A 58489-nucleotide genomic window follows, 5' to 3' on the forward strand; every position below is an offset into this window, starting at 1 on the left:
TTCTCATCTCTGCATAACGTTGTTGCCTCCTAATGATTCTGGTATTTGCTGGTACATCCTGATTTCCCTTTTCCTCAGCCATTCTCAGCTGGTGAGTTCAGTTTACAGCAGAAGTCCCTCTGATGACTCCCCTAATGCAGGACACTTTTGCACAATGAAATTTGCCAGCTTTTGACTCCAGCACTTTTGTTTATTTAGTACTTTCTTTGTCCTGCGTATTCAGATTCCCTTCAGTATAAACAGTGTCTCTCGACTTTTTACTTTTGGCAAATCCCTGATATGTGTGTCACGGTTATTTAAAGAAAAATTGTACAAGACCAGCCCCAGGCTGGGCACTAGAGAACATCTCTGGTGACTCCTCAGCTTAGACAATTTCTGCTTGACTGAAGTTTTTCTTCACTAAACTCTGATTGCAGTAATCTTAAAGGAAAATGTAATGTTGCAAAGCAGACAGATTATGTCAGACAACTTGACCTTGATTTTTTTCCTCACCATCCAAAACACCTAAAAGCCTAAACAAGAGGAAAAGTTAAATAAATAAATAAATAAATAAAGGTTAAGTGCAGTCAATTCCTATACTGCTCTTGCTATTCTTGCTATTTTCATTTGTTTGTGTGAAGCTCTTTTAAATCAGGTTTGTTTCCAGGGTAGATTGCCTTTGGAAGGCTTCCTGGAAAAAGTATATTTAAAAGTTAACTTTCAGTGAATAGAGGGTCACGAATTTGTTTTGAAAGGAGACTGGCCCATGCATCTGAACTCCTTATTGCTTAGAGCTGGTGTTAATAATTTTCAGGTGAGTATGCTATTTATTGCTATTTATTTGGCAGCCAACTAAATCCCCTGTCTCCATTTTTTTACTCTTAAGTTACAATGACATGGCGTGTTTAACATGGTTGGGAGTCACCAGGTGGTACGCCACAGATAATCTTCCGATTTTTACTTACCTGAGTAGAGAGATAGAATAATGAGATCTTGAATATTAGCAACTTGTTAGCTGTAATAAAGTTATTTTTAGAAACTGCCATGATTTTTCTTCCTGACTCTGCAACAAACTAACATAATTCCTTGGTAATCTCCTGCCTTCAGGAGCCACAGAAGCAAACAAAACACCTTGGGATGCAAAAAATTACACAGCCTTTGATACGCATTTCTTGGCCCTGCACTGTACACTATCTATCTAGTATGCAAAAACCGACAAGGGAACCAAATTTTATGGATATGTTTAACTTTTGAACTCAAGAAAAACTCTTTTCTTAGTTCCAGACTGTTCCTGCCCAAATGATAGTTTTGCAGAGCAGTCTTACACTGTACTTGGTACGCTACAGCAGTGTGTAACTGCCGATTGCTAATTTACTAAATAAAGTATCTCTGGCAACAATTTTCCAAGACATGACATCTTCTGTAGATTGCATTTTGATTTTAAGAACATTGATCTCAAGAACTCCAATAACAAGGCCTGATGGAGAGTACATTTTCCATAACAAAATCCTGGTCTCTGGGAAAAGAAAATAGCTGACTGAATAAAAAGAAAGTATAATTATGTTCAAAGAGCAATTATTGCTGTACTTGCATTAACCTTGCAAGTCTCCTGCCTACAATGCCTGTATAATGTATTTTACCCAGCATTTAATAATGAAATACAGTGAACAGATCACCATAGCAAAGGGTGATCTGGAAATTCCCCCTGATGACCAGCGCTGCTACAATGTGCAGGATCAAATGCTGTGACATGGAAACAAAGTGACACTGTCACATACAAAGTGACAGGTAAGGAAAAACAAGGAAAGCGGGAGAAATGTCTAATGTCTAACTAGAATTCAAGTTATTTTGATCGTGGTAGATCATCTAGAGGCTTCCTGAAACTGATGTTTCATTGTTTTTCAATGAAAAAAACACTTCAAAATTCTGATTATTGCCATCCAATAATGGTCCAATAACCAAGTGACAAATACTTTTGGAATTAAAAGAAAATAGACAGGTGGTTGGTATTTACAGCAAAGATAAGTGATATCATCATTGAAATGTAGTTTCTAGACACAGTCAAATCCATACACAGAAATTTTTAATTTAGAGAGGTGATGTCTTGAACTCAAGTTGATTAGGCCGCTGGGGTAAAGAGGCCAAAGTGGCCCAGTTCACACTCAGTCCTTACACAGTCACCAGATAATGTGAGCCCAGACCAGCTCTGTTCAGCCAGGGCCTTCTTACAAATCCTCTTCGAGACCAAAAGGAAAGGTGCTTCCATGTTCACTAGGAATGAGGTGGCTCAGCAGAACAACTTTTACAAGTGCCTTGAAATATAAAACTTGTCTTTGTTGGACAAATGAATAAATGTGGAACAATATGGAACACAATTCAAGCGTTAGTTCACAGAATAACTCAAGCGAGGCTAACTTAAAAAAAAAGATCTACAGAAAAATAAAGTCTGTTGCTTCTGTAGTGATGACATTACTAAGATAAAATTAATTCATAGTTGTTAAGAACACTGACCCCTCCTAGTATCAGACCATAGCTGGCAAATGATGCAATTTTTCATCATACAAAAGAAGTTCAATGTTCATATTCAATATTTAACATTTAAACTGGATTAATTCATTTACCTATTCAAATTTCATTCATTTACAGTTTATAGCCTTCTTGAGCTGAAAAAAGAATTCAAAGACTTTTCCTATTATTTGTCTTGTACAATTGATTTGTATGACAAGATTACAAATGGAGTTTTGGAAGCAGCATTTAATGTGAAACCACCAAGATGTTTCTCCATTGACAGCTGAATTGAGATATGCCTTTAAAACAGGAATTTAGTTATTTTTGTGCTACAGAAGGCTGCAGTTGACTACAGTATGTTTGCTGAAAATTTACAAATGCTTTTGTCTAGCAGCTTGTATAATACAAGAAAATCAAAATTTTCTTCTGGAGGTTTTCATTATTTTTCTTTTATTATTAGATGATTTTGTCTATAAAAATGTATTTTTAAAATGAGGGGTTTATGTTTATCCTGTACTGAAGCGTCCATATGAAAAGGACTGTTAAAAGTTCAAAAATACTTTTCAGAGATTTACTGCAGTGAAATCTGGCTACTGGACTGTAGCAAAAGAGGACTGATGGTACATTCCAGTTGTGTGAATCTGCTAATGTAGCATCTCTAATTCCATTCCTTTTTAATTATGTTCATGGCAATGGCATTATGTTATTTTTAAATTCTGGCAGTTTAAAAATCTTATAAATTTGGAGAAAGATTGAAAGTCCATTCACTAATATCTTTTTGGGCCTTGCCTCTGCAATCTGCAGGTCATAATGTGGGTGTTGTCACTTAATGTTTCACTGATTACTGTTTTAGAAAGGATTCTGTCTAATGTGACAGATTAATCTAATCACAAATGGACTCAGGGTTTGGAGGATTAATGGATTTGATGACAAATATTTAAAAGGCAGCCCAGCACTTGGGTTTATATGGACATTTGTTTTTAAAATAGGAATGAAATTGTTTTCTAATACATGAATAATAAGATGTCTCTGTCCCAAACTCTTAGTCATAGGAAATCAAAACTATTAGATGAAAATGTTAGATAAAGCCATTACATTATGTTCTAACCATTTTCTAAACAGCTCCTTTGGAAAATTTTATTGGCAAATAAAATTCTTCTTTGGATCTGTCTAAAGGTATTTTCTGAAATCTGTAGGTTGAAAAATGATCCATTTGTAGATTATTCTAAAGTCTAGAGCAGGGCTATTTTAAGGTTTACTAATGTATAAATTTTGGCTTTCATAGAGTCACCACAGTTTCACATTCTAGAGCTTGCCATATAACAATCTTCCCAAACTGTATTGCTAAAAATTACTTTCAAAATTAGCTTGTAATAAAGTTTTTTCATGGCAAATACTGCATCACACAAATGGTTTTGTATTCATTACTTGTGAAGAATAAGCTATGAACTGTAATCTTCCAGGACAAGCCACACAAAGAACAGCAGAGATAACAGATTTTACCAGAGGAGCTTTGCCAGTTGGGTGATTCAGCATTTCACTGAGTTTTAAACTCTTGGCCAAAGAAGCCCCTCTGCTACAGGCACAGACTTGCCCTTTTTCTGTCTCCCTGCCCTGTCCTAGAGCAAGTGGCTCTGTGTCATTTCCAGGTTTCAAAATTACAGCTCCCGTGGCACTGGAGAAAACTTGAAATGCAAATCAACCAAGGAAGATCATTTTCTAGCAATCAGAAATTCTCAACAATTTATGGATTTTGTTAGAATTTTTGAGCCGTGCATGGTCTTTCAAGAGACCTTTCCGAGTGACTCAGAGGAACATCTTCCTCTACTCCCACAAGGGATTGAACCCATCATTGCTACTTCAGTACAGCAACCTCATATAGCAGCTCCAGAGTCATGGTGAAGATACTCAGCCACAGATTTGAAGGCAAAAGCACCATGTGAAATGGATTTGACACCATTTAAATAAACCCAAAGAAATCCACCAGCAATCCCACTCCTTTTGATGAACAATCACTCCATAGTGCCAAAAATTCACATAGTCCCATTGTGGTTTCTTCCAGTTAAACTCTTTTAGCTGTATTTGATATCTGACTATTGTACAAATCATTCTGTGGATGTGAGCATTACATCATGCATTACCTGGCACACATGGAGGAAAAAATGAGGAGCTGGGATGAAACAGTCTCAGTAAGGGCCAGGAATTATCCCTTTACACGAAGATTTCCTGAAATTTTCAATTTTCTCTTTTAAACTGAACTTGAATCCTTCTTTTTTTTTTTTTTTTTTTTTTTTTTTCCTGCATGGAAATCTGTGGCATTTATGCAGTCTGGACTTAACATGAAATTTTTTTAGACTATGCTATTATTTCTTTTTTCAAACTACTTCAGCCAGCTCCTGGCTGGGTCAGCAATTCATGGTGCCTTGCAGCTGGTGAGTCAGGACATCACCAGAGGAATGAGACTGGCAGCTGTGGAGATGATCTGTCAGATGGCTCCAGGGTCCCTGGGTGGGTTTGGTTTTCACAGTTGTTTCTTTGCAATTGCAGGTGTTTGGTATATAAGACATCAAATCTCTCTCTCTCTCTGAGACAGATTACTCCCAGTCTGACCCCTGTGATCAGAGAAATCACAGCACACACCTTCCAAATTACCCAGCCCCTTCTAGGAAAAACAGAAATGACCAAAGAGCTCTGCTAATTTTAAGGCAATAATGAAGTAGAAGGAAGCTTTTATTTAAGAAACAAGACAAATTCTCTCAGTGCTCTTTAGCTGTTCTTAAAAGTAATTTTCACGTTGCTTTTAAAGCACAAGATGGAGTAATTGGATGTTCTGAAAGCAGAGACAACCCTAAAGAAATTAAAGAGGTCTTTTTAACAATCAAATTAGTTGTGATTAATACTCCATACTTTTATACTTTCTAATCCTCGTAGAGGAAACTTCAAATGACAGAAATGTCTGATGAAAGATGGCCATCAGATGGAGTTTCCTTCTCATCTACAAGATTTTACATGGAGGAGATTAAATTGGCTGGCTTCACAGACCTATTTCCTCTGGAGCTCATTGCCCCATTCATTCGGTCAGTGCCCACCATTTGCTAACGCTACAGCTGGGAAATTCCCTGCAAATTAACTAAAGATGGCATAGGAGAAACCCCCCCAAAACCTTTTTCCTGAGAAAAACCCCAAAACCTAAAATACTTTTTTAAAGTGTTAACTGCATTCCTCAAACTGATTCAAAAACATCAAAAAACAACAGCGAATGTCAGCATTCACCCACAGCCCTCCGCCACTCTGGTGCTGACCCCCAGGAGCAGAATTACACTGCACCAGTGCACACATTTTCTGCTCAGTACCCACACCACGAAGCAGCAAAATGTGAGGCTTTTCCCAGCATGGGAGGAGATATTCTGTCCTTTCAGACATCCATGACATGAAAATCCCCTTGTCCTTTATGTCCCCATCCCCTGTGCTCTCACTCCTCTGTATTTAAAATCACCTATTGCTACTCTACACCCACGGGCATGTGCTCTGCATTTGCCGAGAGAAACCTGTGCTAGGGGCTGCAGCCTTCCTCTCCCTATTTCACTCTGCCTTGCCTGTACCTGTCTCCAAAATCCTACAGAATTCAGCTGCTCCCTGTGTTGTCCTTGGGATCATGGGAAGCTGTAATAAGGAGGCTATTAATAATAGGAGGTAATAATAAAAGGAATAAGGAGGTAAAAGGAGGTAATAATAAAAGGAATGTTCATGTTGCTCGTGCTGGGTCTTGACAAGTTTGGTGTTTTCTAGTTGTTTTGGATTCCTTTAATCAATTTTGTGATGAAACAAGGTTTCTCAGGTTTGGAGACTCTCTATTTGAGGCAATGGAGCCCCTTAAAATCTAACACTGTCAAATGCAATAAGCAGGATATAGTTTACAAAATCTAAATTTGTGGTTACAGAATTATGGTGGTCTGAGCTTCTTTTTTTCTGTTTCTTTCAGATCACATCTGGTACAGTTTCAAAATTTATTTCACCTGCAAACTATATGTGGAATTAGAATGATAATAAAGCTGCAGCTACAGAACTTGGGCTGATAATGAATAAACCAGAACAAGAATCCAAGAACCTGGGATGGAAAGCATTGTAACTTTGTTAGATGGGTTTTATGCTGACTTAGTTCCCAAAAGTTTAGAAGCTGGGCCTCAGCTTAATCCAGCAGGATTTGGGTCCTTTATTATTTTTACTTCTTTTTAGGGTGATTTTTTTAGGTTTTTACAACTTGAGGCTGCCACTCAAGTCTCTCAGCAGTTTGCATAACTCACACAGGAAGGGTGGGGGTATTTTGTCTGTCAGAAAACATCCCCAATTCCCCCAGCTTCAAAGAAGGCCTGTCTGGATCCTGATGGTCTGCTCCGCTTCTTTGTCAGAAAACTCTGTTTTACACAAGGTTAAAATACCACTTCACAAATCCTGTTTGTACATGATGATAGTACAAGAAGGCTGGATTAGCCAGTCAGGCTGAGCTGTGTTCAGCATGGAGAAGGCATGAGAACAAAGGAAACCTGGACATGGTCATCCTAATCCTTGGGCCACTCAACTGTTCATTAATCCCAGCTGCCTGCGGCCCCCACGATTTATGATTCACCATAATGCTGGGATTTTGGGCTCTATCCCTTTTCCTAGGAATGTATACAAAGGTCAGGCTAAAGCTGACTTCCAGGGTCTTTGTGATGTTGAATTGCTAGAAAATAATTGCATAAATTGGAAAATAAAATTAAATGTCTCCTCACAACTCCCATTTGCTTTGATGCCTGGTGAAAACTTCTGCAAAAGTTCTCATACTCTGGAACTGGTATTTGTTGTGGTGCTTCATCATGGTTTTGTGCTTACCTACTTCTCCATATTCTCCTTCAACTCTCAGGCTTGGAACTGTCTAGTCTTGGCTTTGTGAAACACCCAGTACCTCTGCACCCACCACTGTGCTGAGTGTTTGTGACAAATAAATTGCAACAATAATTGATAAATAGCATTGCAACAATAATTTAAATCAGATGCCAGTGTCCAGTACAGACAGGGGGAAATATCATGTTTTCCCAACCAAATAATTCCTGAGAGAAAGCAAAAGCAAGGTCCTTTCCTCTCTTGGCACCGAGTCACTGATATAACTTCAATTAGACTTTTCAGAAGCAACAAAGATTGTGATATGAATGCAGTTTAATCAGTCATTTTACAGCAGAAACAGTGGCCATTAGAAGTGGTTTAGTACTTTTAGGTCAAGACTAAAAACTATAGAATTTATTGCTGCTGATTTAGAGATAAATGTGCCAATTAATCAATTACTCAACATAAAGAATTGACAATTCATTGACATTCTTTTTCCGGGATGGCAAACTACTGTTTGATAGTTGAGAATTTAAATATGTATACATGGATCTGAAACAATAAGTCCTTTAGAAGACGTGCAGGTGGGTTGAAATAGGCTAAATAAAAATAACATTGAGAACCTTGGCAGTTTTCATCAACCTCTATAGCCACAAGGTTATTGCAGAATGAAAAATCAGATGCAACATTTGATTTTTGTGTAGGACATAAACATACTCTGCAGCAAACAGAGCTGTGGTCCATAGGCAGCCTAGGAATCCCCTCCTCCCAGACTTGGTTCTGCCGTTGCCTTTCTTAAGCAGTTGTCAGAAGGCATTTGGGGGAAGTGGAATGAATGAATAATGTACCAGGCAAACCCCCTTCAGTTTTCTGGTTGGGCTTGGCCATATTTGCCTTTTCTGTTTCTAAATAACCCAACCTGCCTGTTAAACCTGGGCTCCAAACCAGCCCTTCCCACCACATGCCCTGTTTTGATGTCAGCAGTCAGAATTGCCTGGAGAGCTATTTCTGTTCTGTACGAAAGCAGAGTCAAGCTTTGAATGGTGCCTCCAAACAGGTGTTTGTGTTGGTGTTAGAAGAATTAGCACCAAAGGAGTTAGTGGGCCTTGGATTTTGTGTGAGAGTAATCTGCCCATAACTGCCAGTGCAATTCCCACCTAGCCCAGGAGGGATAGAGGTTGCAGTTTCCAAGGTGCTGAGAAATCACTGCCCTGTGGGCTGGTGAGCTCACTCTGGTTTCTCTGCTTAGAAAATTCTGTCTCAGTAATCAAAACAATGGGGCTACACAGTACTGTGCTACTCAACCTCAGGAGCACACACCTGTATAGAAGGAATATTTTCACCTCTTATTGTTTGCAGGAAGGAGAGAGAAAAAAAAGTCAAAGATCCAAATTCCTTTTGATATGAGTATTCTTACACGCATAGAAATTGTATAAATCCAACATATTGCAGGGGGTTTTTTGTTATTTGAATCAAATCTACCTGTAGGAAATGGATGAGCAAGAGAGAACTTTTGCATTTAAATAACTTGTTAATGTCTAGAAACCAAAACAGGCACAGAACAGCAATAAAGAAGCTCTTCAATTGTTGCTGGAGGATGTCCATAAAGAGGATATAATGAAAAAGACTGCCCAAATGTGCAAAGATAATATAGTTAATGTATTACTTCTTTTATTATTTTATCATCTTTCATTAATTGCTGGCACCTTTCCTGCAGAAGCTGGTTCCATGAAAAGGGCTTTTAGTCAAATGTCCTAAATGAAACAACCACTTAGAACCCAAGAACAAGGTTGAAACAAGGTTCACCTGACTTCTCTGAATCACACTGGAAAGGTGAGGGCAGGGCTCATGGGTTTCATTTTTTGGCATCCTAATGTCAGGACTGAACCAGACTCCACAGAAAAATGTCCCCAGGAGTACAGCTGTATCTGCATCCTGAAGTAAAGACCAGGTCTGAGAGCATTAAGAGAAATTTCTATCCACCTGGGCTTGGCCTTGGTAATTGTCTTCACTGAATTCTCACAGAATCGAGCCTGGGGTAGATGCTGGCCAGGTGGGCTGTAACATTTTTTACTCTTCCTAGCCAAATGGCTAGGCCAACACTTAGGCAACAAGCAAGCCTGCTCTCTCCCCTGCAGGGAGTCCTAGGCTCAGTTTTGAACAAACTAGAATAAGCCTTGACCAGTGCAAACATTTCCTCTCAGTGTTGGCTGTTGAAGGTCAACAGCTTTTCCAGAAACCCTCTGAGAACTTCACCAGAACAGGAGAAACAGCACAGATGGAGGCAGTGTCCCTGTTCACATACAGCTGTAACAGCAGGTAAATGAATCTCCAGGTGAAACAACAGGGAGCAAAGGCTGGTGCTCACACCGGGAACGTTCATCGAGGTCTCTCCTCCACCTCTCCCGCTTGTTCCCCAAAGCCAGCGGAAGGCTGCTGTGTGAGAGTGCTCACCATGAGCACAGGGTCTGGAGTAAGCCAGAGACTCAGGTAACATTTGGAAAGGCCCCTTCCAGTTCTGTGCCAAGAAGTTTCCATGTGTGGGCACTTCAGAAACAGAGCCCAAGGAGGGGCACGTCCTGCCTGCTCTGAGCTCTGGGCCAAGTCCAGGGAAGTCTACAGAAACATTCCCAGTCCAATCAATGGGCTTTGCCTCAAGTCCTTGGTGCAGGAGAGTCTGGATGACTTCTCTTCAGAAGCAGCAGTGACCCCTCCTCTCCATAACTTTTAAGATCCACAAATACACTTCCAAGTCCAATGGTTACCCCTATTTTCTCACTAGAAAAAGGTCATGGACTTGACTACATCAGGGATATGGGAGACACTGATCACATGCAGATGTCACCATTTTTAACTGACTGATTTTTATTAAAACTCAGTGAGAGCCAGATATTTCCCAGTGTTGAACACGGGTACTTCTTTAATCACAAGCTGGCCATTTTATGTTCCCATTGCAATTGTTCACTGTTCTTCTGCAGCAGAGACTTTTTTCCCAGCTACCAAACATTCAGCTCACATTAAAAACATAAACCAGTAAGGATATTCTGAAATTTATGGATAAAATATCTAGAAAGAAATCCATTCACTGGTACTGGAGTAGGCACCACAGAGACAACCCAGCAAATTAGAAGCAGCCTGGGACAAAAGAAATACTTTCTTTGTCAGACCAAATTTTAGAAAAATCTTGAGCTTTTGACCTTTACACCATAACAACTGATTTTAGTGGAATTGCTCCCAGGTTGCTTGACAATAGTTGGGAGGAGAATGAATCCATATGTCTTCACTTTGTATTAATTTCTAAGACTGTCAGGAAGACTAAAGGGCTGCTTTACCACAGGCAGTGTGAGCAGAACAAAAGAGCAACCCATGACTCTGGCACAGGTTATGTTGCTGCTTTTGCTCAATGACTGTGATTAAACTATACTCAGTTAACTGAATTTAACTATCTACCTAAACTGATATAATATATAAGGAAATTGATTCTATTGATTGGGACTGCACCAGTTTGTAACCTTCTGGTTTGAGTCTGTGCATGCCCCAATTCTTGCTGAGTTTGGTGTCAGGATGCTTCAGAACCAAACAGGAACTTTTCAATTAAATCCTTTCCAGTTAGCAAAGTATTTGGCAGGAGCACATAAGTTTAGAAGAAAATGTTTCCTCACTTGTGGCTGGAATTTCTGGCCAGAAATAGGAACAAAAGGTTGATTTCAGGACTCACCCGTCACAAGGAGAAAGGGCCCAGGTCTCTCACCCAAGCAAGTGCTGGCAGTTGTGGAGAAGGGCTGTAGAGAAGACCTGGTGCTTAAATCTGAGGCAACTGCTGTGCATAAATCACTGGTAAAGAAATCTCACCTGAGGCAACATGAGGACCACCAGGCACGTCAGGTTCATGAGATTCTCTCCAAACCCATTGAAAAATAGGAAAGCTAATTCAAGTCACTTCAAATCATGAAGTTGCTGTTGATCTGCAGATAAGGCAAGTGAGATAAAGAGGAGCTCTGAGATTTGCCTGCCACAGTCACAGGTAACATCCACTGTGCTTAGAGAGGGTATTTCTGAACAGGAGAAATAAGAATTTGTAGGCACTCTTTTGCTGAACAAATTTAACTTCCTGTTTTACGCTTTTGCAAGATCATTCAGAAGTTGCCTGGGAGCCGTCACTGCATAGTTAGGTCAGCAGTTTCAGCTCGTGTTCACAAATGACAGTGTTATTTTTCATGGAGTACTTGCTCTCTCTGACATGTGCTACATGGCAGATAGATAGGCAAGGTGAAACTTTGAGCAGGACAAAGGCAATGATTGGCAGGAAAGGTCAGTTTTGGTAAAGAAAATGAGATATCCCCCTGGCAAAAATTGACCATTGTGTGGTGACTCAGAACAAGGGCAGAAAACACACTTCCTCCACAGACAAAAAACACACTCCATCCTGTCCCTGAAGAGCAAATTAAAAGTTTAGGTTATTGAGATCGGAGATCCAGAAAAAGGTACTCTGGTTCCTGACAGCAGCAACTCCCACTGTTAATCACAACAAACTGGAGCCTTTTCACTTCATCCTTTGAACTTGATAAACAGGGCTGTGCAACCATCCTTCTCCAGGGATTTGATTTCAAAGCTTTTGCAGTTTTTTTCTTTCATGCATACTTTCAGCTATTGCCAGCTTTTCCTTCTTTATCTTTCCACCCTTCCCATTTCTAGGCCTGATGGGACATCAGACCTCCTTTGCTTTTTAAGGGTTTGGCACAGAGCCACCATCTTCATCCCTGTTGTCCCAGAGTAAGTTCAATGATCCTCTCCTGCCACAGCTTCTCCTCTTGAAAAGTGGCTCCTTTTCACTGCAACTTTTTGCTGACTATGTTGCTTGCTTTCTCAAGAGTTTAATAATAGTAGGGTTTGATGATTCTTTTTCCCTGCTTGCCAAAAACCAAAACATTTAAATGCTTACCTTGCCTCGCACAATGGAAAGAACCTAATGTGCTTAAACATGGGTTTGGGAGTTCGTAGGCAAGAGGAGATTGCCAATGTTTGAAAGTCATTCATTTCTAAAACAGAGGGAAAAGCAATTCTGTCATGATCTGTATTTTATTATCTAGTTTAGGATTTGTAAGCCAGGAGGACAGAAGGGACATTTTCTCTCTCTTGGATTGGCCGGAATAACTCATAGTTCATTTTAAAATCAATTATATTACATAGCAGATTTTCAGCAGTTCAGCCTGGAACTGCTCTCAGACCTTAGAAAATAGGTTTGTCTAAGACCTTGAGAAGCCCTTGATTCAGTCCCCAGGGTATGATCAAATATATCAACTTAATCTCTGATTGAACTTTTGTTAGCCAGATCTACTATAAAATACTTTTCTGCATTAGACTTCAAACCTTTTCTGCTTCTGGGTATAGCCCTTCACGCTTTACAAGCTGCTCATGCAGGAAAACTGATCTTCCTTATACAGCCCAGTCCATGATGAGAGTTTGGATCTGTACATCCTCTTCAGTTCCACCTTTACTGTATACCTGGTCCAGAAGGTTTATTCTTAAGACTTTGGTTTCATTCAATAAAAGTGTAAGTCTCAGAAATACGTTTATTTGATACTATGTGATTGTGTTTCCCCTATGGTTCAGTGTTGGTACTGGAGGGTTCTGAATGTATGAAGACTAGAGCTACTCTTAAATATTATTTAAATTTTTTCCAACTTTTTTTATTATTTTTTTAATCAGAACAGATGTTTTTGTTGAATCTGACAGACAATACAGGCAACAAATCAATAACCTTTTTAAACACAAAATATCTGAACTCCTGGGTAAGCCTCCAGATCATTGCAAAACTGAAGATGGAAAGTGAGGCTGGTTTTGCTCCCAAATGTCTGCAAACAGATCCCCTTCCCAAGAGCCACCTACAAAAGTTCTGACTACAGGTTTAAGAAAAGGGCTGGCCTTGGTAATTACTACCTTTCTTGACCCTTTTTTTCGAATGTGTGGGATAGAAACAGATGACATAGCAGCGACCAGAGAGGCATTGGTTCTCTGTCCCAAGTGAGGAAATTTGTTTGCAGTGAACAATGAGGCCCTAGGGAATGAGCCTAAAACCAGATATTTGGACAGGAGGCAGTATTTTTGTCAGAGTGGGACAAGCAAGGGATGTATAAAATCTACTGACTAACAACTCCCCTAAATAAAACTTCACTGGAAGCTTTGAATGGCTATCCTTTTATATGTTTGTTTGTTTGTTTGTTTGTTTGTTTGTTTGTTTGTTTGTTTGTTTGTTTTTCTACTCCTTGGGCAAGATTCAAAAGTCCTGTGTTTAGTTAGACAGGTTCATTCAATTCCTATGGGGAATGGCAGCAAGGGTGAAAATCTCAGCAGTGCCACTAAATGAAAAACTGTCCTGCTCTAGGAGAGTTGTTCCTTTCAGCAACCCCATCTCTCACTGTCCTGCAGAGGCAACTGCTGACAGTAATGGGGAGTTTTGAAGTAGGTGACTCTTCAGCCATACCTGCCTGCACAAGAAAGAATTTGCTCAAAAGTAGCTTGGTTACCAAGCCCAAAATACCCACAGATAATCACCTGTGTCTATTTGTGTATAAAATCGTCATTGCATTACAGCCAGCAGTGCTGATAAAGGTTAATTACTTAGATAAATTGAAAAATCAATGTTCATTTACAAATGGACATAAAATGAAGTCTCAATTATTATAATTTATTTACAGTGTCAGCTTAGATGAAAACATATTCAGAAATATTGCTGAAAGCTGGGGCCCTGTGGCCTGATTCTTCAAAACTTTACCCTCTGAGTAGCACCACTGCAGTCAAAATAGTTAAGAGAGAATAAGGTTTGTGTTTCGTGGAGAAATAGAATTTAACTTATGTAAGAGTAGAGTGCATTGAGAATTTCTTCCTGGCCCAAAAGTCATGAATATTTGATTTGGATAGTCTGGAGCATTTTTGTGCTACAGTAAATTCATAGCAAATATAAAAAGACACTTCCATATATTTATTACTCCAGAGAGACTTGTAGATGGATTTCACCTCACTTACCATACCACAAGCAAATTATGTTGAAATCCTTCCAAGATCTGAAATGATATGTTTATAAATTCTCCTTATTGAACTCTTGGCCTCAAGTAACTTTATTATAATAAAACATTTAGGTGTTTATATTTTTTTTCATGCTTTCTGTTTACTGTGAGAGAGGTGGAAGCAGTTTGTAACTTCACATCCATCAGCTGAATTTTATGCTGCAAAACAATCATAAAGCAAAATGAACCAAATAAAAAAATAACACCCCAGCATATCAGATATGTAATGAATTTCTATATGTAGTGTTGTTTTCATTATGCTGATTTACAGCCACTTTAATGCACCCAGTGTTCTTAAACAACTTAGAGTTGATTGTTCTGGAACTAGATTGTGATTCAAGATAGCATAGTGGCTCTTTGCCATCTTTTAGGAAAATTCTAAACCACTCTGGGGGCAAACAGCCTTGTATTAAAGAGTTTGGGCTATTCAACATTCAAATGATGTCCTAGCCACTGAAACTAATTGCTCAAATGTGGTGGAAGGAAAATCAACACCCCAGGAGCTGGAGACAAGCAAGCAGTGAAGGATTAGTCTCTGCAGGTATCTGCAAATCATATATCAGTCTTACATCCTAAGAATTCCTGGTACACTCACAGTAATTTCACTGGAGGATTTGCCTTTAATGACTCAATGCAGTTCTGGCACTTCTGGCAGAGCCCTTTATGACAGTGGCACTCTGGCTGGGGTGTGCAGGCAGGATAATGCAACGTGAGGGCCTCACTGCAGGAGGACAGAGCTTTCAGCAAGGTCAGCATTTCAAACAGTGCCCCACAACTCCAGAGGCTGGAGGAAGGAAACCCTCTTTGGAATACAGTCAATATCAATGTAACTGCTACACTTCCAGGAAATATTTGCATCTTTCAAACAGCGGAGAAAAAAGAAGGCAGGTCTGTATGTCCCAGAGACAAATCAATGCCACTACAAATCCTGCAGCTCTGTTAGAGAAAAGACACAGCCTGAGCTTTCCTGTCCTGACTACTGCCAGTGGTTTAGCCCAGGGATGGCATCAGTGTTGTTTTTCCAGAGTTTCCCATTCACCCCAGCACAATGTCCTGCGATGTTGGTAGGTGCCCAGTATTCCCAGTGTGGATGGGGTGTGCCAGGCCAAGCTCCTCCCTGCCTGCCTGGAGCCCAGGCTGACACAGATGGAGCCTTCCTGGCCAACCAAGATGCCTCTGCTCAGCCCCTGAGGATGGCAGGGAGTAACACAATTCCAAGTTACAGGAATGCTTCTTCAAATGCTACTCAGCAGCTCCTCACCCAGATCAGCACAAGGCTGAGCCAATACCTGTTTGTCACCACTGAGATTGGACCAAATTTGCTGGTTAATGGCAAGGTCTGGGAAGCCAGCTATGAAACTTAACTGGACAACAAAACAGAGACTTAACTGGACCCCACAAACCCTTCTGAACCTCACGTTTGCAAGAGACCATGACAAGAAGGGACTCTGGTTTTCCTCCATGAGAATTTCCCTGTTTCATTGCTGTCACAGTTGCTGCCACTGAATTCCTCTCCATCTCGCTCTGCTTTGTCCAGACAGCTCTGAGCAGCAGCCACTAATGTCACTGGCAACAAAATCTCTCTGATTCATTCCCAAATCTGACTTTTCTTGCTCAACACCCCCTGCTTCCCTTTACCATCCAACACTCTTGCAGGGGCAGCCTCTGTAGCTATGAAGCCGTAAGTGCCAGCAGTGGCTGTAGTAGGAGTTGAAGCAAGGGCTGCACCAGAGTTTGCTGCCAGAAATGTCACTGAAATTACTACTACTCCTCTCTTTTAATCTTATCTCTTTTACAGGTTGTCTCATTAGCTTCTCAGTGAACTGTAAGTGTTATAATAACATTAATTAGGTGTCCATTAGCATTGCAGATATCACTTTTCATGCAGCATTATGGAGATACAGATTTATAAAATGTCAATATTTTCTTTCCCTGAATAATGTTAATCATGCTGTGAGTTGCCACATGAACAGGCCCCATGGAGGCTGGGATATTTATGCTGATTTAACATTTACAAGCCGCCAGTCTGCCTGGGCACTGTGCTCTGCACAAACACATGTGAAAGGCTAATGGGCTGGACTGAAATATGTGCCTGACTTAAGTAATTTTATAAACACTTTAAGCACATTAGGACACTTACACTGCCCTGCAGACACAAGGTCTGGTCCTATTCGCTGTCAAACTGGTGGCAAAATTCCCATTGAATTCCCTGAGACCCAGTTCACTGGGCCTCAACTAAACAAATGTGCAATAAATGTGCAATAAATGTACAGTAAATGCACAGTATCTGTGCACCAAATGTAGAAAATGCAGACACTTCCACCCAGAGCAGAGAACTCCTTGAGTCTAAGATGCGCAGGGAGCCTGCTGGGAGATGGGACTGTGCATGGGCTGGGCTGAGCTTGTGATGCTGAGGAGGTATTTTCACAGGTGCAGTGTTTGGAGCAGGGTTTATTCCTGCCCTTCCCAGGGTAGGTGCCTGTACCTGTGCCAGGTGTGAGCTGCCTCGCAAATATTTATGGGTTCTGTCATCCAGTTCAACATATTGTGATGCCCTTCTGGGCTAAAGGCTGGACTGAGTGGACATGTGACAGAACTACTCAGCTGGGCTGCAGTGTTGGATGGACAGGTGGATCAGGACACAGTCAAGAATACTCCCTAAATTTCACACTGCAAGGAGGTAAGATGATGGGACGTACCAACTCATCTCCCTTAAACGTATTGATTACCTTCTTAAACACACACCTCGTTAGAAAAGGTTTTGGGTGACTCCAACATCAGCTTTTCCTTCCATGACCATCAGCTTGCCAACTCCCACTCCAGTTCTCCAAACCCCCCCCCCTTCTTCTTCATGACCCCATGAGTCCCCAGAGCATCACCCTCCTCATCCTTCACCTCTCTCCTTTGCACATAGAAAATTCAGCAAAGCAGAGGCCGCTGCCCTTACATTGCCCATGTTGTCCGTCGGACTCTACTCTCCATGTCCTCCTTACAGATATCTGCTGTCCCCATCTGTGGCAGCTTTCTGGGCCAGGAGGGGTTGTGCAGGTCTGTGTTTGCTCAGCACCAAATGTTGCAGGGATTGATCCACCAGAGGAGCTCCCAGTAGCTGCTCCTGCTGCTGTCAGAGTTTGTACTGGAGGAGCCTTGTTTTCATGAGAGCAATTTCTGTTGTCATTGGTTGGTCTAAATGTCAGTATCACAGTATCATCCTCATTTTGCAGCAGTTATTTCGTGTAGTCCTGACATGATAACTGTGTCCACTTAATCTTGCATGGAAATTCCCTTTCAGTGTCCATTGGCCTGCACTGATTTATGCAGACACTGCTTTCTTGTGTCACTGTGAACTGCTCTCCATAGATTTTCTGTGTCATTGATTTGCCATCATCTCCACAATCCAATACAATTTTCCTCCACTTGCATTTGATATTCTTATGTTGACACCAAAGACCTGCATCACTAATATTGTATTAACATCATTTTGACATGGGAACAAATCCTCACACTAATAACATTTACAGATATTAACTCACCATAATGCAGTTACCAGTAATTTGCCTCCAGAGGATTAAGTCTTCGGATTTGATGTTCACCCATCCTCTTCAAAGTGTTCCTGATGATTGTAACCTGCAATGCACTTTCCTCTCTAAATTTGTATTAATAATGCTATACTAATAATTTGATAGATCAGATTTTTTCAAAGACACTGCAAGTAAGTGTTTCATTCTCACAACAATCTAGGCAAGAAATACTCTTCCTATTCCATACAGCAACAAGGTGGAGAGGTTGTTAAGTTTGCTTTATGAGAAACCAGTAGATGGTCATTGGAGTAAGAAATAGCCCAAGGGCTTTGTGAGTTATGTGAAAGACTCACAGCCCTTCAGCTCCTCTACCTGACCCAGACAGGCTCCAGATGGCTGCCCTGACCTGCTGGCCATTCCCTGTTCAAGGATTTCATTTTTTGTTACAGTCAGAGATTCTGGCTCAGGCCCTAGCAATCTCTCTCAACAGAATTTAATCAGTACTGATATGTTCCCATGAAAAGTTTCAGTTTTAATAAATCAGCATTTTCCAAGAGAAAAACATCTGGTTGGAAAACTCCCAGCCCACTCACATCTCTGCTATCAGCTACAGAAAGTCAATATTATTCTCCATCATCAGGACCACCTCTACACTCCAATTTTTTAAGGAAGTTAAACTAAGGTCCCAATAAAGAATAGGATTTTTTTAAGGTGCCCAAATGATGGAAGACGCCAGCAATTTCATAGGACTCCTGTTCCAAAGTCACTCGTAAGCTTTTGAAAATCCCAGTTAAAATCTATCATTTTGAAGTGTGGCTTGACTTTTGCAGTCTGGGATTCAAAGACATGGTAAAAGCTAAACAAAAGCTTATTTGAGACCACAAGGCAAGATGATGCTTACTGTCCACAGAGTGGTGAGAAGGGGAAGTTTTGAGCACTCCCCTCTCTCAATGTGGATAGGGCAGCAAACCTGGGATCTTTGCAAGCCATGCAGGTGGAGGCAGCTCTTTTTTTCTTTAATAGTAATGCTTGTCACCCAGCCTCACTTCCACTCATTTACCAATATAATTTGAAAAGCCCAAAGCCAGAGCAGGGCCCCTGCCAAAAGGAGATGTTGGAGCCATGACCCACAGGTACATTTTTGAAAACTACACTGAGCTCAGCCAGAACAAGCTGGGGATGAAACCACTCCTCTGTGTATTATCCATTGTCAGAGCCATGGAATCACAGAATCATTGAATTATTTGGGTTGGAAGGGACCTTAAAGATCATCCAGTTCCAACCTCTCTGCCATTGGCAGGGATTCCACTCACTAGATCAGGTTCCTCAGGGCCCCAGCCAACCCAGACTTGAGGACACAAAGCAGCCCAGTACAAACTTCCAGTAGCAATCCTGATGTACTCACAGCCCACTTAGAAACTTTGGGGGAAACTAAAGGATTTTCCAAGTTGCCCACAGCCCCTCTTTCCACTTCCTGAAACAATCTATTCAGCAGAGAGCTTTAGGAGAGCTCAGTATTAAATTGTCATTTTGTCAATAAAATGTCATTTCATCAATAGTATGTCCAGGTGGCCAAATGTTTCTACATAATTAATTCAGCTGATGCATTAAGGAATGTTATACACAATATTAATCAAAAACTACTGTCAATATAAGGACCGTATATAAACCCAGCTAATAAAACTACAAACTTGTTTGAAAACTGAGCCTTTTTTTTCAGGATGATCCTTCAGTCTACAGAGAGGTGGATTCTGCTATTGAAAATACCATTAAGAAATAGCATGATAGTCCATGGAAATTGTTTAAGTCCTCAACTGTTTAGTCATCAGAAGGGCATTACTGGGATCTGAACTTAAATTGCACCATCTGGTACCCAGGGATCACTGAGAGCCTCAAAGCACCAGCATTTGTGGTTCTTGGGAAACTCTATAATTTTGACATTTCTGTTTGTTCTGAACAAAAATAAACTGCAAATGTGGTACAGCATTCTGAGAAAGCAGAGCTTTGAGAATATTCTGTCAAGACAACTAAAAGCATTTCCTTGCACTGTGGATTGAAATGGTTTGCCATGCTAAATTTTTTGCACAGTGGGTTCCACGATGAAAATGAGGTTATTTAGTCCCAGGACTGTCAGGAATTCACTCCTCTGTGAGCAGTTGCTGAGCACAGCAGTGGCTGATTGCACAGAGCACTGACCATTACTGACCATCACTGACCACTGCCGGCCATCACTGACCACTGCCGGCCATCACTGACCATCACTGACCACTGCTGATCATCACTGACCACCACTGACCACCACCACCGCTGACCTCTCCCTCCCGCTGCCATCCTCTCTGCCTGGTCCACCGCCACCCCTCCCTGTCCCTCCTCACCTCCTGCCACCCTGTCCCTTCCCCAGCTCCAGCATCTCTGTCTCTGGTGTCCATCCCCCCAGGGCCCCCAGCTCTGAATTTCCCTGCCAGCCCTGCAGGTGCGGTACCCGCAGAGCTCGGGAGCATCCCTCACCCATCCCTCACTCATCTCTCACCCATCCCTCACTCATCTCTCACACATCCCTCACACATCCCTCACCCTGCTCCTGCTGTCCCCGGCTCCTTCCCTCGCTGACCCCTCACTCCTCTCGCACCGCCTGCCGCAGCCCAGGGGAGGCAGAAAATCCAGCGACAGGGAGGGAAATCCTGCTCGGATCCCGACCAGGGGCCAGGGCAGCCCCTGCGAAATGCTGCTAAGCAGGATGTGCCGCTCACGGAGGAGCCACTTTGGAAAGTTTTATGATTTTGGGTTTGTGGGATCAGTGGCGGAAGCTGTGCCCTGTGCCGTGGGGCTGTAAATCAGGGCTCAGTGGGTGGGCAAACACCCCCACGGAGGAGACTCAGCCGTCCGAAACGAGATTATTTCCTAACCTGGGTCTTTGAAATGGCTGAGCCTTTTCAATTAAAAGAATGCAATTTAAAAAATGCAAGCAGATATTTCAGACATTCAGGAATTTCAGTCCACATTGATCAAATATGAGAAAACTGAAGCAAGTAAAAACAGGTCTTGGAAAGGGTATCTTAGGCATATTTATTCACAAAGTCAGCAGCTCTGCTAAGGGTAATAGTAATTCAGGCAGCGAGAATACAGCATTTCTCTCACTCCTCAGAGAGTCAGCTCGATGAACAATGCAGCAGCATCTACATGACCTCTGTTGGATTTTATATTGACAATATATATGAATACTTTCAGAAATTTTTCAATCATTTTGTTTGCATGACTCATTCTACCACAAAAATAGCTCCACTGTAATCAGCTGCATAAGCAAGGCAATTTAATTCTGCTCTGAAAATTAAGGGGTTTATTCTGAAGTTAATATTATGAACTTTAAATGATTTTCTAGCCTTCTATATACAAGATCATGTTCTAGAAATTTTCATCACAGATGTTATTAATTCCATTATCTCCTTGTGATTAATTCCTATCCTTAACATGGGAAAATTTATTCTAGGTTGTTATCTGTCCCCAGAAAATTTTAGGTCCCACAACAAGTTGCAGGGTTCTGCACAAATATGCCACTTAAGCAGAGAAACCGCTTAGATTTATCTATTTTATTTGTGTTTGATATTTTCAGTGTGTCTGCATTTTAAATGTATTTTAATGTAAAGGTTAATGGAGTTTTAATAAAGGGCAGATGGCTACTCTAATAGCAGAACACCCAGCATACTCTTTTAAAAACCTCTTTAGCTGGCTAGACAGATATTAATAATTCTGAATTCCATTAGAAAAGCAGAGGTTTGAATCAAATAACTCTTCAAAGATACACTTATTAGTAAAACAAAACTGCAATCATTGAATACATTTTGCTAAGAAAGATTATATTATCAATATATTTCCCAACAAGTAATCCTGTGAACTCTCTATTGTCTATTATCTCTAACTAAATTATTTATATTAAAGCAGCAATTGTTCAACTTTCTATTACATATTGTTTTCCACCCAGATGTCAATTTTCAACCTTTTTTTTTTTTTTTTAATTCTCTAAACATTTTGCTAGTCACTCAGTCTCCTCCCCCCTCCCCTAATTTGATGGGGTTTTTTGCAAGAGCATGATTCCTGGCTCACATACCATTATGTAGGCACATCACAATCCCTGGTATGTGTCTTTAAAAAGAGAAGAGAAAAGGAAATAAAAAGCATGAGCTATTTTGTACTAGGCCCTGTGCCAAGCAGAGCCTCCCACCTACAGAAAATACAGTGAAAGCAAACTGTATCTATGAATATCTTCAGAGCAGCCAGTTCACTGAGAGTGGAAGGTGGCCAAATGCTATGCAGAAATCAAGAAGGCACAGGTGAAAATATTGTGGGGTTTATCACCAAAATATTTTGATTCTTTAAGCATTTAGAGTCAGGCATTTCAAAATGCTGATTAAATCCTCAGGACCTCTGATGTGAATCTGAAGGCACAGCAGAATGACCATGTAGCACCTAAAATAATTTAAACCGGACAGCAATTTTCTGCTTTAGAAATAATTCCTCTAACCTCTTCCTGCCCCCACTGCAGACCCCTCAGCACAAGCTCATGTACACCATAACCATCCCCATCACACTCTGAAATTAGCAGTTACATTAACAAGGTTTTGAATTATTGGCTGGAATGCGGTTTGGGGCTCTACAATGGAAGAGAAGTAAGTTTTATATCATTTTATGAATGGACATTAATCAATGCTAAATCACAATGAGAGTCTTATGGAATCACATATTACAATCTCCTAAATCGCAGGAGGAACTTGCTGTGATTGATGTTACTACAGTGACATCTGATACAATCAATAGTGAGAGCAGCTCGCATTTAGGTTTTACCACATTAGGTGCTTTTTTGAGCCCACCATGGGTGGGAGGGACCTATGGAGCCCTGGCCAGGAAACAATAGTATTTGTCACATTATTAATCTGCCCTTATGATTCATCTTTTGTCCTCCCTGGCATTCATGTTGTTCCTCTGACATGCACACTGGGGGCCCAAACAGTCCCAGACCTGAACAGCCTGAAGTTGAAGAGAGGCTTCAAGTGTGTCCTGGAGAGGTGGCAGGTGTCTCACTCTCCATCCACATGGATCTCTTATTTCTCCAAATAACCCCTATAAAATAATTACGAGGAGATTTGCCTGGTTGGAGAGAGGGTCCCATAGAGGCAGAGCTGGAGATGGAGGTGAGAACCACTTAAATATGGAAGTTCAAGGCAGCCTCCAAGATCCATGGACCCTGGCACATTTCCATTTAGAGAGTCCAGTGACACCAGTGACAGCAAAGTACAGCTCTGTTTGCTGCAGGAGTGACTCTGTGTTCAAATTTTCTTTGCCCAAGCTATAGCGGAGAGATCTAGCATCACCCCAGGAGTGGGTGGGAGGCAACTTCTCTGTGATGCTGCTTAAGCACAAATCAGTGAAGGACCACCCAGAGAGCCCCAGGATGTCCCAGTAACTGTGTGCAGACAAAGTGCCTGAGACACAGACACTCAGGCCCCACGGTGGCCCCTGAGCCCTCAGGTGCTGGAGGGTAGGATGGGAGGGGCTAGACCAGGGAGGAGGCATCAGCTGAGGGACGTAGCAGTAGGAAACCAGGGGTGTTCATGTCCATGGGCACTAAGGGGGAGCCCCCGGGGGACAAGGGAACAGGAAACAAAGCGTGTCCTCCAGAGTCCTGCAGTGTCACAGCCCAGCCATGCTCACCTGCCCTCGCAGTGTTTCTGGCAGCCCACTCCCTGCACCCATCCTGCTCCTGGGGGGCTGCTTTGCTGGCCTTGTGTATATTCAGGTGCCCCCATGGGCTCGTGGAGTCCCCCCAAGTCTCACAGTGTGGGGACAGAGCCAACCCAGCTCATGGAGAAGGTGGGACTGCATAAAGTCTGTGGCTGCTCAGGGATGGGGAACTGCACCAGGGGTAGGATGACTCTGGAAAGGAGTTAAACAAGATCACCTATGTTGCCCAGCCGGTGTTTTAGGACAGCTTTTAGGGTTCCTTCCTATGCAGGAGAGGGGAGCAGAGAAAGAGGACCAGCTCCCCCCCCCCCACCCCAGCTGCTTCTGCCACAGGAGGGACACACATCCACCTCCATCCTCAGCCCAGCCCTTGGGCAGTGCTTTCTTTGGGGGAGGGCCCTGCAGATCACCCCAGCCAGGAAAGCGCTGGTCATTTAATGGCCCATTACATATATTTGATGTATATTTAATTCGCCCTTTAACTCCCAGCCCAGGCTCCTGCACGGGACAGGCAGCAGGGGAGGGAGGTGTCCCAGCCCAGTCCCTCAGGTGCAGGCACTGGGGGCTCTGCCAGAGGAAGGGGGAGCCCCAAAGGCATTTTGCAGCCCGCGGAACTGCACTGGAAAACAAAGCAAAACAAAGCAAACCCTCAGCTCTCCCCCCAGACAGCCCGGTTTGCGCGCAGCGGCTGCGGGAGGAGCAGCGCAGGCGATTTTCAGAGCCCCCGCGGCCAAGCGCGGGGCACGGAAGGAGCCGCAGGGCGGCCGGGCCCCAGCGCGCAAAATACGCGCGGTGTTTCCCAGTGATGCATTTGGCCAGATGTTTAAGACGTATGAGAGAAGAGTAGTTAAAACCCACATTATATAGTTCTGCCTAGTCTAAAATTGCACGCGCTGACCCATATATTTTAAACTGTAAACGGACTCCAGTCACTTAAAATATTGCAACGTCGATAGGACTAATTAATTGGAAATAAGAAACGAAAGAATACAATTAAACGAGGAGAGAATCATTTTCTAATTTAATAGCGGGACATTTATAAAGATCACAAGCTAAAAGGCATCGAATGATCCTATCGACGGAGTGTTAAATCAGCGCAGCTGGAGGCGGGGCGCGGCCCCTCTCCCTCTCCTCCGGGCCGCCGCTCCCATCGCCGCCCCCGCGCAGAGCCGCGCTCCGGCCCGCGGAAGCCCTGCGCGGTGCCCTCGAACGCGGTGATGTTTTATTAGCCCCCATTTCCTAACAATAATTTATTGCGATAAAACAGACACCCGAGGTCCTCTTAAATTGTCTTTTTATAATGAATAAATTTAAACTGGCTAATTAATATATAAACTAACCCAATTTGTCAGGTTGATTTGTATTTTAGTTAATTGTGAAAGTAATTACCACACGGGCAAATTAACAGCTTTCTGGAAATGACCAAGGCAGGGTTTTTATTTCCTTCCTGGGTGAAGAAAATTCATTTTTCCCAGCCCTTGATGTGATGAATAAAAGTCATAAATCTGGGTGATTGGTGCAGGCAGAGTCTAAATGGCTTCATATTTCATTTTAGGTTTAATAGAAATATTCATGCTCTGTTTTAATGAAATTAAATTGAAGGGGGGTGGACTGAGAGGATGTCGGTCGGGCTTAAAGGGGCAGTGCACACTGGGTGGGCTTTTTGTTGTTTTCTTGTGGATGAACAAAAACTGTCCAGAGTCCGTTATTCCAGATAAACCGCGACTGATGCGGGAATTGCAGCGGTAGCAGGAATAAATTTAAAAATTTTGTTTGACATTATCTGAGGAGCAAATCTAAAGCAATCCGGGCAAAATTTAGGAAAATGACTTGTAGGGAAGAAAAAAAGAAAACAACCAAAAAACGTCTAGAAAAGGTATCTCGGCCTCCTAAGGCATGGACAGCTTTTTGTCCAGATGTGGGGTCTGAGGTGAAGGCAGGGTTTTGGCAGACCGGCCCCTCTCCGCAACTCGGAGATCTTGGAGTGCGTGAAATGCCTTTTTCCCGGGAGGGACGGGCGGGGGCGGTCGCCCCCCCCGAGACCCCAGGAGGGGCAAGGTGCTGCTGGAGACCCAGCCGCCTTTGGAATTGCCCAGAGACCTCCCGACAGCTCCGAACTCTTTGCCGGGCGAAAGGAAATATTTGATAGCGCAGAGGCGTTTTCCGAGTGCCTGAGGGCGTTCATCCCAGCCCAAGCACCCGGAGGATCCCGTTTTCCCCCCAGAATGGCTCGGGGCAGCCCCCGGCCCAGGAGCGGCCCCGGCTGCCGGCGGCTCCCGCGCCGAGGCCGCTCCGTAATGGATCTGATCTGTGACTTGTTGATTTCCCCTGAGCAAATAAGGCTTTGATGCAGTCCCGGCGAGAGTGGTTAGCTGATGAATTGACAAAAACTAATCAGCTTTATTGGGAAACAGGTTAAGGGCAGCAGAGTGTCAATAATTCTCCGCCTGACCCCCTCATCCATTAGGAGAGGCAGCTGATTAGACCGAGAAGACCCCGTGCTTTTTGCACTGAAATTGCTTTCATAAACTCACCATTATTAGCAGTCAATGCGAGCGGCTAATTTAGAGGAGACATCCCGAGGATGTCACATTTATCAGGGAGGTTTATGTATCATTATCTCATTTACAGAATGTCGCAGTGTAATATGTGTTTTTGGCAATAAGGCTGGCCCCGCGCCTGCGGTTCGTAACGGCTTTGGGGATATCGGAGGAGTTAATTCCGAGAAATGAGAGACACCCCCATCGCAGGGCTGTTCCCACCGGGATTTACCCCAGCGCCCCACGCCGCCCCCTGCGTGCACCGCCCCGGCTTTTCAAAAGGCGAGATAGGAATCTGTTTGCCCACGGCCGGGGCAGCGGGGGCTCTGCTGAAAGGGACCACCCGGAGGTGTCGGGGGAGCGCGCTCCTTGCGCTATCTCCGCCGAGATAACCGCGCATTGTTGGCTCCCGGGCAATATACTGGATCAACACAGGTGCGGGAGCCGCGGGGAGTTCAGCAGGCCCGGATGCCCTGCGGCACCTGTGGCGACAAACACACGGAACGGAGCGGTTCGGGGGAAGGGAAAAAAAGGCTTTAAAAATTGTAACGAAAAAGGGACGGAAAACAATAAAAAGGTTTCTAAAAAGGAAGGAAAAAGAAAAGAAAAGAAAAGAAAAGAAAAGAAAAGAAAAGAAAAGAAAAGAAAAGAAAAGAAAAGAAAAGAAAAGAAAAGAAAAGAAAAGAAAAGAAAAGAAAAATCTGAAAATCGAAATCCTTCTCCAAGCACTAAATATCCATCAGCCAAAAAGTGCGACACCCGGGCCGAAGGCTCGGGGTGTCCAGACGGAGCGGCCGGCCTGAGCCCGCCCTCGGGGCGGTGATGGGCCGGGGTCACATGGTCCCCCCCCCCCGGTCCTCGTCCCCCACCAGCGGGGCGCGCCTTCTGCCCCATCGCCGCCTGGAGAAGCGTTCACGGCACAGCCCACCCTCCACCGCCGGCCGCTGCCAGCCGCATATCCCTCCGACGGCGGACACGCGTCCCCACCGGTGTCCTGAGCGCAGCCCAAAGCCCATGATTTCCCCTACAGCTCGGTCCCTCGTCTCCAAAACTGCCCCGAAAAGGGGCCGCACGCTGTACCCAAAGCAGTGTCCCTGCGTGCGGGACAATCCGCAGCCGCCCCGGCATCGGGAACTGGCACCGGCTCTGCCCGGGGCGCCCGGCCGGTGACAGCCGCGTCCTCGTGTCCAGAGGGCTGGACACCACACATTGGAGGGGGGTGGCCTCATTCCTGCCAGGGCCGTGACGCAGGGAAGAAGGCGAGTGCGGGTCCATCACCCACCTCCTCCTCCTCCAGAATCTGTCACAGGGACGAGCCTCTGGTCCGGCCACTCTGCTCTGGGACTGTCCGTGCGTGGGGCACAAAATGACGGTCTCGGGAAACGTGGGGCCGGCTGAGATGCCCGGAGCGGCCATCACGATCCCGAGTCCATTCCCTGGGACCTCCCCAGGCCCTCAGAGCCCCGACAAAACCAAAGCGGCTCATTAAATCGATCCTGCGTTTCGGTGTCCCCCTCTTCATCCCGGGGAGCGGGGGGCACTGGGGTCTTGTGCGCTGCGAGGCTCGACCGCGGCCCCCGCGGCGTGTGCGGGCTGTGCTGGGTGCGTGCTGGGGTTTCTCGGGCGGCAGCGGCTGTTTGGGAGCATCTCCGGTGCCCGTGTGCGGGTAGTGTGTGTGCGTGTGGCTCCGCGTGTGCATCCGGCCAAGCCTGTGCACAGGTGCGTCCGTGTACCTGCTGGAATTGTGTCCACATTTTTGCCCTGCTTGTGTCTATCCTGAGTGTGTCTGGAGGCTCTAGTGAGGTCAAGGGCGGGGGAAAAAGTGCAGGGGAAAAGGGGAATACGAGGGCACTGATCAAAGGGTGCGTTATACGTGTGCATGTGCGCACAACCCGCAGAGGTGCTCCGGGCCTCCCTCCCACGGAGAAGTAGCAAGGAGACAGGGCCGAAGTTGTCAGATATTATGTTGGTCTCCGTTTCTCTTCTCCATTTTTTCCCTTTCTCCTTTTCCAGTTTTCCTCTCCTCTTTTCGTTGCTTTTACTTTTCCCACCGCAGGGGCAGGGGTCAAGAGGGACAGAGCATCCTTGTTGTGGTAGCCCCGGCCTCCCCTGGGGCACACTCCCGCCGCCCCGCGGGTGCGGAGCGGCCCTTCCCGGGGGGCTCACGGCGATGGAGCAGCGATTTGGGCATTTCCCGCAGGCAAGCCCCTTCTCCACCGGGGAGAGCTTTTGGAAGGAGAACGTGTTTGCCTTGGCAGCGCTTCGTGCCGCAGCCTGACCTTTCGCTCACACGGCCGGGGCGGGGGTTCCCGTGGCCCCCCGGGGAAACGGGACCCTGGTAAGGAGAGACCCCTCACCCCGCTCTTTCCCTTTTCTGTCCAAGGCTGTTTGCCTTAGATAAGCAGGTGTAATAAGGCTGTTGACAGACCCTGGATTTGGTGGCAGGGTGACTCCCTGACCCGCAGGTGTTTATTCTTTCCGACTCGTTAAAGAGCGGCCGGCGGCGCGTTTACGGCAAATATTTGCCGGGTGCGGGGATGCTGGAAAACTGTCACTGGGCACACGGCGGAGCCAGCGCGGCCGGAGGAAAGCCGCACACTGCCGTGGCTGGGAGGGCTCTCTCCGCGGGGAGCAGCCGGTGTCCCGTGGGTGTCGCGGGCTGTCCCCCGCGGGTGTCCCGGGCCGTCCCCGGTGCCGCCACCCGCAGCGCGGGGTGCGCGGGGGGGCGGGCTCTTGGCGGTGACGGGTGGGCGGCGCGACCAATGGCGGGCGAGGCCGCAGCGGCGCGGAGCCAATGGGAGCCGCCTGCGGCCCTTGAAGGGGCGCGCCGCGGAGCGCGGCCGCACTGCCGCCCGCCGCCGCCGGGAGACGCGGCCGGCCCGGGGCAGCCACACGGTCCCCAGCCGCCTCCCGCCGGCGCTCCCATGGAAAAATCCAAAAATTTCCGCATCGACGCGCTGCTGGCTGTCGACCCCCCCAAGGCGGCGGCGGGGCAGAGCGCGCCGCTGGCCCTGGTCACCTCGCTGGGCGGCAGCGGTAGTAGCAGCAGCGGGAGCGGCAGCCCTCCGTCCTCGTCCTCCTCTTCCTCGTCCTCTTCATCCTCCTCAGAGCACCCCGCCGGCGGCCCCGCCGACTGCCTGCGCACCGACAGCCCCTCTCCGCCGCGCCTCCTGGCCGCCCACTGCGCCCTGGTCCCCAAGCCCGGCTTCCTTCCCGGGGCGGGCACAGGCTCCCACCCGCACCACCACGCCTCGGCGGCCGGCATGGCCCTGGGACTGCACCCCGCGGCGCCCGGCGGGCCGGGCATGCCGGCGCAGGCGGCTCTCTACGGGCACCCGGTGTACGGGTACTCGGCGCTGGGCGGGCAGCACCCGGCGCTCTCCTACCCCTACTCGCAGGTGCAGGGAGCGCACCCCTCCCACCCCGCCGCCGACCCCATCAAGCTCAGCGCCGGCACCTTCCAGCTGGACCAGTGGCTGCGGGCCTCCACCGCGGGCATGATCCTGCCCAAGATGCCCGACTTCAACTGTGAGTATTTGCCTCCCTCCGCACCGCGGCCGCGTCCATCCCCTGTCCACTGCACGGGCCTACCGGGAGCTGCCTCCTTCCGAGAGGGCAGAAGCCCCCTCCTTCCCCCGCCTAAACAAGCTGAGGACTTAAACTGGAAGAGACGCTTTTATTTTTTGAAAAATTTATGTTAGAAGGAAGAATTCGCGCTCCGCAATGGGAAACGGGTATGTGCTGTCACATCGCCATTCCCTGCCCTAGGGGAGCCCCGGACAGCCTGGCCTCTCACGGCAGGTTAAACGGGAAGGTGACAAATTGCTCCCTGCCTTTGCAAATGCCTTTTCTCGCCGTTCCCTGAGGGTAAAAGCCGCCGGGGAGGGGGAGGTGGGGGTTGGTGGGGACAGGGCAGGGGCAGGACTCCTTATGGTGTCTCCAAAATCCCAGTCTCAATGTAACCCCCCAAAAGCGAGGTTGCAGGTCGCATCACTCGCTTACCGTTCTTAATTTTATTTCTCATTTATCGGAAACAGGCATATAATAACGATGTCAGGCCTTCTAGGCAAAGGGGTGTAAGGGAAGATCTCGGATCGGCCAAAAACTTGGGGTTCTGAGTTCCTGGAGATAACGAATAGGAAAGAAGTACAGTCGGAGGGATTTAGGTTTGGGTCCAGGAAAGGCTGGGAGTGCTGGATGGAACCAGGCAAGCCCGGAGTCCCAGCAAAGCGCGGTGCCGAGCTCTAGGCCTCGCGGCCATGGGGAACATGAGTGCATCTGGTTTAAGCAAAGATCATTTTCGGAGGTGTGAGCTCTCGGTGGGAATGGCCTGTTTAACAATACCGGAGGTGTAGTTTTACGAAAATCATGCCAGGAAAAGAATTGCGATTCTTTTTTCCCCCCCTTCTCCTACTCCGCACACACATTCGCAGACAAAAAAGTCCATTGTTTTCTCTCGAATTGGAATTGTTTAGACTGGAACATTAAAGAAGAAGAAATAATTAGGAGAGCTGTTAGAGCCTTGCCTCTCAAACAAGGGGCGGAGGGGAATAAATAACCGAGCAAAACGAGTCTCGGAAAATCGCACCGCGGTGAGAAAATCGTCCGGGCGCTGCGGCCGGGAGCGGACACTGTCCTTTTCTTTCTGCCGCTTTAGCGAGCTCTCTCCAGCAGCGGCCAGGGAGCAGGAGCCGCCCTTTCCCAGGTTTTTTTTTTGTTTGTTTTTTGTTGTTGTTTTTTTTTTTTTTTTTATTATTTTTCAAAACTAAATTAGCCAAAGTATCTAAATACTTGGGGAAATGGGCTGTAGCGCTGCCGAGTCGCATGCCCAGAGGTGTCGGGGCCTTCAGAGAGGCTCAGTTCCCGCTTTCTCGTTGCTGAATCTTTTTTGATTTTTATTTTGGTGTTTTATTTTCCCCCTCTAATAAATCCTTGAGTTTAATTTTTTTTTTTTTTTTGAACGCGGAAACCACGCTTTTATTTTTTTTCTCCCCGTTTCCAAGACAGTTCTCCAGTCCTCCCTGCTGATTTACGCTCCAGGGGCAGCCGGTGCCCGGCGCTTGGGGTCTCAGACCCGGTCCTGCCTCCGGGCCGCCGGAGGAGTGCCCGCCTGTAATCCCGCTAATTAAACGGATATGGGCGGGCAGGGAGTGAGGCAGGTTTAACTAAAACATTAAATGGAGCAAATTGCCGCTCCCCGGAGAGCCCCGTGCCCCTTCGCCGCGATCCCTGGCTTCGGTTTATTGTCTCGCTTTTGTTAGGCTCTTGGGAAATCAAGAGACATATTTTCCTTTATTTAAAAGATTTAATTTAATTCCTTTTTTTTTCCCTCGGTCCCTATGGGGGATCCCCTGACACTGCGGAAGCCGAGAAACCCCGGAGTCAGAGGGCCTGAAGGCGATCCCCGCCTCGGTCCGTGCTCCGGTGGATAATAGTCCAGCCTTGCTCCAGTCTCACACGCAGAGCTTCTCCTGCCTCCCCATTCCCCACCGCCCTACGGGGGATGTGCGGCTCCGAGCTCACCTCCGCGCTCCCCCTTCGCCTTTCCCAGCCCAGGCACAGTCCAACCTCCTGGGGAAGTGCCGCCGACCCCGCACGGCCTTCACCAGCCAGCAGCTGCTGGAGCTGGAGCACCAGTTCAAGCTCAACAAGTACCTCTCCCGGCCCAAGCGCTTCGAGGTGGCCACGTCGCTCATGCTGACCGAGACACAGGTGGGTGTCCCCGGCCCCGCGAGGTGTGGGCGGGCGTGGCTGCCCTGGCGGGCGGTGGATGAGGGGATGTGTTTGTGTCCCGTCTCTCCCAGGTGAAGATTTGGTTCCAGAACCGGCGCATGAAGTGGAAGCGCAGCAAGAAGGCGAAGGAGCAGGCAGCGCAGGAGGCCGAGAAGCAGAAGGGGGGCGGCGGCGAGGACAAGGGGGATGAGGACCTGCTGCTGCCCGCCCCTGAGAAGAGCGCCGGCAGGAGAATGCGGGAGCTGCCCGACAGCGAACCTGAGGACGAGGAGGAAGAGGAGGAGGAAGAGGAGGCGGCAGCAGCCGGGAGATGCTGCCCGTACCACTCTTCCGACTGTTCCGAGGCGGACGAGGAGGACACGCAGCCCCGGGGCCGGCACGGAGCCCCGGCGCAGCCCCAGTGAGCCCCCCGCACGTCCAGCTCCCTCCAGCCGCCCTGCCGCGGGGGTTTCCCGCCGCTCCTGGTTGGCATTGGTCCCGCTCCCCCCTTGTTCTGATTTCTCCCTGCTTGGAGACGGATGGAGAAGAGGATTCTCCGCATGCAGGGCAGGGAAAAGGATTTGTCGTGAATACAGTGTTATTATTGACTGAAAACCAGACAAAACTTGAGCTCCCCTATCCCCCTTCCTTGCCCCCTGGAAGCGCGTTCCTTTCGCTGAGTATCGGAAATGTTTTGTTCTTACTATATATCGGGAAATCTGTTTATGTCATGAACGTTAAAACTGCTGGAAATCTCAATACTGTCTTTATTTTTGTATATCGTATTTATAAAAAAAAAAAATTCCTCTACTTATGCATGCTAAATTATTCCCCAGGTCCTCCCACCCAGTGCGATGGGGGGGTAAATAAACGGCGTTTTTTACTGGAGGTGTATGAGCGCTGTGTGAGGGGAGGATACTCGCCGCTCCCAGGCCAGGGCAGCCCGGTGCTTTGGGAGGTGCCGAAGCACTCGGGAGAGAGAGGGGGAACGGCTTCCTAACCCGAATTTAGCCCAGCGTACTGTATGATATTGAGAGGAGTGCCTCAGTGCGGGGGCGAAGCTACCCCCGGCAGCAGAGCTGCGGGTCCCCAGGCGGGTTTTGGGCAGGCGGCGGCGATCCCCGCCGTGTGACGCCTTTGAGCGCTCGGGGAGTGGCGGGGGCTGGGAAAAGGAAAGGAGGGAGCAGCGCTGCTTTGCAGGAGCCACTTGGCTTCCAAAGGAGCGAGGCGTGCTCTCCCCGCTCCACCGAGGCCGGGACCCCCCGCTCCCCACGCCGCCGGCGGTGGAGCGCGGGATTTTCGATAACTACGCGATTTATCTCGCCAATAAATTTGCAGATCAATTAATCCCTGTCACCGCAGCTCTTCCCGAAATCAATTATAGCGAATTTAAATATAATCACTGGCTCATCCCCACCAGCTCGGGGCCACGTCTGGCAATTCATCCCGGCGAGTGAATTACGGGGCGGCTCCGCTCCCGCGCAGGGGGGCGGAGGGACCCGGCTCCCGCACCCCACCGCTCGTGGGGCACCACTCCCCCTTCCAGAATGAACTCTGAAACACAGAGCTTTCCTACTCCCGTGCCCTTTAAAAATAACAATATAATAATTTTAATAAAGGTATTTTCTACAAAGGGGCGTTAACCTGGCCTGTGAGGCCACAGCGTGGCCCCTCTCAACGGCTTCTGTAAAAATCCGCCCCGTGAAACACGGGCTGGCGGATGCATGAGATTATGGGATGAGATTCATGAAGGGAAAGTGTTATGCCTCACGGAGAGCCTCAGGTGGGTCGGCTGGAAGCGGCAGCCAGGCATAACGCTGGTAGTTACCAGCTCACCGGCCCTGCACACCCAGTGCCCCAGGGCGATACCCCAAAAATCACGATATATCATAAATCTGAACAGATCCCATATGTCAAAAAAACTTGATTGGGATAATCTCGATTTGGGCTTGGCTGATACCTACCCCCTTGCACGGAAACGATCGCTTTGGAGGCTCTGATTTAAACTTGTGAACGATTTTCTTTTGGCCACAGGCTGTGGAGACTTCAAGGCGATAGAAAAATAAAGGCATTGGTAACTCTGTGGTTTTTCACGCCCTGGCTGAGAGATCATCTTCGTGCGTGAACGGCGGGGCAGGAGGGTGCAAGACCCGCGCAGGGCCGCGGTGGCTCCTCAGCCCTAATCCCGGCAACACATCCGAGTTCCTGTCAGCAGGATTTACCTCTTGTTTATACCTTAAAACGTCTGAACCGTATCAGCCTGGACAACACTGTATTATTTAAAAGAAATTATCAGTAAATTAAAGCACAGTGTATATAACAACATCAACAAAACATCAGTAATAATAATATTAATGATAATAATAATAATAACTGAGATCACACCGCCCCAACAATAAAGATTCTGCCTCAGTCATTAATTTTCAATTAGCACCCACTAATTAAGCTGGCAGACGTGCCCCACCGGGCCAGAAATATCCTGTATGCCCAAGAGGTGTGTGTCCAAACTCGTCTCAGCCCCACGGAAACCAGCCATGCGGGTACAGGCAGCTATTCACGGACTCGGTATCAAAGTCCTACCGGTGCATTGTGTCTGTCTCAATAAAATTAATCTCTTTAAAGCCCAGCGTCTCACAAGAATACCTTCAGTGTTCCAGACTACAAGGGCAAATATGTTTTTCAGATTCTGTTTTTATGGAGGGATTAAAGTTTATTTTCCATAATAGGGCACCTAATAAAACTCATAAAGCTCTGTCAGTCTTACAGCTGGTGGCCTCATTTAACACTTTCACTTCGTAAATCATTTTACAACTTACCAGGTGTTTCCAAAACTGAAAGGAGAGGAGGGGGAAAGAGAGCAAGAGGGGGGAAGAGAAATTAAAGTCACTTAAAATATAGATACGGTCCTTTGGCGCTGGGTGCGTTTGCATTGTCGCTTGGAAGGGCTTCAAAGAAGGCGTCGGTCCCAACGGGGGAGAAAAGCCTTTTAATCAGGATTTCCCACGCTCTTTTGAAGTGTGGAGGCTCGTCCCCACGTGCAGGGCAATCAAAGGCTCAGAGTGATTAGCGGAGCCGGTAACGTGCGCGACACGCTCCGTGCTCCGGGAGCGCCCGGCCCGGGAGGGCTCCGCGCCCGCTCCCGGAGCGCCCCGGGCGGGGAGGCTCTGCCGGGGGGCCCAGCCGGGAGGTATCCAAGGGGCCAGGGGTGTTATCCAAGGGGTGTTATCGCCAACAAGCCAGCCCGGCCACGGCTGGGGCGGGAGGGGACGCGCTCTCTGTCTGAACCCGCAGCAGGGTCCCCCCGCCCCGGCTCCGGGGTGTCCCCACATCCAGCCTCATCCCCCGGCACCCCTCACCCTGCCCCGGGAGCCTCATGCTTCCAGCCTACCTCACCCCACACCAACCTTCCTGCGGGTGTGGGGCCTCCCTGCACCCGTTTCCAGAGTGCCCCCAACACCCAGCCCTGGGGTGCCCCACTGCTGTTGCTGAGGTTGCTTTGCCTCAAGACCCAGCACAGGCAGGGCTTTAATCTAAACTCCTGTTTGTAATTTCATTATTCGGTCTGTTCCCTCCCCAGACGCAGTAGGTAACAAACCTCTTAAAATTTTCATTGCTGTACTTGAGAAGTGGTAAGTATGAACACGGACCTTTGGTAGACATTTTGCTTTAAAAAGCAACATGGTTTAGGCATGGATGTCATTAACTGGCAATTTCACAAGCATTAAGTGCTAAAACAAAAGAACCAAAACAGGATCCATATGTTCAAGGTAAACCTGCTAAAAGTCTTCCAAATGGGAAACCATAAATATATAATCTCCCTCAATCTCTCCGTGAAACTGCTGCGAATGAAATACTCCACTAGCAGAAAGACTATTGATTATTTCGGGAGTCCAAACCATTACGTCCATCCAAAATGAAGAGATTAATGTCCTGTTTCTCGGTGATTTCTCTAACTCTCAGTAAGACCCCGTCCCACGGTTCTTCCTCCTCCTCTCACGCTGCTTCCCTTCGTGCCTGCGGGGCTGGACACGCGTGGGAGGGCTGACACTGTGCCCGCTGCTCCCGTGGGAGTGCTGATCCTCCCAGCCTGGCTTCTGCCACAGCTCTGATTCCTCTGCCGGGGAGCCACACTAAGGCTTTCCAGGTGACACCAGAGATGCCCCAGGACAGTGAATCCTAACATAGATGTCCTTCTTCCTTTTCCAAATTTCCCCTTGAGCACTGTGGCTGCCGAGATCACCACACCATGCTTCAGCAGTGAAAGCAGGAACAGAATTTGTTAATTCCTGCTCCATGGATTGTTCCTGTCATGTACAGAGAGCTTCTTGGTCTGCTGTTTGAATCCCAGGAACAACACACAGGACAAACCGTGGAAGGGATGAAGGTCCAAAGCTCCTTAGTCTCCCTTGGGTATTGTTTTTTGCAGTGACCAAATTATAATTTTTCTGGCCCCTAAAAATGGTCAGATCTGGTCTGGCCAGAGTTAAATACCAGTTGCACATTACTCTGAGAGATACTCAGCAATTGTGACACAGATTTTTTATTTTTCACCAATACTTATGCAACCAGAAACAAAGCAACAGTGTTTTGAGGTTGTCCCTTTTGCACTTTTGTCTTTCCTGGGACTTTTTGCTTCATTTTTCTTGCCTTGTGTAATAACTGTTCCAAACAGTTCTCTACAAGGACAGTGGATTGAGGAGATATTTACTGTCTTCTTCCTACTCTGAAGACAGAAGAACTTTAGTTTAACTAAGTTCTAGATGGAAATGGAAGTGCCTGCATGGAAATGGATTTCCTGCAACGTGTAGGAAATCAGAAGGGTTTTTCTCTGATCACAAACTACTATAAAATTTGATTTTCCACTTCCTTTTGGAAAAAGACCATATTTTGCTGAGTAAGTCTAACTGGAACTGGTCTTTAAAATGAGTAAAGAACAGTGCTGTTTTCCTCTAGTAAAACTCAGCAGAGGCAGTGGCTTGCAATGAATTTTGTAGCTGCAAGGCGTAGCTCCATTTTACTACCTGCAGGATATTTGCAAGCAGATCACAATTTCCTCTAATCAATCCACCATTTTAAATTACTATTCATAGGACTTCTGTTAATGTTCTTGGCCAATGGTACCTTTTGGCAGGTGGGACTCATGTCTGAAGAGGGAGTATGGATGCACAGTGCAGAAGTTCCTGATTCAGCTGCCTCCTCTCTTCCAGCACAGAGGAGATGGGGATAGAGAATTCCTGCCCCCATCCAGCCCTGCTTGGCTGTAGGTACCATTTCCATAAATAACAATAAAAAAAAGAGCAGCCAGCATGGATTTTGGTGTGAGGCTGGGGCAGGGGAGTGATCTCCATATAGAGAACCTCAACGGGTGGGGCAGATTGTCCATTGCTTGGTATCCCTGGATGGCCTTTCTGGAAAGGACGTGGAAGCCAAGCAGAAGCTGTTGAGCCGCCTCTGGCGCTGATTTCTGCAGTGTAATAGTGGCTGGCACCGTGCTGGGGTCTGCCTAGACCATCTAATGATTCTTTCCGGACTTCAAAATGATAAATCTATAAAGCATGTATTGCTGCAGCAGCTAGGTGCAATTTTAGAAATGTTAATGAGTAATTACATAAAGGTTGTCCACAGTCATTGATGTTAATCACCGTTCTTTTGCCAGGGATAATTAAGATGACACTTCAGCAGCATCAGCCAGTGGTTCCTGCTGTCTGTGCTGCCTCCTTCTCCCTTCCCAGCTCCTGATGCAGCTCTCACTCTCCTTCAGGGATCTCTTCACTCCATTCCTCCCATGCTCTTGGCCCCCCAGTTTTTCTGAAGGGCCTAGTTCACCACAGCCTGAGGATTTTAAAGCTGTTTAATAGCATTTCACATGGTATTGTGAGGGTGAGCTGGGAGTGCTGGGAGAAGCAGATCTGGGTGATGTGAGGCAGTGATCTGCTGCCCCTATGCTCAGAGCATCAGGGCACTCAGCTCTGTTCTGCAGGTAGCTTGCTTGGACAATGTGTACAAGATACTTCACCTTTCTTGAGCCACCACCTCATGAAATAGCTGGTATCCACACCTTGTTTTTGCCTTTTTGTGTGTCTTGGAAACCTCAGTTGATGACTGTGGAGGAGATGGAATAACAGCTATTTCAGTGTGTGGTTTGCTATAATAAAACCTGTGAATTCTATCCACATTTTCACTCTTCAGCCTGTGATCACATTCCACTCAGTGTAACACAGGTTTCAGGTGATGGAAAGCCCACGGTGGAGGTTTTAGTGGGGGTGAGATGCCCTCTCTGTGCCTTTCAAATGTGCCACTCCTACAGTAACCCAAAACCTCAGGGGCTCCTCTGGCTTTGGGGTGGGAGGAAGAAATCTCTTCCATAAACTACAGGTTCAGGCAAGATACCTGAAACCCCCACTCCTTCATTCCTCCACATCTTCATCTCTAGGACTGGTAATTACATCTACAGGTTAGATTTGAGGGTCGATTTTGGTAGCAGATGAAAATGGGATAATGTTGAAAAGTCATAAATGTGCTCTTCTGCAAAACCTGTTACTCCTGTGCCTCTGACAGCTCCACGTCAGCCTTGGGGAGCCCTGGCTCCCCTCTGGAGGAGGCCATTTCAGGGAAAGTGTTACTCAGCTTCCCTGAGGGTGTCAAAAACCTGGCCAGAAATAAAGGTTTGCTTCTCCAGTTCTTAGCAGTCTGAAGGCTCCTTAAACTCACAAACCTGGTGTGAGGTTTCCCAAGAATGAGACAGTCCAGAAGCATGGATGGATCTAGGGTCACTCCAGATCTGATTCTCACACAGGTTTCAGTCCAGAGATAAGACATTTGGGCTGATTCAAAACCCACAGCAGTTTTTGAGCAGATCTATTGTCTTCTGCTCAAGCTCTGAAGTGCTGGTGAAGAGCTCCCTAAAGCCTCCTTCCACAGTTTTTATCACCACAGGAACAGTACAGGATTGTCAGGTGCTGTCCCCACCTTTCTGCACTGCTCATCCCTGACACACGGTACCTTCATAATCCCTGGCAAAATAAATATCTCCAAGGGACCAATGCACAGTTTCAAACCGTTTAGGTGGGGAAATTTGGAAAGTAAATACCATCTAGCCAATACTTTAAGGGTGATTTGAGCTACAGAGTAAGGAAAAAAAATTCCATTAAGAATCTAAGACTTTGTCTGAGGAGGAAAGATAAGTTTTTGAAGATGTAAGCCTAAAAAATGCAATCAAGGTAACTTACTCTTCCTCAAGGTGACACCAAGCTTATCTTGGGTTATTGTCTCTATATTAGAAAAACATTGTTCTGTCTCCTGGCTGTAACCAATGTCTGCCCCTCAGCGAACTTCAGTGCCTCCAAGATTCCCTGCTATTCTGCACCAGAGCCACGAGGGCCTGTGCACCCAGGAGAGATTGGAGGGTACGCTTATCATCTGAATTGTAAAAGGTCCATAATGGAGTTTTTAATGAAAAATGTGTAATGCTTGGAAATCTTTCATTTATGAAAATGAAACAACCATTTCACTCTAACTGATAAAAGACTATTAAGGAACAATTCAAGAATGGTCTCTGTTTTAATTTTGCTCTGTACCCCTCATTCTAGTTACATTACTCAGTCATTTTTAATTCACTTTGAAATGAACTCTACTCTTCACACAAGGTGAGCTGCTTTTTGTCTGTTAAGAGTTTTGTCCTAGGACACAAGTTTTAAGGGATTTTTGGTGCCAGCTGGCCCTTCCTAAGCTTATCCCTGATAGATGCTCATTCATTTCCTTAAAGTGTTATTAGGAAACCACGTGGTATACAGTTTGGAATTGTGCATGCATCTAAATTAGGGGATGGCTACGGTAATTAGCTCTAAAGCAAGGCTGCAGGTCACACCAGAATTTGGGGACGGCACAGCTGTTTCATACGGGTAGCTGCGATGTCCATGCCTGCAAGCCTCATGTCAAAGTTTGGTTTACTGGAGGGTGAAGGAAAGTTCCTCCAGGAGATGAAATCACAAAAAGTGTCATACAGTAAAAGAGTCATGTCTCTAACCTACAATCCCTGAAATCAGTCCAACCCAAAAAGTCTTGGGTAAAACATACACTCAGCCTTTTAAAAGCAACCCTGCAGATCCAATTGTCTCCTGAAAACAAAATTGCTTTATCAACTGCAGGAAAAAATCACATATTGACTGACACACACGGGATGTAGCTGGGCACTAAGCTGCAATTACGATCAGTGCAACAAAAACTGGAGCATTAGAGTTGCCACTCACATATTTATTAAGCTGAAATCACTGTCGTGCACCGGCTGCTGCTGCGGGGCTGTAACTTTTCATGTGCAAAGTTCACCCGCAGAACAATGGGAATTAAACGATCCCAGATGTGCTCTGAGCACAGGATTGGGTTGCAAACCTTCGCTAGCACCAGGCAGGGCAGCCCCGCTGCGTCTGCGCCTTCGGAGCACCACTGACATCAGCCCCTCATCCCCGGCCTGCAGGACAATGGAAAAATGTCAAGTGAAAAAAAGCCCTGCAGATACTTGGCTCGTTCAGGTGTGGTGTTAAAACCCTGCCAAGAGGACTTGTGTATGATTTATCAGCGTAACACTCCGGCCAAAGCGAAAAACCAGACTGCACTGCCCTGTTAATTCTGATACAGAAAACAGAGAAAGTTTAAAACATTGCTGTCCAGTTTAAAAGAAAAACAAAAATCGAAGCTGCCATAATAGCTATGAGTGGATCGTGCTGCTTAAAGGGGGAATTGAAATTTTCTGCTACACAGCTAAAAAAATCAAACATCCGGCTTTTTGTTAAATGCATCTAAAGCAAATCACACTGTTTTCCAATTGGTCTGGTGGGACTAAGGATTAGTGTTGCAACTGTAGCTGCTTGGCTTTCCAGCATATTGTGTTTTTACCAATCCAAACCCTTTTTCTTCTCATTAAGTAGCAACTCTCCCAAACCTGCTGTGTGGAAGAATTTGGGACATTTTAAGTGGCATCTCCATTACTGGAATGATCAGGGACCATTTCTCACAGGCGTTTGACGCGGGCTGCCAGACTAATACTCAACAGGAAGAAATCTCATTGGGCTGTATTTTGTGTATGTTATTGAACACTTATTCCATGGCAGACAAAGCAGAATGTGTCCCAGCCAGGTGTAACTTCCCCAGCAGCCGCTGCTGGCAGGCAGTGTTTAGTATGCAGTTCTGCAGGAAGGCAATTACCAGCCTTTGGTCTTGCTGCTCTTACAGAGACCTTACAGCCCTGCTAGAAGGAAGAAAGACTGGCAGGGCCAGCTCTGCTGGGACAAGTTTTTTCTCCAGGGTTAGAAGTATGATACATGCAAAAAATTATACATTGTGTATAATACATGTTTAGACACAGAAGCATACATGTGGAATACCTATAAAATGTATGCATTATGCATATATATTTTGATATAAATACACATATAAATAAGTACAAAATCCTCTCTGCGTTCCTTTTCACACGTGCTTTATATCCTTGGAATGTAATGACCACAGAAGCAACAGCTTGCAGATGCTTATGTACATCAACAGCAGAGTCTGCCAGGCCTTCCACCTCTGTCAAGCTGTGGCAGTCTGGCCAGTAGGACCATGGAAAATGTTGTTAAATATGACAAGATCCAAGACTCAGGAATTCACATTTATCTTGGAATTGTCAGATTCCTGTCGGACAGTTATTCCCCCACTGAATCACAGCGAGAGGATGGGACTTGTGCAGAATCACCCACAAAACCATGGTTCGTAGTGCTGATGTGACTACAGCACTGTGGGCTGGCAGTGTATTTCTGCTACTTTCCTTGAAAAGTGTTGTTTTAAATGATGCTTATACAGAAATCTGCTGAATGTAAAACCCCAGGCAGGTAAAATCTGTTTTCTTCAGAAACTAAACAATGGCTCTGATAACACTAATTTTCAACAAAACAAATGAGCTCTTTGGGAGAAATAATAATTAATGCAAGTCTCAGTATGGGGGAAAAAAAAAAGGCAATTGTAATTCTTGACTGTGAGGTTAAAACCATCTCCTCTAATTGCACAGCAACACCTGTGTTGCACCACCTCAGGCAGCTGCAGCAAGTGAATGCTCACACCCATAAAACACTTGGCAATGCTGCCATGGCAGCAAAGCTGGTCAGCTCCCATCACCAAGCAAAGCCCCCACACTAGGCAGGGACAGGCAGCTGGGTACCTTTGGACTGAGGAAGATGATGCAAAATTTATCTCCAGCAGCCAAATTGCCTCAATCTCCTTGCTAGAGCAATGTGCTTCCATTTGTGTGCTATTAACCCACCAACATGTTGACACTCTGGGTCTACCTAAACTCCTGCAAAAAGGGCAATTAATTATGTGGCTGCTGCAGTGTAGGGGGAAGTTTTTACTCACAGAGTCCCATGTGTTCCACAGCAGCTATTTCTAAGGGCTTGCACAGATTTTCTCCTGAGTCCATACTCCAAAATTTAAGTACAAGGTTTGGCATGGAGATGTTCACACACACCCCCTAAAGCTGTGGCTTTTGTAAACACCAAAGTAGCATCAATTCTGCTCCTGCCTACACTTTGTTTATTGGTACAAATTCTAGAAAATACCATAATTAATTTTATCACTATTAATTTTCAAGTTTTGTACACTTAAAAGCTGCCAGTGGTATGAAACAGGCTGAAAAAAAGCATCTTGCTTTGTTCTTTTGATAATAATCTCTTTTGTTGTTACTTGGCTAGTGTAACCCAGGATTTTGAAAGTGGGTGTCTCTGCACCCAGGACACCTTTTTCCCTAAAGCTTGCCCTATCATCTCAGAGGAAAGGCGAGAAAAAAAAGTTCCCTGGCTGCTGAGGGAAGCACTTCTCCACCTGGAAACAGTACACCCGAGCAAGTAGAATATACTACATTTAACAATTTGATTAAGAAAGAAATTTTCCCAACAGGGACCGATCAATTGGTATCAAAGGCAATTGGGAGGCACCATCAGTAAATGGCCCATTGGACATCAGAGGCAAGTCTGGCTACAGAAACAGGGCTGACAGCTCCAACACAGGTAGATCCCAGATGCACATTCCAGAAAAGAAAGCATCTCCCTTCTCCACCCAGTTTAAGGTCACTCTCTTCCTGGCAGAGTAAAGCCAACACAAACACCAAAGCACTTAGAAAAATGGCAGTTTAATGTGTAGTGGTAAGGTGACAACAGAAACAAACCATTGACAGAGTGTTACAGAAAGAAATGTGCCTATTTTTTTTTAAATAACCAAATGAAAAATGTGAGCAAACTCTGAAGGGAGGTATTCTCTTCTTAAGACTCATATTGATAATATTGTTTATGTCTAGAAAAATCTGATTACCACAAGTGATTTGGCAACTCCAAATCTAAAGCTGTGAAAAACCATCTAAAAAAGCCATAAAACTATGCTGTGGTCTCTAAACCCAATATAATTGGGCAAAGACAGATCTTCCAGTTGCTTTGCTACAGCTTTGAATCCAACTGAAGATCTTTTCCTGACCCACAGTCAGGGAATCAATTCATAGAATTAGCGAATAACTTCCAACACTTCAAGAAAAAAGTTGATTTCTTCCCCAACCGACTCACCAGTGCTTGTGCCATCTAGTGGCCCCTTTCTTCAGGTGAGTACCATAGTTCTTATTTAAAAGCCTTTAGTTAAGGCTGCTTCTTTTATTACTTCAAATGAAAGAAAGGCTAGAATATGCAATGCAGAACACCACTGCTGACAAAGTACCACAGAAGAGAAATTCATCCTCTTCTCCAGATATCAACTGTCAACATAAAGCACTTACACCAAAAAGGGACATGACAAAACTACACTTTCCCTTTCTTCACAAAGGCCTTGTATCCCCTTCAATTAAACCTCAAATTAGCACATACAGCAAAGTAACTGTTTGCATAAAAAAAGAGGATCCTTTGGAGTAACATACCTCTCCTCATTCTCAATTATTTAGCTTTGAAAGAGCCTAGCTTGGTTTTTCTGTATGTTTAATTAGAGAAAACATAACTATAGCTTCAATTTGGGTTCTTTTGCCTCTAAAGCCTTGGTTGCTAGTTCCACTCTCTCTTTTAACAAGCTAGCTTCTTCAGCACTCTTTTGGGCTTGTGCATGTTTTAATAAGAAGTGGGTAAGGAAGAGTTTCAAGCCTTCCCGCAGCATTCCCAGTTTGGGGTTATCAGATACCCTGTAAAGATACAGATAAAAAAAATTATTTAGTCTTCCACCATTCCAGAAGTTTCTTAACTTTATCATCTTCTTCAAATAGATCTGTAGAAAAATACAACCTATAAAAGAAGTTTTATTGAAGAAGCTTTCAAATTACCAAGTCTACCTTGGTTTGGCAAACAGCCCAAACACTAGACATACAACTGGTCTCAACACTAAAATGGAATATTGCAGCCTCAGGCTTGCTTTATGTAAACAATTAAATTACAGAAAAGAATAAAGCAAACACCGTGTTCAAGCTTCCTTGTGTTGCTGCATGACAGCTGAAACAACACCACCTAATTTTTTCTAACTTTATGTGACATGGCAAGTCTTATCCATTCAAGTCCTAAACATCTCTAAGGATGGATGTTTCCCAGCCTTTCCAGGCAACTCTGTCCCATATCAAAAATAATATTTTTCACAGAACATTGATTAAAAAACCCATTAAAAATACCCCAAACCTTTGCCTCATTAATATCACTTTCTTTTTCCTTCATCCTAGCAATCACAGGTGGCAGAGTGAATCCCAGGGCACCCAGGTGGTACAGCAATAAGGGAAACAGGGAATTCAGAGCTGTGCTCATGAAAATCCTATGACCAAAATGAGCCTTATTTTGTACAACAGTTGCATTTCCATCAGAGCCTGCACCAACACACACAGGACATACTCGCCCCACTCAGCCAGGAAGGGCTCACATTTTAAGGGATGCAGGGCTGATGTGTGGAAAAGTGTAATTCCAAACAAAATAAGCAAACTGCTTATCTTCTTAATTACTACTCAACAAGGGTTCTCTGGAGATGCCAGTGACCACTTACCTCATAAAAATGTCAGTAATTTCTTCCTCATCTGCTTTGGTTAACAGTGTGCTTAATACCTGTCGTAAGAAACGGACTTTGGGTTTGTCCAATTCGCAGAATTCAATTACCTGGCAGACAGAGAGGGAGAATTAGATTAATTCCAGTATTTCAAACAGCTGGTCTTCTCTCCTAGATGAAGAACTTTCAGCACACCACCTGGCTCCTGCATATACTGAGTCTTGAGTTTAGCACAGAATAATTACCTGAGAAGGCTGCCTCCAAAAGCCAATCAATAATGAAAGCTAAGAGCCTTCTAAGGGATAGAAGTCTACTGGTACCAGAATACCAGATATCCTTTCTCAATTAGATAAATACTTTGTAAGTACCCGGGATAATCCATTTAACTGCCTGTTTAATACATTCCAGTTACTTTTCTAATAGAATTCTATGGACTCCCCATTCTGAAATCCAAGAAATCTACTCAGCACTTTCTTGTCTAATAAAAACAACATCAGCTAAAAACCATAGCACAAAAACGACTGGCAAAGCCTGCTAATGAAGGGACCTCGGTTCCAACTCTGGATACACTAAAGGAAATAATCTCACAACTGTTCTAGATAAAGAAATGTAGACTTTCTCTATGCCTGGGTCACCACAGGTTTCCTTCCCCAAATGACAGCATTATCATAATCAATTGGAACAACTTGGCAATTTTAAAACAAGTCCATTTTAGTATAATCAGCTAAAGTACCAGATAGGTAACTGAGAAAATATGCCTTCCATAGAACTAACAAATGCAGGGAAAACACAGAAGGATTTGAAAAGAAAACACACCAACCTTGAGAACTGAAAGTGGCAGTGATTTTGTCCTTATTAAATGAGCCAGCAGTGAAACCAAGTTGGAGATGGCAGCAGCTGACAGGTTTTCTAAGTCTCTGATTTTGTCCCAAATACTAAACTGAAATGTCATCTAGGGGTCAAAGGTAAAAAAGAAAAAACAAAGGTACAGATCAAGTGGCTGTTTAAAAGAGTAACAACATAACAAACCTTGTAACCTTCTATTCTTTATAAGCCCTCCTTTAATTAACAGAAATGCTTGATCAGACTGTTTCAATTATTTTAAAATGCATAAAAGAAAACATTCAGCATTTGATTTCCTATTCAGATCTGACCATGAGTATGCCTTACTGAAGACTTAGCCATACCAGCAGATTTGTTCCTTGGGATCAAGATCCTAACAGGCATGCATCCATTCTCAGGTATTCAGTAACTGTCTTCCTAAGCACAATCAGGACAAAACCAATGAAGCAACAGATTTGTCTTTACCTGAAATCGTCTTTCATATCCACAAAACTTGCCAGCCAAAAATGCATAGAAGGGGTTGAATGTCCTCTCCTGTAAGCAGCAGTAAAGGATGACATGAACTATTTCTCTCTCCTGCTGGTCTTTCAGTCCAAGCCTAAAATTTAGCAAGAAATTGAGAATCATTTTGTAAGGAAAAACTTGCTGACACAGAGAAAGAGCTATAGTCAAGATCTGAGAGTAATACTTTAAAATCTCTCCAACCCTCACATTAAATTTTACTTGTTACAAAGTATCTATGAAGTCTTTAAAACTCCTAATGGACTCCAACCTTTAAGAGTGTGGGCTAAACAAGTATCCTGGTATGGCACTGAGGAAATGCTGAAGCGCTATGGGTGTTAAAGGAGGAGATGCAAAGGTAAGACCTCAAGAAACAGAAGTGGAATGATAAAAATATTATCATTGCCCAGGGAAGGAAAAGTATCCCACTCCCTGTTTGCAGCTCTCCATGAACAGAAGAGAGGGCACAGAGGTACCAGCAGTAGCACTGCACCTACAGATACCCCTACAAGGTTTACATAAAGGCTAAATAGGGAAACAAGAACTGTAGGATCCCACTGTGATATCTCATATGTGATATCTTGATCCTGCTTGTACTAATGGTCATGGGAGGAAAACCAGCCTTTGGATCAGTGTAAGCCTATTTGGAGAAACATTTCCAGGGCCCTTCACTTCTGTGGTACTTAGCAGGGATAAGAAAATATTCTTAGATATTTTTCTTACTTGGTGATACAAGTTTTTTGATTTCTGGGTCAAATGCATGCTACATGATACTTGAAATTCATTTTTGTTTGATAGCAGCCTAAGAGGATACAGTCAGTGATTACAAAGAACCTTTAAAAAAACCCAAAAAACCTGGAGAAAACAGTATCTATCTATATCTATCTATCTATGTTGGTTGCCTCAGTATGAAGGCCAAGGACTGAGCAGTCTTCCCACTCCAAGAGCTGACCAATGTAAAAGAGGGCTGAGACACTCTGGCATGGAATGGCGACTAACTCACAATGCACCTGGTCTGTGAATAATATGATTTAACTTCCAAATGCTGCCAAATGCTTGGCAGCATTAAAACCAATTAAAATGAAAAATGCATCCTATTAGAATCTGAAAAAGATTAAAAAAAATCTTCTCATTGATTCAATTTCAAGTTTCACAGGGCATTAGTACAACTCAAGAGTACTTTCTAACCAAGTGACTCCACTGGAATTTGCCCTACTGTCTGTAGAGTATTTTGTCATTACTTGATGCCAATATCCCTCCTTTATACACACCTCTAGACATCTGCATTGCATGTGACCACAGACACACCAGATTAACAGAAAAAACACTGCTGTTGAGCCCAAACTCGCTAGAATTTAAAGTTTAACAGTAGGAAAATCTGGGATGATTTCTAGGCTAATGAGCAGTAAAAATTTAGAAGTCTGCTCTTGCAAAAGGGGCCAGTACTGGAAGTGCGGTGTCTGTGTCATAACCCACCTGTTCTCCCATCAGCCAAGTTCCATCTGATTTCAGAGAACTAAAAGGTTTTTTTACAAGTATCCATGCTTTCAGCCATCAGATTTGCTTTTAATAGATGACTTGGGAAGTTACGCTGCAATCACTCTCCTTTTACTTGGTCATCACCACTCCTATCATGAATTACTTATTTAGGAAATACTCATGTTGCCAGAGTGGTAACCAAGTGACAACACTTGGATATTCAATTTTCTTCTTACCTTCACTTCTTTACAGAACTAGAATTCCTAAACACCTAAAATTTAAGAGTCTGGACTGTCCTTCACTGCTGAGCTTCACCATGAACCTGTATAGATTTCATAAACCTGCTATTCTTTGATAAAAAAATGTGAAACCACCTCACTGATTCAATTATTTATGAGTTACAGTATTCCCAGGGACTTGTCTATCTTGATCCTGCTGTAAATGGGATAACTACCTCTGAAGTAGTTAATCCATCACCAGCAGAAGCCTGCCTCCAAGTAGGTTAATTATCATCAGTTGAAGCCCAAGACTATCACTGCTTTCAGATGAAAAAGAGCAATACTTAAATCCCCTTTTAAAACTCAGTTCAAATTATATTAGTAGATACACTCACTTTGGAAGACACATCTCACTCCTATAGGATAGCTGAGCCTTTCATGAGTGGTTCAGATGTGAAGTTTCTCAAATCCTTAATGTCTACAAAATAACTTCAAAAATTGCTTCCCCATCAAAATTAAGCAGCATTCATTCTCTCTCCTGAGTGAAACTGTGGTTTATGAAGAAGGTGTGGCCTTTCAGCTGATGAAGAGGATCCAGGCTCACTCTCAGCTCTTTGTCACCAGTGATGTCCCCAGCCCTCTCTCTTCACTGACACCTCTGCAATCACTGAGCCACTTCAGGGAGCTGTTCTGGCTTCAAACTACTTTCATTTGCAGTAGGGAGAAAAGGGACTAGAAAAACCATGGCAGCCTGGATTTCAAATAGATTAAATTATCCTTTAACCACACCTCAAATCTGCCACAGAACCAGCGGCAGATGAATCAACAAGAGCAGTTAAAATATTTCTTTTTATGCTCTTCCTCAAGAGACTGACATCAAACACACAAATACAAATTTCCATACACTCTGGAACACATGTTCACACTGTTAATTCCTCCACTGACAATTATGTGTACTTTCCATTATACTCTGCCAGATGTGGGCAGATTTAAGAATTCCTCTCTTTGAGTTTGCTGTATAAACATCAGCACCAACACGCACCAGGCAGCCTGCAGAGAGATTTTCTGCCAAGCCTGTATGTATTCAGATTTGTGTACTAGCCTAAATAGCACAGATGAGAGTCAAGTCCAATTTGCAAATTGAGCTGCCAGGTCTTGGCAAGAGCTGCAGCAGCAGCTAATTTCTTTTAATTGAACAGACCATATTAAGATATTGGAATGACTCCATCACAGTCTTAAGTCCAAGTTGTGTTCTGCAGAAGTGGCATTTAATCAAATATTAGTTGACTTTATTACAAAGTCTGTTTTGGTTCAGTAAGCAAATTAAATAATTGCATGCCATCCTGGTAAGACAATATCCTTGAGTTACAAGGCTGAGACAGAAAAGTTCAGACCTGATCTCTCCCCTCTCAGTTCCTACAGGCTTACAATTAATATTCTGAAAACCACAAGAAATAGCTTAGTTTGAGCTCCTCCCTAATCACATCTTCTTCTGAAGAGCTGCTTGTCAAGGGGTAAGGGAATTGATCTTAATGTGAAGCAAACTAAAAGCTAATAAATTCTGCAAGAGGGAAGTGGAGGTGCTAGAACACTACCAGGTCATGCAAGTATGGGCAGAGATGGCTTAACAAGGTGACAAGAAGTAAAAGAGGTGGCAGTAGTACAGAAATCACAGCAATCCAGCAAAAAACTCAAGAGATGTTCTGCCGTGGATCTTCCGGTCTGCCTCTGTAAGGAAACAAGCCTGCAGCAGCATCCCACCCACTCTACTGGGATACACAGCTCCAATGCAAAAAGACACAGGTTCCTTACATCAAAAGATGCTGCAAAGCACAGTTACAGCCAGGAGTGACAACAACAGGGGCTATTCCTTTCCTCTGTCTGCCAGTCAGCTCTGCCTGCCCCCATAATCCTTACACCAAGGTTCTGGTCCCTTCTCCTACCCTTTCACCCTATGTGGACCCCTTGCTGCACTATCAAGTGAATGTTCTTAAGCCCAGAGCAGAGATGCTGCATTTACAACCTATTTTTAGTTCAGGCCTGATTTCTGTACTGGGTTGTACTTACTTCAGAAGTTTTTCAAAGGCATCCATGAAGTCTTCACTCGTCATCAAGACACAAAAAATACTTCTCCTGATATCAGTGTTCATTCTCAGCTTACGAGCAAGCTCCATTATTTTTGAACTCACCTGAAAACAAAGTCATATGCTATTTTATTTATGTTTGCCTTAAAAAAAAGCTATTTCTGCACAGCCGTAAATAACAGCATGAATGAAGCTCTCCAGTAAACAGTGAATCACCAATCCAAAGGTCCTGAGCTTTTGTCCAGAGGCACAGGCATCATCAGGAGCTTTTTCAACTATGGAAATACATTTTAATCTACTTTAATTGTGCCAATTAATTTTAAGACATGCTTCTTTAGCATAAGTAATTCACCATGACTATCTCATCACTTTACTTTTGGAATCAGCTTGGATATATGCCACAGACAGACACCTCAACCTGTCAGAATTCCTACTAGCAAATCCACTGTTGAATCAAGTTTCTTCTTTCATCTTAGCAATTCCATGGGATAAGAAAAAACAAGCTATACCATATTTGCAGTAATAGCTCTTATGAAGCACATGAGTAAAATGTTTAAAAAAAACCTGAGAGCAGAATTTACAGTCCAAAAGCTTGGTCTTAAAACAGCATGAGAAGGTTTTTTGGTGAGCTCTGAAATGAACTTATTGACACATACGAAAAATCTTCAAGAGATCACAAAGACTTATAATTCGGATTTACCTTTCCTACACGCAGCTTTTGCTGAGCCTGGCTTTTTGTATCACTGATCATTGGTGCTCCACTCCAGGATGATCCCACGATCCACCAGCGACCAACCTGGTCAGCACTGAGGAGAGACTCCAGAGACACACGGAGCTGAGTGTCTTTTCCTGAACCACTGCTGTGAACCTTGAATAACAAAACAAAAATAAAAACCAAGGCAAAAGCTTTTATTTGAAATGTTTTTTCTCTTTTCTTACAGAAAACAACAAATACTTTAACTACTTAAAATTAACTTTAAATAAAAACTTTAAACATATAAGTTCATATCTCCATAAAGGTCTTCCCATGTTTCCTCCCCAACCTTTGTTTCAATCAGCAACCTGAAAAGAATTTACAAGTTTCCCATATGCTGTAATTTTTTAAATGCATAAAGTTACATAAATCTACATGTAGAAGCTCTTGGGTTTTTTATTCGAAAAAAGGGATACTAATCTGAAAAGTAGACATCTTCCAATCACAAAGTTTGATTAGAATTCAGAGGATGCTGACATTGCAGCATCTTACAATCTGGTCATGATTTTCCTTTTGAACACTTGTGACTACAAAAAAACGACACAACAAACAGCCTTATGTGTTGTACAGTTCAAATAACAAAAATTTAAAACACTGAATAAAATAAGAATTTACAACATTAGAGTCTAGAAGCATATCAGAAGGACTACAAAAATTTAAGAGAGGAAATCCTGCAGAACTAGGTTACCTAGCTTGTTTTAGCCTGGCCTCTTATCCTGATATGCACATCCTGCACTGATAAACTACTTTCACCCCTTTTATCCTGGATTGTTCTAGACAAACTGCCCATCCTGTCAAAACCAAAACCAAAACCAAAACACCAAAACAAACTCCCAACAAAAAAACCCCAAGAAAGCTGACATCCAATACAAATAATTACTCCTGGATTAAGGATAACAAGGCTACACCAGCCAAGAAAGTTCTCACCAGTGCTCTCTGCAATTTGCGGAGTCTTTCAACTGGTTCAGGATCATATCCAGGAATCTTACGCATGTCATTGTTCCTGAGTGCCAGCATTGTCTCCAGCATAAATCGAACCTATTGGGAAAATAAACAGTTCCATGGATTCTGAGCTGTGGATTTATTAAACAAAGTAGAAGAGTGTACTTTGAAATTACTATTCTGTGAAAATAAGCAGCTCAGCTGGCAATATACACCAAAGTTTAAGTACAACATGTTTATTTTAACCCCTATTACATTAATTTGTGTACAAGCTTCATCTGCCAAACAGCATGGCCTCAGTGACCACTTTTTGAAGTGTACAAAATACCATGAAACAGAAAAACTGTCCACCGCATAAGACACAAACCAGTCCTGTCTCACCCACCACGAGCATTTTGGTGTCTGTGTCCTAAGAACGAATGCAGAAAGACAGACAAGAAGAATGCAAATCACTGCATGTCACACTTATGGTAATTTAGAACCTGAATAGAATGTAGCAGAAAATGTTTCTGTAAATTAAACTATGTATCCAAGTACTTATAACAGGCTGTTGAGAATATAAAATCTTTAGAACAAACATACCCTAGTCTGATCCTGGAATTTCTTCTCTGCTGCGTTTGCTTTCTTCTGGGCTTCAGTGATCAGTTCTTTCAAAGCCAATGCATCATCTTTTCTTAAGGAAAAGCCCACATTTTTCAGAAGAAACAAAATCAGCTCAATCTCTTTTTCAGTGAAAGTGCTAACAAGCTTTTTCAGAATATCAAAGATCAGCAGGCAATGAACCACATGGAAGTTATACAGATGAGCAATCAAGGCAAGCAGATTTTCACATTCTTTCCCTTCAGCATCACTTCTACAGAGTTCATCAAATTTCTTCACCACAGCTTCCAAAAAGTGAGCACCGACCTGGCAGCAATTCCATTAAGGGGGAAAAAAAAAATCCGGCAGTTAACTTTAAGTAGATTTTACAGACATCTGTAAAATTCATTTTTGGGTCATTGCCACTATTAATTTTAAAGAAATATTGTTGCTACTCTCAACCAACATGGATGTTCCACGTTTACATACACAAATATCTAAGTGGTGTGACATTTTTGTAGAAGTCTATGTTAATTACACCTCATATTTGATATTCAGTTGCCTTTTAAAGCCTGCGCAAGAAAAACACGTATTATGACCTATAGTACATATACATCAACATCTATTTACATAATATTCATGGACACATATTAGCATCTTTTCAGCTGTCAGGCTAGCATGCTGTTACAGCTAGTCATTCATCCAGGAAAAGCTGTGTGTCAAAAAGTAAACGCATTCCTGAGTCCAGCATTCCAGAACAAAATCCTTCACAAGAGGATAAAAAATAATATTGTGAAAAAATCCTCAAAACACCAGGTTTTCACAGTTGCTGAGCGTAAGGTGAAGCTGCTTTTGAAGTGGGGATAGTTTTTAGATGTTTGTCAGTGGTACAGCTGGGAAAAAAAATTTTGGAATATTTATTTCTGAAGAGAGAACTGATGCTAAAGGCTGGGATTAGAAAGCCTACAGGCCCTAAAACACAGAGAGGTTATGAATACATTGCTGCTAAATAAGACCCTCACCTGTTGTTATTATTGAGCTAAAATCTGTTGACCTTAAGAAAACCAGAAGACCCAGCAGCAGTACTGACTTGCATTACAAGCCTTGACCAGCTTAGGTGTTACCTATCCAATGGCTGCACAAATTTATAAATACAGGCCAACTTCTGCAGTGCTCAACCCAATCCTCAGTGCAGCTGTACTATCACATTTTCATGTCATGCATATTGTACATTTATTTTATGGAAACATTGTATCTGCAGTCAGAAACGCCTTTTAAGCAGCAAAGAAAGACCGAAAAAAAAGTTTCATGCCAAGTCTACATGGAGAAAGCTGCTGTAATTGCATCCATCTGATATTTAATATGGTTTCAGAGCCAGCATTCAGGCCACTGTATGACAAACCGAAAAACTTGCATTGATACATCTTTCGCATTGAGATGTGGGAGGAAGAAAAAAGAGTAATCTAATAGGAACATACTGCTGAAACAACTCAGTTTCCTGACAGACATTTCACTGAAATTAGCTAAAATCTTCCCTTTGACATCAGGAGCTTCAGCATCATCTTGGGCTGATTTTACCTTATTCATCAGGCTTAAAAACACAAACCAAAATCCCCTCCAAAAACTGCCATGCTTTTGGAAGTTTTTAATATTCCATGTTATAACTACTTAATTCCACTGATGATCTGCATGATTTGCTTAGAAAATAAGTTTATCCACCATTGTAAAAGAGTTCCTGGAGTTGTAACACTTTTCTTATCTGACTATACATAGTTCAAAAACAATACCCTCATATATCCATGAGAACAGAAATGGATTACTGTAACTGAAGGGAAGAGAAGCTGAAGGTAAGAAATTTTTGATTACTGGTGCAGAAAGATTTTTATGAAAAAATGATGCTTTTATAACTGACCAATGGTAACTCATGGAGGAAATAAAATCAGATAAAGCAATGTACTTAGACTCTTTCACTTGTGGGAGCCTTGCAAACAAGCCACAAAATACTGATGCAACTCAACTAAAGATACTTGTTAGCGCCACAAAGTTAAAGATTACAAGGCAATTCAAACAAAATGTCAAGGAAAACAGCCTACAATACGTATTATTATACAAAATTTGCCCCAAGCACAAGAATTACCTCAATTCCTACATTATGATGAAGGATGCTGACCAGAAGGACGTGCTCCATCATGAGCCTTGCAGGCATGGCAACTGCAGTAACACAGGCATTCATGAGAATGTCTGTCAGAGTGTCATTCATGTCCTTTCTGCTGTTGGCCATGTAGAGCTCTTCCATCTGTCCACTGATAGAGGACAAATTTGGTTCACTCAGCCTATGGAAAAACAAAATCCAGTGTTCACTCTTTCTTCTCCTTACATTGTTCCACAATTTTGACTTCACCCCACAAACAGCCATTCTTTTTAGAGAAGCTAGTTTGACGTAAGAAGAAAAGGCTGAAGATTGATAAGATGACTGGAAGGAACCTTTTGTATTTTTCTGTGTTTACTAAACTAAAACAGTACATTTAATTCTAGTGTAGTTTTTTTAAAAAAATTACACGTAAAAACATGTTAGCAACAGTATTTATGAAGCACTGTCAATCTGCTTACTGTCAGCCTGAACAGATTTATTACAAAAAAAGACTGGTTTTAGCTGTTTTAATAGCGGCACATCTCAGTTTTTGAAGAAATTAAGTATGAAAATAATTTATACTTTAACGTATATGGTATATCAAATTTCAAATGACTGAACAAACTCTAGTCTGTTTTACAGGTAACAGATGAAAATTGCCAATAGATTTCTGATTTAAAAAATACTCTCAAAGTGAAATGAATGTTAATTACTTTTTCTATTCTGCAGTACTTTAACCTAGGAAGGGTCGCTCTTCTTCAGTTGTAGTGTTGGAGAAATTGAATTTATTAAAAAAACCCCAAAAAGAACCCAAATCTATTTTCTTCTGAGTTTTTTTTTTTTTTTTTAAATAAGCATACTCCAACTGACACTTAGTGAATTATACCTAGCACTTTTAGGCAACTGCTGTGTGGAATCCAGCCCAATCCTAAATTTATTTTCTACATTCTTCAACATATATAATGACTAACTTTGAAGAATTTATACTAATAAAGATAATTATTTTTAACAATAGCAGACATGATTGCCAACTTAAAATCAGTTTGTGAAGAGAAAAGTGACATCCTTGCCACCTGTGCTTGAATGATGAGCATTGTCACATTAATCCAGAGAGATTAATGACTTATTACACTACCTATTAATGAGGCCATTCACCATTTTCTTCAGTCTTCCCAATTCTTCTCTTTTCTTGTCATCTAGTGTCTCCTGTGCTTTCCTTATTTGAGGAGGAACATACTTTGTAGCACCATGATTATGGCTCTTACCAGGAAAACAAGAAAACAAGGTATCAGATGAGACCAGTATCTTAAACACTTGAACACAAATATACACTTCTATTTAAAGTACCAAACTTTTAGTTAAGGATATATCTTACCATCTAATAATCAATGCCAAAGGAACAACATGAAGAAAAGAAGCAGGCAAAAAATAACCCTTTACGACAAACTTGGTGACAGCAAAGCCCCTCTTGCCTTTCTTTAAAGTTACGGTCATTAAAACCTGACATCTTAAGTCTTGGTTTTACTCAAGTTTTATCAGCGACAGTTTAAGTTTAGGCCCACGAGGGCTAAATGACCTGTGTGACCTCCTCTGCTCCACCCATTCAACAAGACCTAATACTGGCAGAACCTCGGAGATCTTTCACAAAGTAACAGTTCAGTGTGTAACCGCTGCTAATTTCAACACAAGCTGTCTTTGCAGAAGGGCATGATCATATGCTTACACTCTAATGCCAGGGCAGCTTCTTTTATTTGCGGATTTCACACACAGCTCCCACATGCCCTGTGCTGTAGGGTATTATCTGCCACCAGCCTGACTCGGGAACTCTCTCCTCCACGTCTAACAAGTGTCCCTAGGACATGGCAGACCCCTCAAGTCAACACTGTCCCTGGGCCCGGCTGTTTTGAACCAGGACAACACTCCACGTGGCCCGACAGGACAGCAAACACCCGGGCTTAACAGCGGCGATGGAACTCAGCACTATGTTCAGGTTGCGGGATGTGCTTTGGGAAGCAGGTCTGCGCTATCTGAGGCGAACATCCTACCTCTGCCTCCTCCTCCTCCTCCTCGCTCGAGGGCTCGCTGGCCTCCGGCACCCCGCCGTCCTCGGGGGAAGAGCTCTCCCTCTCCCAATGTTCTTCCACGCCATCCGCCTCGGAGGGGTCTGAGGCGTCTTCCCGAGCCTCCTCGTCCTCACCATCCTCGTCCTCATCATCCTCGTCGTCCTCGCCGTCCTCCTTCCTCGGCGGGCGCTCCCGCGGCCGCGGCTCGGTCTCCTTCTGCTCCTCCTCGTCGCTGCTCTCGCACAGCTGGCTGAGGCCGGCCCGTGTGCCCAGCGCTTCCAGCACGTATCCCAGCCCGTCCCGCAGGAAGCTCTGCGGCAGCCGCTCGGCCGCGGGCCCCTCCTGCTTCTTGCGCCGCTTCCCGAGCCCCAGCTGCCGCTCCAGCCGCCGGATCTCCTTCTCCTCCTCCTCGTTGGCTTCCAGCAGGGCCCGTTTCCGCGCCGAGGTGGCTGCGGCGGCCGAGGGGGCCTCAAGGGCTGTTGATGCTGGTGCCGACACCGGCCTCGGCCGCTGCTTCCCAGCGGCGGGCGAAGCCGGGGCTCCGGGGCGGGCGGCAGGAGCCGGCTTGACAGGAGTGGGCTTGGCCGAAGCGGGTTTGGCCGGGGCCGGCTTGGCTGAAGCGGACTTGGCTGGGGCCGGCTGGGCCGGGGTGGTGGGAGCCTCCACCAACTCCCCGCGCTGGAGTCGGCGGCGGCGGCTTCGCTTTAGTCTGCGCTTTTCCTTCCTGGCGTCCCGGCGGCTCCTGCGGTTATACCTCTCCGAGTCTTTGAGCAGGGCCACCGGCGGCTGGCCGCCGGCTGCCTGCACGTAGTCCTGCACCGCCTGCCGCAGCCGGTCCAGTTTCCCGCCGCGGCGGGCGCGGGAGGCCGCCCCCCGCTTCATCCCGCCCGCAGCCACACCGCGCCTGGGCGCCGCCATCTTGGAGAGGGGCCGGGCCGCCGCTTCCGCCGCGCGGCCGCCGTGCCGAGCACAGCGCCCCCTGCTGGGCGGGGGCGGCCGCAGCTCTGAGGGGACGGGGCCCTGGAGCGCTGCATCGAAAGGGCTCGGTCTGTAGAGATCCCCTCGCTTGTGGTATGTATTTAAGACTCATAGAATAAATTAGGTTGGAAAAGACCTCTAAGATCATTGAATCCAACCTGTGACCGAACACCATGACGGCAACTAGACCGTGGCGTTAAGTACAGTGTTCAAGAAAACATCTCCAGGGACCGTGACTGCACTACCTGCCTGGACAGTCCATTCCAGTCACCCTTTCTGTGAAGAAAGTTCTCCTAATGTTCGATCTGATCATCCTCTGGTGCAGTTTGAGGCCGTGTCCCCATGTCCTATCACTTGTTACCTGGGAGAAAAGCCCGACCCCCACCTGGCTACACCCTCCTTTCAGGTGGTTGTAGAGAGTGATAATGTCCCTCCTGAGCCTCCTTTTCTCCAGGTTAAACAACCCCAGCTCCCTCAGCCACTGCTTATAGGATTTATGCTACAGAGCCTTCACCAGCTTTGTTGCCAGTTATCAGACATGATCCAGGAGGAAAATGGCAAGACTTGTTCCTCCTCTTACACCAGGGACTGGAGCAATTAGTCCTTCACAGCCCTGGCTGTGATCATGGGGCATGAGGCTCTTGCTGATGCCTCTTGAGGAGTGAGGGACACCAGCCCCTGGCATCTCCTCCGTCTGCCCAGACCCACATTTTAAGCCCCTTCCAACACTGCCAAGCTCAGGTGTCCCTTCCTGAGTATGCCAGAGTCAACATCCATGTCCGTGGTCTTCTGTAGAGGAACTCGGGGGTACTGATGGATGACAAGCTGTCCATGAATGAGCAGTGTGTCCTTGGGGCCAAGAAAGCCATTGGATCCTCAAATGCCTTCGGAAGAGCATTGCCAGTAGGTCAGGGAGGTGATGCTGCCTTTATACTCAGCCCTTGTGAGGCACATCTGGAATGCTGTGTGCAGTT

The 58489-nt window shown here is 44.8% G+C and overlaps 2 protein-coding genes across 2 annotated transcripts; one reads left to right on the top strand and one right to left on the bottom strand.

Moving 5' to 3' along the window:
- The first annotated feature begins 29047 nt into the window (after positions 1-29047).
- Positions 29048-32814, top strand: MNX1 (motor neuron and pancreas homeobox 1). Its single transcript, XM_066194661.1, has 3 exons — positions 29048-29742; positions 31766-31926; positions 32019-32814. The coding sequence occupies exons 1-3, from the start codon at positions 29139-29141 to the stop codon at positions 32349-32351; spliced, it is 1098 nt and encodes a 365-aa protein (XP_066050758.1). The 5' UTR covers positions 29048-29138; the 3' UTR covers positions 32352-32814.
- Positions 32815-43080: 10266 nt separating this feature from the next.
- On the bottom strand, positions 43081-57490 carry NOM1 (nucleolar protein with MIF4G domain 1). Its single transcript, XM_066200799.1, has 11 exons — positions 56520-57490; positions 55610-55734; positions 54481-54676; positions 52347-52670; positions 51750-51860; positions 50769-50936; positions 50052-50173; positions 46252-46384; positions 45764-45895; positions 44944-45053; positions 43081-44104 (listed from the first exon to the last, which is right to left on the bottom strand). The coding sequence occupies exons 1-11, from the start codon at positions 57453-57455 to the stop codon at positions 43927-43929; spliced, it is 2535 nt and encodes an 844-aa protein (XP_066056896.1). The 5' UTR covers positions 57456-57490; the 3' UTR covers positions 43081-43926.
- Positions 57491-58489: the final 999 nt, after the last annotated feature.

Source organism: Chamaea fasciata, unplaced genomic scaffold, assembly GCF_029207755.1.
Source record: "Chamaea fasciata isolate MVZ Bird 193981 ecotype frontalis unplaced genomic scaffold, bChaFas1.0.hap1 SCAF_1, whole genome shotgun sequence".
Taxonomy (NCBI): domain Eukaryota; kingdom Metazoa; phylum Chordata; class Aves; order Passeriformes; family Sylviidae; genus Chamaea; species Chamaea fasciata.

Coding starts and splice junctions, on each gene's coding strand:
- NOM1 (XM_066200799.1), bottom strand. CDS start 57,455: ATGGCGGCGCCCAGGCGCGGTGTGGCTGCGGGCGGGATGAAGCGGGGG. Junction 52,671..54,480: donor ATCATAATGTAGGAATTGAG/GTAATTCTTGTG, acceptor AATTGCTGCCAG/GTCGGTGCTCACTTTTTGGA. Junction 45,054..45,763: donor TGCCACTTTCAGTTCTCAAG/GTTGGTGTGTTT, acceptor TCTGTCTGCCAG/GTAATTGAATTCTGCGAATT.
- MNX1 (XM_066194661.1), top strand. CDS start 29,139: ATGGAAAAATCCAAAAATTTCCGCATCGACGCGCTGCTGGCTGTCGAC. Junction 29,743..31,765: donor CAAGATGCCCGACTTCAACT/GTGAGTATTTGC, acceptor CGCCTTTCCCAG/CCCAGGCACAGTCCAACCTC. Junction 31,927..32,018: donor TCATGCTGACCGAGACACAG/GTGGGTGTCCCC, acceptor CGTCTCTCCCAG/GTGAAGATTTGGTTCCAGAA.